The sequence below is a fragment of the Camellia sinensis genome, chromosome 11 (genome assembly GCF_055761805.1).
Source record: "Camellia sinensis isolate YWXY chromosome 11, ASM5576180v1, whole genome shotgun sequence".
NCBI classification, from domain to species: domain Eukaryota; kingdom Viridiplantae; phylum Streptophyta; class Magnoliopsida; order Ericales; family Theaceae; genus Camellia; species Camellia sinensis.
The window spans coordinates 101,767,558-101,839,646 of NC_138971.1; the positions used below are offsets into that span (position 1 = coordinate 101,767,558).

The window sequence follows — 72,089 nt, forward strand, 5'->3', positions numbered from 1 at the left end:
TAGTTGCCAATTCTAATATTTTGGGCTACTAATTAATTTTTTGTCACTAAAAAAATAAGTTCAAATTAAAAATAAGCAGTTTTGGCGACTAAATCTGTTTTTAGTCGCCAAAAACGTCCCATTTTGGCTACTAAACTGAATTTTAGTTGCCAATTGACTGTTTTTAGCTACTATTTTTTTTTTGTAGCCAAAAAGCTTCATTTTCAGCGACCAATCTATTTTTAGTCGGCAAAACACCTATAATCGGCGACGAAAATGTTTTTTAGTCGCCAAAACCATCACTTTTGGCTACTAAATTATTTTAGTCGCCAAAAACCGTCACTTGTGGTTACTAAACAACCTTTAGTCGCTAAAACCCCTACATTCGGCGACTAAACTGCCTTTTAGTCGCTAAAACCCCTGTATTCGGCGACTAAACTCTTTTAGTCGGCAAAAGTGTTCAATTTTAGCGACTAATTCCATTTTAGTCGCCAATTCTACGACTTTCAGCAACGAAAAATGAAGTTTTAGTCGCCAAAAACGTTTTTTCTTGTAGTGACTATTTTTGGACAATTGCAGAAAAACTGAAGTCTAGAAGAAAAAAAATTGCAATTCATCTAAAGTAATTACACAAAAATAAGAAATTGCAAAATAATTGGAATAAAGTCATAATATATTTTAAAATTACAAATATATCCTTTCTTTTCTCTCTCCTTTCTTCTTCGTTCCCTCTCTGTGGAAACTCCACCATGCCAGCACATCCTACAGCCTACGATGATACATCCATTATCCCCGCCCTTTACTGACCTCTCAGCATCCCTTACCCCCACTCTTAACCTCACCTCTTCCCATTCTAACGTCTACCCTTTTTGCCTCTTACTGCATTGACTTCCCACTCCATTTCTCCCTTGCAACCCCCAAACCATCCTATATAAATACGAATCAGAGAGAGAGAGAAATTGAAAAGGCCAACTCACACTTCTTCTTAAAACCTAAATATTAAAGAGAGAGAAACTAGAACCTAACACAGATGGGACAAAGCAATGTGGGACACATTCCCAAGCGATGTGAAACACATTCCAACAACAAGAAGAAGAAGAAGAAGAAGAAGAAGAAGAAGAAGAAGAAGAAAGAAAGAAAGAATTTGAAGATGAAAGGAATGAAGAAGAAGAGAAATAAAAATAAGAAAGACGCGGTGGTGAAGCTAAGGTTTCATGGTAGTGGTGGAAATCAAGAGCATAGGGAAGGTAGGGCAGAATGGAAGCCTTCAAGGTGGGAAGTGAAGGAATGGAGAAGCGATTGTAGAGGAGTGAAAGATAAGAAAAGTTGTGTTGGAAGATGGAGAAAGGGTGGGTTGGGGTGATCCAAGGAAGGTAGAGGATGGACTAACAGCGGTCGGAGAGAGTAACGAGCAGGTGTCGGAAGTGTGAAGAGGTTTAATAAAGAGTGAAAACGGAGAAAAAGAATAGGGTAAATTTCTAATTTTACAAAATATTCCCAATTTTTTTTTTTTTTTTTTGAGCAATACAAAATATTCCCAATTGATTGCAACTATTTTGCAAGTAATCATTTCATGTGTTTAGATTCCATCAAATTGAAGATTAGCTTTATAGATGTAACTGTCTCTCTCTTTCTCTAGAACTAGAGTCCCTCTCTCTACCAACTCTAGAGTTTTCTCTTATTGTCATGGCAAGGGTGAGAGGGGCGGTGACATCCGATCCCTCTCCCCGTTCTCTTTTCTTTTGGTCTACGTGGGCTTCCTCTATTTCCCGGCATGATTTTTATCTTCTCAAATCTAGTCTATTGCCTTGAGATTTGAGGCTTTCCGCCATTTAGGCTTCCACCGCCTCCATGTGCTACAGATATGAGACCAACGTCGGTATTGCTTGTCGATCCTGCGCGTGTGGATCTGGTTTTCTAATATTTTTTTCTATGTGTTTTTTTGTATTTTGTTTTAGTGTATTTTCCTTCCTTTGTGAAGGATTTTCTCCTCCTCCATGGAGGGTTTTGTTTGTCTCTATTGACTTTTGGCCACAGTATGTTGCAAGTTATAATTGTTGGTTGGTGGCCACAATATCTTGCAAGCTATAGTTGTTAGTTGTTCGAGTGTTCGTATTTGGAACGCTGAACCTTGATTGTATTTCCTTCTAGAGAAGGGGAATAATCACTCTGAATGTATCTGTTTTTGTCTATCAATGAACTCTAACTTTGAAAAAAAAGAAAAACTCCATCAAATTGCAATTTTTTTGCCTAGACTCCATTGTCCTATAATTGTCCCAACAGTTTTGGCACAAAAAATTTAAATGATGAGTCTTTCCCACACACACACACACACACACACACAAAAAAAAGAAAAAACTGTTAAATGGATAAGGATATATAGTTGGTGTCCGTTAAATTGGAAAACAAGGTGAATATGTGTCATTGATGATTGTGGATCTTGTGTGGCTGATATTCCTCTGAGCCACACACACAAGGCAACAAAAAGTTGGCAACTTCTTTGATTTATTGCTTGTGTTGTGATGACAATACAATTGACAAATTGGTAAAGAGTCAAGTAATTGTGGGTCACAAAACCCAGCAAGGCATGTGTCGCAGATTCCATTTTCCTACAATATTCCCTAATTTTTTTTAAATTAAATAATTCAAGTCCCATCCCATAAATGTATATCACAACATCATCATCTCCTACCAACTTGCAAGAAAAAATTAGAATAATGCTTCACCAACTTGAGATATAAACAACAATGGTCATAAGATCATAAGAGAACAAAAACCTCCATATTTTCGGTCATTTAAGTATTCTTAATTTAAAATTTCTGGCAATATGTTGATTCCTAAAATTGGTTCTTTTTTTTTTTTATCAGCAAAGAAAAATTTCATTTAACAGCATGAAATTAAAGGTACAGGAAGATGACATGCATTGAAAGAGATTCGGAACTATAAAAATACCCCTATTACTACTACTCGCAACCAAACAACCAACCCCTAAACCTCTCGATTTTTTTTAAATAAAAGAGTTAAGAAGAACTTAACTAGAAAATTAAAAAAACATGAATCCCCACATAATAACCCACCAAAACACACAAAACAAACTAAAAACTAAACAGCAACTTAACTAAAAACAAACTAAACAAACACCCAAGCAGCAACCCAATCAGCAACAAACTAAACAAACACCCAATCAAAACCTAAAAATTGGTTCTTTTTCACTCAGTTTTCTGAAAATGGTTTTTCAAAACAACACAATTTTTGTTTTTGCTTTCTATTTGCAACTCCAAGAACAGTAACCTGTTTTTTGAAAGAAAAAAAAGGGAAATTATAAATAAATATAATAGAATAAACCTCAGTGTTTATGATTTATAACAAAATCAACCTCAAGTTCTTAATTTTGTCAATTTAAACCCTAATCTTTTAATTTGAACCATCTATTTATTTCCGTAAGTAAAACTACTAGAAATATATATATATATATATATTAATCATTAAATATCATTTTTTTTGGTCAATTTTACTTAACGGAAATAGACGGATAATTTAGATTGAAAACAAATCATAAGATTAGGGTTTCAATTGACAAAATTAAAATTTCAAGGTTTGTATTGTTACAAGACTCAAATCCTAGACTTTATTTATTTATTTATTTATTTTGTAATTTCCTATTTAAAAAAATAAAAACTAGCAAACACAATCGAAGAAACTGTTAAGATGTATGCCTTTACATGGATTAGACTATTTTTGAAGGATAAATAACAAAAAAAAAAATGTCTTGAAATTCCACCCATGGGGCTTTTTTGAAGCCCAATATCACCTTCTTTTTTCTTTCTTTCTTTTTTTTTTCTTTTTTTAATAAATACTTTGGTGAGTGCAATTGCTCTTGCCACTAGATGAGGTAGATCTCAATCTTGTCAATATTTGTGAAATAGTCTGCTGCACTTAATTTTGAGCCATGTCCACCAATAAATCACTATCTAATGATCAGAAAAATCTTATTGTTATTATGGTGTCCACAAAAACCGAAAAGGATAGAATGAATAAGAAGATTAGGCATATTCAATGCCATGAAGTTGTCACCAGATAAATGTTGAAAAGCTTATAAACACAAGTTGACAGACTATATAATGACATTTTGTTTATGAGGAACGATCGGAAGAGCCCTTTGACCGATTCTGCGGAATACAAATGATATCTACAATTACTCACAAATTAGTATCGATTAACCTCAAGAGATACCAGTTAGAATAGGGGTAGAAGGAGCATGGACCCAGAAGGGCCACGTGCCCCTCCTCAACGTTATAAAATTTATTTTTTAATATGTTTAAAAAATAGTTGTTCAATTTGCCCCCTTTGTATTTTAGTATGTACTTCTTTTTTAAGAAGTTCAATAATTTTCTCCCTTTAAATGTTTAATTTTATTCTTTTGATGATACTAGCTAATTTATTCTCTCAATAAAATACTTACTTTCCTTATAGGACGACCATCACGGTCCAAGTTGATGTCATGGTCAGGGTTGGGGGTTAACTGTACAAGGGCCGGAGCACAGTGAGGGTGGGGGACACTACTGTAAGCATTACATTTTCCCTTATTATTGCCCTCTCTGATTCAAAATCCAAGCTGTGTAGAATCAAATCTACTTAAAGAAGTGGTTCTCAACAATAATCCCACTAGTTTCATAGCTCTCTTTCATGCTCTTCCTCCTCTCTCCATTGCCTAAAGCTGCTTCTTTTTTTGCTTCTCTTGTCCTACTCTCAATCCTCTCAATTCCTAAATAAACTCTCCTTTCTTTCACTTCTTCTGTTTGGTTCCCAGTTAGGTCTCTTTCATTTTCCTTTTGTAGTTTTTTGCCTTCTTGTTGAGTTCATTGGAGCCTATACAAACCAAATCGTTTCTCTGTTGTCATTTTCTCTTCCCCTTTTTGTTTTTGGTACAAACCAAACAATAGAAATCTCCATGGCCATGTTTACATTAACATCAGCCTGTACCAACAATAACATCTCTCAAGCCCTCTCCTTAAATAACGACAACCGGTTCCGTGACGCCTCCTTTTCTTCTTACCTCAATTGCTCTGATGAAACCTGCATGCGCAAACTCGCAGAGTCGAGTCAAAACCTGAATTCCATCATCACCGCAATACCACATGAACACCTTCACTTGCGGAGAAAGGTGGAAGATGGAGAAATTGGTGTGTTTGGGGCAGAAAAGTACTTCAATGGAGGAATGGATGAGGAGAGTCCAAGAATTGCAAGCAATGGTGCAATCAATTACCGGCATGTGAAGAAGGATGAACCAGTTGATAAACAAAGAATTCAACTAGAAACTCCAAGTACCCATTCTGATTCAAGTTGGAACAGCCAAAGCGGGTTGTTACAAAGTGTGGTAAGAAATCCACCAAAGAAAAAGGCTAGCAAGCGACAAGGCAAGAGCCTCCTAGCAAGCCTCGGTTGTAATTGTGCTTGTAATGACAAGAGTTCAATCGATATTGATGATCATGTTGTTGAAAGCAATACCAAGAGAAGTGGTAAAGCAGTTGATTTAGCTCGAGCCAATAAGTCCTGGTTGAATCCCAGTGTCAAGGAAGAGATGCCTTGTACGAAGATTGATGATGCAGGAATAGGGTTAAGCAGAGAAGACTGTTTTAGCTTCCCAATACTGAATTCCAAGCCGGTGAAAGTGCATTTGCAAGAAGAGGAAGATGATGATAAAGAGAGAAAGTCATTGGAGGTGTTCGGCTCACCTGTCTTGCAAAAGAAAAAGAAGGCATTCAGCCTAGAAAGGAGGCTAACCATGTTGACAACATGGGATACCAATGCAAGAATGGAAGAGCTTGAGATTCCAGCGAGTTGTGATGGAACATACAATGATGATATTGAGAGCGATGCAAGTTCAGATTTGTTTGAGATAGAGAGCTTCACGAACAATTCCAACCCGTTTCTCGACAGGCAGGCATCAGATGGCATGTCATCGAGTTTTGTCATACCAACAACTTGTTATGCCCCAAGTGAAGCAAGCATAGAGTGGAGTGTTGTCACAGCCAGCGCTGCTGATTTCTCAGTTGTGTCTGATTGTGAGGACCCAATATCATCAGCAGCAGCAACCAAAAAGGCTCGGAAAATGGTTCCAAATGCCAAAGCTGGAGTAGACGGGGAAAGAGAGAAGCGGCTTACTGGAATTCTGTTGGGTTGTAAGAGTCAGAAAGCTGTGAGAATTGCAAGAGATGCTTACATAACTAATGGAAAGGCAGTGCCCGACCCACGAAGGTGCCATAGAACAGACTCCTTTGCACCGGTGACAAGATTCCAGGCCTTAAATTAGTTGACTGGCTTTTAAACAGTCAACATCTTTTGCATTGAGCAGCAAAGATTTTATGTTGGTGAAGTATGTTTTGCATAGTTGGATTGTAGTTAGTAGCAAGTATGATGGATATATTGCTAGTAACATATAGGCATTCCAGAAAATAAGTCTGTATTTCTTATCCCAAAAAAAAAAAAAAGAAAGTCTCTATTAGAAATGTTATATATGAACAGTCTCTTCCCTGTGGTTGAAAAACTCACAGTCCAGAATCAACTCTTCAGAAATTGATTTTTTTGGATGTATCCATTTGGTTTAAAAAGGTAAAGTTGGGTTCAAAACTCTGCCTTCTTCTTTAGTGTGAGTAGATAACTACAAATTAATGCTTTTTGGTTCTCATTTGATTTGATTCTTCAATAAAACTACTTATCCAGAATGAAAAAGTGTGGCTGAGATTCAATTAGTGTATTGTGAGCTCTATACCTAGAATGAATCTAGACCACTCATTAATAATTTTGGGTATGTGGTATTGGCCTTGATTCTTATGTATTTTTGTGGGTCTTAAACCCTGCAAAAATGTTATGTATCCAAAAAAACAAAAAAAAAAATTCCAAAATTTGAACTTGGTGCGGTGTGACTTACAATATGATCAACACATTTCAAATTCATAGCACTTCTCTATATGTGTGTATTTTTTCTTTTTCTTTTTCTTTTTCTTTTTCTTTTTTTTTTTTTTTTTTTGAGTTGACTTGTTGAAACTTGAGTGGATATTTCTGCAGGACCACAAGCAGGAGATAGGATGCAATTTGAACATTAATACATTCTTTCGAATGTCTGTAAGAAATTTATTACACTTAACCACCATAAAAAGTTGAACATGGTCTGTGCATTCTTGCTAGGATATGTTCTTTATAAACCTTGTCTTAAAATTCATTTTCATTATCTGATGTAAACTGTTCTCTCATTGTTTTCCTTCAAGGATTTAAGGGAAAAGAGCAATGCAATTTTTCCAGAAAAAAACCTCGTTTGAAATGTTGAACACACCCTGAAGCTTTGCTCAAACTCAGCATAATGAACTTATATCTACAATGAAATTTTATTTATAAAAAAATAAAAAAATAAAAAAAAAAACAAGGTACTCCAGCTCAGTTCATGATCAACTCAATGAAATCATTTGAGATCAACTCGAAAGATAAACAAACCAAGTTTGAATACATTTTTGAAGCTCATTAATTTTCAAACCAAACTTGAATGGCCTACTTCTTGGCTCATTTACAGCAAAAACAAACAATGTTTCCCAGCTAACTCAGCCCCACTATATTTTGGAGGAAGAATATTTGTTCTCACACCATCTTCAAAGCAAAAGTTCAGCCCCTTTGAACTCATTAATCAGTTTTGAAGGCCCCACAGTGATGGATTGGATCAAAAAGAAGGAAGTCTTGGGATGGCATTGTGAGAATAATATTAGTATAGTATATATTATGTGAATATTGTTTCCTATTTAGAATTGGTTTAGGTTTATTCTTTTCTATTTAGGTTTGGTTTTGGTTTATTCTTGCTTCCTATTTAGGATTAGATCTAGAATTGCTATATACATCAGATGTACACATTGTATTGAAACACAATTAAATATAGAGATTCATTCAGAAATCTTACATGGTATCAAAGCTTGGTTCGAAACCCTAATCTGAAGGATTCGAAACCCTAGCAGCCATCTCTGTTCGTTTTGTCTGGTTTGAAATCAACCTAGTGAGTTCTCTCTTACACCACGATTCGTCTGGTTCTTTAGTCTCTGGTTCGCTGCCATTGGATGTTCATCGAAGTCGTATTTGCCACCAGAATCACAATCCAAAGACAAGTTTGAGCAATTTACTCGTACAAGGGATCTCTCTCTGTCTCTCTCTCTCGCGACCTTTATTTGACTTGGCCTCTCGCTAGACTTCGTCTGGTTCTCTCTTATCTTCACCTTCAGCTTCAGCTTCAGGTTCTATCGACTTCAGTTTCAATTGTGAGACCCTTTTATCTCGCTAGTTGTGTCGATCGAAGATCTCTGCTTCGTTTATGTTGACGAAGCTCTCTCTCTCTCTCTCTCTTTGGTTATTTGTTCTTAGTTGACCAATGTTTGCTCATCTAGAGATAGTTTCGGGTTATTACAGTTTGACCCCATTAGATTTTAATTTATTACACTTCACCTAATCAGTTCGCTATTTTTTGTTCATTACAATGACAGATGATTAGATTCAGGCTATCAATTCTCTATATGTCTTCTTGGATTCTGTTAGGCCCAAGAAAGGGCCCTTAGCTTCAGATGAGTATGCTTTCTGCCATCAAAAGGGTCATTGAAAGTATCACTGTCCCAAGAAAGAACGTTCATTTGCTCTGTTTTCTCAGCAGTCTCAGCTACCGTTTCGAGTTCCCTCTCAAAGTACTTTTTTGCCTCCTACTTCTTATGTTGCATCTGCTCCGACTCCTGATCCTGACTTGGTTTCCTTGAGTGCTCAGATTGGCCAGTTTCAGCATATATTGTCTACCTCACAACCATCTTCATCTGCCTCCATTGTTCCCTTTCTTCATTCAGGTTTGGTTAGGTCTTCTTCAGGTATCTCTTCTTCTATTTGGATTTTTGATTCTGGTGTCTCTCATCATATGACTCTTCATCTCTCATTGCTTCATAATTGTACTCCACCTCTTTTTTTTTATTACTATTAATGCTGTTAATGGGTCTGTTATATCTGTTGGGTCTATCCTACCGTCTGCTATGTCTATTGTGTCTATTCCATCAGTCTTATATGTTCCTCAGTTATCTGTCAGCTTATTATCAATCAACCAACTTGATGTCTCTGGTTTTAGTGTTATCTTTTCTTCTTCTATTTATTTTGTGCAGGATCGGATGTCTAAGCAGCAAATTGGGACCAGCCGCAGAGTTTGAGACCTCTATGTGCTGGAAAACTTGCATCTGCCTATGGCAACCTCTTTGATTGCCTTTTTATCTTTTCAATTAGATTCTCTGTCTAGTCCTTTCTACTTATGGCATTCTAGATTAGGGCATTTGTCTGCTGATTGCTTGCGGTCTTTGGCTCAATGGTATATTGAGTAAAGTTTCTCCTAGTGAACTTACTAAATGCGGGGGATATAAACTTGCCAAAATGACAGTCTTACCTTTTCATAAAAGTACTTCTATATCTGATACACCATTTTCTTTAGTTCATACTAATGTTTGGGACCCTTCTCCTGTTCTCACCAAAGGGGATTCTGCATATTATGTGTCATTTGCTGATGACTGCACTCAATACATTTGGGTTTATCTTATAACTCATAAGTCTGACTTCTACCAGATATACTGTATTTTTTAGTCTATGGTCACTACACAGTTTGGGTCTACTATTAAATTGTTGCGATCTGACTTTGGCGGGGAATACTTTAAAATTGAATTCTGTGAATATTTGGCCAAATTGGGTATCATTCACCAAACTTCTTGTACTGATACACCTGTCCAAAATGGTTGAGCTGAGCGTAAATACTGTCAACTCCTTGAGACAGCTAGGTCTCTCTTTCTCTCTGCCTCCGTTCCGACTCCGTTTTAAGGTAAGGCAATTCTTACTACTGCTTTTCTTTTCAACCGTATGCATACCCCCCTTCTTTCTAATCAGTCTCCTTATGAGTCTCTGTTTTCTCAACTTCCTAATTACTCCCTCCTTCGTGTGTTTGGGTTTATTTGTTTTGTCCTTTTATCCTGTAAAGATAGAACCAAACTTAGTGCCTAGTCTGTCTTATGTGCCTTTTTGGTTATCGTCTCACTCAGAAAGGTTATCGATGTTATGAATCTATTTCCCGTTGCCTTTATGTCTCTCGCCATGTTATCTTTCTCAAATTCTACCTCACTTTCAGCTTCTTCCTTGCATCGCCCAATTTCCAGAGAGGATTTGGTTCATATTGATTCGTTTTCTTCTGAGGTCTCGTCTGATGAGTACATCTCCATAGTTCTTCTTAAGCTTGTTCCATATTCTCCTCTTACTTCACCTCTGGCTGCTTTTCCTCCTTCAGTTTCTTCTCCTCCTCCGTTGTTAATTTATTCTCATCTCAAGGCTCCTCTTTCACCGATTATCTCTGCCCCTACTGCCGATCCTCCTGTTTCTGACGACTCTAATCCTGCTGCACACCGATATCCTGCTCAAGCACGTCATCCTCTAAACAGGTTGGGTTGGTCTAATACATGTTTTTCTGCTTCCTATCATACATTTTTGTCTTCTATTTACTCTTTTTCAGAACTTCAGTCTTACAAAAAGGCCTGTCAGGATCCTCATTGGGTTCAAGCTATGGAGGATGAGTTGTCTGCTTTACAGAAAATTAGTACTTGGGAGTTGGTTCCTTTGCCTACTGGTAAGAATCTGGTTGGTTGCAAATGGGTCTAACAAGTCAAAACTTATTCTGATGGTTCTCTTGAGCGCTACAAAGCTCGTCTGGTGGCTAAAGGTTTCTCATAGGCGTATGGTATTGATTATGAGGAGACCTTTGCTCCTGTTGCCAAGATGACTATTGTCCGTACTTTTATCTCTGTTGCTGTTGTTCATTCTTAGCCTCTTTATCAGATGGATGTTAAGAATACTTTTCTTAATGGCCGTCTCACTGAGGAGGTTTACATGCGTCCTTCCCCTGGCCTTCACCATTTCTCTAGACAAGTTTGTCGCCTTCGACGTGCTCTGTTTGGTCTGAAACAGTCTCCTCGTGCTTGGTATGATCGCTTTCAAACTATTATTACTGAGCTTGGGTTTCATCCTTGTGCCCAGGACTCTGCTTTATTTCTTCTTCACGCCTCTACTGGATTTGTTGTGTTATTACTGTATGTGGATGATATGATCATTATTGGTTCTGACTCTTTTACTATATCTAAGGTCAAGCAGCATTTTTTTCGCACCTTTGAAATAATGGATCTGGGCCTCTTGCGGTATTTTATTGGCATTGAGGTAGCTTCTTCTCCCAAGGGCTACTTAATGTTATTGATCGTGTTAGTTTTACTGACACTAAGATTTTTGATATCCCCATTGAGCTTAATGTAAAGCTCAACACTACTGATGATGTTCTTCTGGATGATCCTACTTTATATCAAGAGCTCGTGGGTTGCTTAGTCTATCTGACTGTTACTCGTCCTAATCTTGCCTATGTTGTTCATGCGATTAGCTAGTCTGTCTCTGCTCCTCACTCCACACATTAGGCTACATTACTTCGGATTCTTTGCTAGCTCCGAGGTACTATATTTTAGGGTTTACTATTATCCTCTACTTCCTTTCTGGATTTGGTAACCTATGTTGATTATGATTGGACTAGTGATGTTACTGATCGCAAATCCACGTCTAGTTTATGCATGTTTCTTGGTGATTCCTTGATCTCTTGAAAAAGCAAGAAACAAACTGTTGTTGCTCGCTCTACTACCGAAGCTGAGTATTGTGCTATGGCTTATGCTACTGCTAAAGTTGTCTAGCTTCGTTGTCTTTTCTCTGACTTGGGTGTCCCTCAGTCTTCTCTGACCTCCCTTTATTGTGATAACTACAGTACTATTCAGATTGCACATAACACTGTCTTCCATGAGCGGACCAAGCATATTGAGATTGGCTGTCACTTTGTTCGTCAGCATTTACAGTCTAGCTCTATCTCACTTCCTTTCGTCTCTTCGGCTTTGCAGCTTGTTGACTTCTTTACCGAGACTCACACTACTTCTCGGTTTTAGTTTCTTCGCGGCAAACTCTCAGTGTTTTCTGTCCAAACACCTTGAATTTGAGCGGGGGTGTGAGAATAATATTAGTATAGTATATATTATGTGAATATTATTTCCAATTTAGGATTGGTTTAGGTTTATTCTTTTCTATTTAGGTTTGATTTAGGTTTATTCTTGTTTCCTATTTAGGATTAAGTCTAAAATTCCTATATATATCAAATGTATACATTGAATTGAAACACAATTGAATATAGAGATTCATTTAGAAATCTTACAAGCATGGCAGACCAAACATCTATTTCATATATCTACTTCCAAATGATTAAATAGGGTAGACCAGAGAAACTTTCAATCACAGTCCTAACTCTCATAATGAGGATGTCTTAAGCAGGAATGTGATTCAGAACGACACGCTTCATTAGTGGATTATATAGTCTCATCAATTTCGTGTATATCGTCTTCTGTAGTCAATTCCATAACCACCTCATAAATTGATATGGGTCCATGATCCAGTAGAGATCGATATTCACAGTTAGCAATCTTGAAAATAGAGCAAAAAATATGTCAGCATCAAATTGCAGAATATTTTTCTGTCAAACAGTTACTAACAAGAAAGCTACAACCCCTTATCTAATAAACAAAATACTTTCAGCCCTTGATAATAATAAGAAAGCATACTGAAAATTTTATATTTTTTTTGTTTTGGTCTTTCTGAAGAGAGATTGAAGAATAGAACACCAACCATGGTGTAAAATCAGACAAAATATGAGGCTTAGATATGAAGAGCTGCAATGTTCTGAAGTGTGGTTGGTTTCATTTGAGAAAATTAAGCATTGAATGCAAAGGAACTTGACCAATAGGCCAAAATACCAAGGGCCATCCCCATTGTTAGGAATTTGATCAATTCGCCTGGAAAGACATGAAACGCGTGTGATTAGTTCTTTCTTATATTTAGTTTGATACCGAAATAACTCAACCCATGTCTTGTAACCATAGTTAGGCCCACCAAAATAGAATGTACTGAAGCTTACCAAAGACCTTTGCACATTTCTAACAACACTTTAATGGCCCAAAGCCAGCCAAACTTAAAGTTGGAACAATTATATAGGACCATCAGAGGTTGACAGAGGAGGGAGCCATGTGAATGATGGGGTCATGAAGTCATATCCAAAAGCACAAGTAAATACATCATGATCAAAAAGAAAAAATGAATACATTTGTACTAAATTTAAAAAAAAATGAAAATTAAAAATGGCGTTTGGAAGAAATTTCGAGCGATGGAAACTGTTAGAATAAGTAACTGGTATATGTTGGGAATTTTCAAAATAACATGACGTTATTTTTGGTTTCTTTTCAAAAACTATCACATAATTTTAGAAAGTTTCTTTAAAACACTAGTCTAAAAAAATCACATGAAATATGTTCTTGAATAAGAAATTGCGGAGAAGGATGCTAGTGTGCATGCACACGCGGTATGAGTTGTGCAACAACACACTTTGCACTTGTGCCATGTAGGCATTTTCTTATTTTTTACAGAAACCAACGTGGTGCTGATGTGGCAATGTCCAGATCCAGGTGGCTAAGGCGAAATGGCGCTTACGCAGCAGCACAGTCAACACACCATTGTCAAGACAACCAACCTGTCTCAGTGATCAAGATACAATTTCAGTTATCGGATGACAATCGTGCGATCAAACGGAGACTCGGGCACCAACATTATAGAGAAGGGTGATCCAATGCATAGTATGAGGAAAGTACAATAATGTGAGTTAGGTTAAGTGTATCCAAAATGCACGGCTGGGATAAGGGTTGGATCCATCTTAGTCATGGACCCTTTGGAGAAGACAATATTTAAATGCTTTTATATATGGTAGGGTTAGTTCTAAGGAAGCCAATCCCCTTAGGCTGAGTGAAAGGAGTTTTCAAACTAATTAAAGTTGATAAGAAAAAGGGGTATATTTTGATGGAATAATGGTTCAGGTAATATATAAACCCCATCATTTTCTCTCATCCAAACATCTTTGTTACACCAAAAAACTGACAGACAATGAAATGAAAGGCATATACTATAGTGGTCCTTGATGAAACTATGACGACTCCTTAATAATAATGTAGGCCCCACTTTTATTATAAATAGAAAGTAAAAAAATCATCCATTTCTAAATGAAAAACTGAACCTGTAATAAGTAAACATGAAACCTGATCATGTAGTAAATAAAGCAACAAAGAAAGAATATAGAACATAGTTCTAAATATCGGCCGATACGCTACGTATCGGCCGATACGTATCGGAAAAATGGGGTGCCGCGACGGATACAGGCCGATATACCACTGAGATTAAAAATCGCAGGAGTATCGGCCGAGTCCCGGTACGTATCGGCCTGTAAGCGTTACACAAGCCGTTACACAAGCCGCGACGGGCCGATACTCACCGGTTCGGACCGGTACGGGAAAGAAAAAGTTGAAAAACCTTTGAAATGATTTTTATAATTTCACCACCGCGACACCCGATTCCCGATACGTACCGATCGATACTACCGATACCGATACTCCGCGATCGATACCGTTACGTTACCCGATACCGCGATTTAGAACCTTGATATAGAACCACTGTGAAGGTTACACAAAGATGAAGTTTAAGTGGTGTTTTGGGAAGTTGGTAAAAAATTGATTTTTAATTTTTTTAGCCAAAAAAATTAACTTTTTAGGTAATGACTTTGGTAAAAAAGCAACTTTTTTTTTGCTAAAAAAAACTAAAAGCTAACTTTTTGCTAACTTGTCAAAGCAAGCCTAAGTGTGCAAATTAAAACAACTATAGGTTGGAGATAATAATTTCTAGGATGCATTTGATATTGGGAGTTACTATTTCCGCACACCATATTATCATAGTTTACCCTTTTTATTGGGCAAATTACACTAACAGTCTCTATAGTTTGGGACTCGTGTCACTTTAGTTCTTAATTTTTTAATCGTGACACATTTGACTCTGAATTTTGAATTATGTTCCAAATAAGGACAATTGAAAATATTATTGCTTAATTTCAAGAAAAAAATCGTCAACTTGATAAAATATAAATTAATTGGACAAAAATAAATGTCAAAAAAATATTTGTAAATTTTAAAAAATTATTTCTACTAACAAAAGATAAAATTATGTAAAATTGATAAATTTTTTAGACATTTATTTATTTGTTTGTTTGTTTTACCATATTAATTTTTATTATGTGTTTAGATGGTAATTATGTAACGGGTGATTGTTAGAATTTTAATGTGTAATCGATATATTTAATATATAAAATGTTTTTAGTTTTGAATTTTTTGATTTAATAGATTTGTTTAATAATGATATCAAAGTTATTGTCATATTTGACTTTTAAAAAAAAATAGAATCTAATTTAATGAAAATAAAAACAATCACCCATTACATAATCATCATCCAAATACATAATAAAAATTAATTTGGTAAAATAAATAAATAAATGTCTAAAAGATTTATCAAAGTTTGCATAATTTTATCTTTAGTGTATAGAAATAATTTTTAAAAATTCAAAAATATTTTTTTAACATTTATTTTTGTCAAATTAGTTAATATTTTATTAAATTAGCAATTTTACCTTTGAAATTAAACAATGATATCTTCAATTATTTTTATTTGTAACAAGATTTAAAATTTATGATCAAATATGTCACAATTAAAAAGTCAAAAATCAAAATGACACAAGACTCAAAGTAAAAGGACCATTAATATAATTCACACCTTTTTATTTGGATATCAATTTCTGAGCAAAATTACATGATTCAAAAATTAACTTCCAATTCGGAAGTTGATTTTCAAACTTCCAACCGAAAAGTGGTGAGTTGAAAAAAAGTTGTGCATAAAAATAGAAGCCACCTTGAAATTAGTGTGGATGCAGCAGAGGTCGTCATCAATTTGTGGAGCGTCTCAAAGCTTTGCAACTTTAGTTGTGTTTTAGGTTCTTTTTTTTCATTTTTGTTTTTTCATGTTTTTCAAAACAAAAACAATGAAAAATTAAAAAACGCTCATCTTTTTTATATCGTTTTCATTTTTGTGTGAATATAATTTTCAAAAATTTGGGAGAAAAAATTAGTGTTTTTCAAAAAAATGTACAAAGAAATTTTTCTCCAAAGTAGCTCGCCAAGTAAGTTTTCGATGTTTAACAAAAAATAGAAAATGAAAACAAAAACAAAAAAACAAAAACAAAAACAAAAATAAAAAAATGAAAACATAGCCAAACGAAGAAAGTGTACATAAGCCCTATTTGGTAGAGCTGTGAAAAAACGATTATAGATTATAACTTAACAGATTATAACTTATAACTGTGAACATAAACTAATAATCTGTTTGGTGCAGTTGTGAGATTATGAATTTAAGCAGCAGAGTAGTATTTGGTAAATAAGCTGTAAAATAGTTTTTTGTTGTATAATTGTCATTTTTGCCCTTATAAGATATAAAATTTATGATTTCATTTATAATACATTTTTTTTTCATTTTTTTTGCTTTTCTTTTCTTTTCTTTTTCACCTTATTTTCTTTTCTTTTTTTAATTTTTTTTTTTCTTCTCTTCTTTCTTTGTTAATTTTGTTTAATTTATTAATTCATTAAAATTAATATTCATATTCTAATTTATATTAATGTTGTGATTTCATTACATATTATTTTTTATATATTCATTTTAATTATTTATATCTGTATTTATTTTATTATTATTATTATTATTATTATTATTATTATTATTATTATTATTATTGTTATCATCAATTTTCTCATCACTTATTAAAATTAGTATCAATTATTAATTATTATTATCATTATTAATTTGTTCATCAATTATTAAAATTAGTATCAATTTGTCCATCAATTATTATTATTATTATTTTTATTAATTTTTTATTATTATTTATTATAGTAATTCTTTATTAGTAATTTATTTTTAGTAATTCATTTGACAAATATTATTTATTATAGTAATTCATTTTTAGTAATTCTTTATTATTATTTTTCATATTATTATTATTCTTTATTATTTCATTTATTATTTTTCATTTTTTTCAATTTATATCATTTTTTTAGTGATATTTCATTTTTTCATTTTTAGTAAAAATATTTTATTTTTTCATTATAAATTAATTAGTGTCAATTAATGGCCTAATTAGTATCAATTAATAGTAAAATTAGTTTTTTTATTAATGGCCTAATTAGCATTAATTAATTTTTTTTCATTTTTCATTATAAATTAATTAGCATTATTATTTTTTATTCATTAATTATTATTTTTTTTAATTAAAAAAACACTGAACCTCCACACACACAAACACACACAAAAAAAAAAAACCTAAACTGAAAACCCTAGCTCCGACGCTAGGGTTTCAGATTGATCCACAGAGAAAGAGCCGTTGTCACACCGGCGTCGATCACGAAGAGGGAGAGAGAGCTAGGGTTGAAATGTTCATATCGCAATGATAAACCCAAAATTTTGTAACATCGATCATCACTACGGCCATAGCTCCGAGATCACGATGGTTCAGATCACGATGATAAAAACACAGAGAAGCCTTGCCGGAGGCCAAATCACGACGGAGGCTGTCACCACGGAGGCCAGATCTTCAGCAGGTCGTCGCCCTTCGCCACTGCGAGCCTCTCTAAGGCGGTGATTGTCACTCTCAATCGATTGTCTTCTTTCAGATTTGAATCCGAACACACACACACACACACACACACACACACAGAGAGAGAGAGATTTTGTTAAGATTTTAAAGGTGTGTTTGGTAACGTTTACGTTTTCAGTTTATATTTACAAAAATTTTATAAACTAATTTTTGTTTATTTTTTGTTTATTTTTACAAAAACATAAACTACAAACGCGTTTGGTAATTGACAAAATATTTTTAAAAAATTTAAAATATAAAAAAGAGTGAGAAATGGCGAGTGGTGGTAAGTGGTGGCAGAAGACGGTGGTGGAAAGTAGTGACGGTGGGTGGTGGGTAGGTGGTGGTGGGTGGGTGGGTTGGTGGTGGTAGCGGGTGGTAGCGAGTGGGTGGTGAGTGGTGGTGGCGGGTGGTGGTGGTAAGTGGATGGGTGACGGTGGCGGGTGGTGGGTGCTAGCGAGTGGGTGGCGGATGGCGGGTGGCGGTAGGTGGTGGCGGGTGGTGATGGTGGGTGGGTGGGTGGGTGACGGTGGCGGGTGGTGGGTGGTAACGAGTGGGTGGTGGTGGTGGTGGTGGTGATGGTGGTGGATGGTGGTGGCAGGTGGGTAGCGGATGGCGGGTGGTGGTGGGTGGTGGCGGGTGGTGATGGTGGGTAGGTGGGTGACGGTGGCGGGGTGGTGGCGTGTGGTGGCAGGTGGGTGGCAAATGGCAAGTGGTGGTGGGTAGGTGGTGGTGGTTGGTGGGTGGGTGACGATGGCAGGTGGTAGGTGGTAACGAGTGGGTAGTGGTGGTCGCGGTGGTGGCGAGTGGTGGTGGCAGGTGGGTGGCAGGTGGGTGGTGGGTGGTGGGTGATGGCGATGGTGGTGGTGGTGATGAGTGGTAGGTGGTGGTGGCGGGTGAGTGGCAGGTGGCTGGTGGTGGTGGGTGGCTGGTGGTGGCAGGTGGTGGATGGTGGTGGTGGCAGGTGGGTGGTGAGTGGTGGTGGCAAGTAGGTGGTGGTGGCGGTCGGTGGATGGTAGTGGCGAGTGGTGGGTGGTGGCGGGTGGATGGCAGATGGGTGGTGGGTGGTGGGTAGTGGTGCTGGTGGTGGTGCTGGTGGGGGTGGGTGGTGGGTGGTGGTGGCGAAAGACGGTGGTGGAAAATGGTGGCGGGTGGTGGCTAGTGTTGGGTGGTAAAAAAAAAAAAAAAAAATTGAAAACTCAAAATGGAAACACATTTTTTGTGTTTTCATTTTTTAGCCAAATTTATAAACTGAGACCACTTATTTATAAATCAAAAATTTTATCAAACAAGTTTTTATTTGAGTTTTTTAAATTTTTGTAAATATAAACAGAAAACTGAAAACGTAAGTGTTACCAAACGGCACCTAAATATTTTAATATTTAAATATGTTACGATTTTTTTAATTTTTAAATTTTTTGAATATTTTTAAATATTTTAATTTCAAAATATTACGATTTTAATCTTTTAAATTTTAAAATATTTTATAAAATTAAATTCAAACTCTATTTTATAAAAATATTTTTAAATATTTTAATTTTTTTTGTTATGTATTTGGTTACGATTTGAGTGTAGAGTTGTAAAAGTAGTATGGAGTTTCAAATTATGTGTTTGGTTATGAGTTTTAAAAATAATTTCTTAATTGAGTTTTGTTTTATGTGTTTGGTTACGATTTGAGTGTAGAGTTGTTTTTAAATTTAAAATATTAACATTTTAAATTATTTAAATTTTTTGAATATTTATTTTAATTTTTTACTTATTAAATTTTTTAGATTATTTAAATTATTTAAATATTTATGATTTAAATTTTTTGAATATTTATTTTGAAAAAAAAAATTATTTTCTTTGCAGTATTTTCAATTAAAAAATTGATTAATGTTATTTTCTGTTAATAATAAATTTTTTAATTAAATTTTAAAAAGAGTTTGGTTATGAGTGTTTATCAGAATTTTCAATAGTGTGAAAGTAGTATGTTTTGTTATGAGTTATAACAATTTGAATTAAGTTTTAAAAACTCTTTCCAAAACTCATAATCAAACAAATTTTCTTACTTCACATGTCAAATCAAACTTTCAAAACTCAATTTCACACTCAATTCAAAACTCAATTCAACACTTTATTCAAAAACCATAACCAAACAAATTTTCTACACTCAAATCATAATTTTACAACTCATAAACTCAAAATACAACTCATACTCCCAAATTATATTTACAAAACTCTACCAAACAGAGCCTTAGTGTTTTCCAAAAAAATGTACAAAGAAATTTTTCTCCAAAGTAGCTCGCCAAGTAAGTTTTCGATGTTTAACAAAAAATAGAAAATGAAAACAAAAACAAAAAAATAAAATCAAAAACAAAAAAATGAAAACATAGCCAAACGGAGAAAGTATACATAGGCCCCATTTGGTAGAGCTGTGAGAAAACGATTATAGATTATATCTTAATAAATTATAACTTATAGCTATGAACATAAGCTGCTAACATATTTGGTGCAGCTGTGAGATTATGAATTTAAGCAGCAGAGTAGTATTTGGTAAATAAACTGTAAAATAATTTTTTGTTGTATAATTGTCATTTTTGCCCTTATAAGATATAAAATTTATGATTTCATTTATAATACATTTTTTTTCATTTTATTTTATTTTATTTTCTTTTCTTTTTCACCTTATTTTCTTTTCTTTTTTTAATTTTTTTTTTCTTCTCTTCTTTCTTTGTTAATTTTGTTTAATTTATTAATTCATTAAAATTAATATTCATGTTCTAATTTATATTAATGTTGTGATTTCATTACATATTATTTTTTATAAATTCATTTTAATTATTTATATCTGTATTTATTATTATTATTATTATTATTATTATTATTATTATTATTATTATTATTATTATTATTATTATTATTATTATTATTATTATCAATTTGCTCATCAATTATTAAAATTAGTATCAATTATTAATTATTATTATCATTATTAATTTGTTCATCAATTATTAAAATTAGTATCAATTTGTCCATCAATTATTATTATTATTATTATTATTATTATTATTATTATTATTATAGTAATTCTTTATTAGTAATTCATTTTTAGTAATTCTTTATTATTTTTTTTCATATTACTATTATTCTTTATTAATTCATTTATTATTTTTCATTTTTTTCAATTTATATCATTTTTTAGTGATATTTCATTTTTTCATTTTTAGTAAAAATATTTCATTTTTTCATTATAAATTAAATAGTGTCAATTAATGGCCTAATTAGCATCAATTAATAGTAAAATTATTTTTTTCTCATTAATGGCCTAATTAGCATTAATTAATTTTTTTTCATTTTTTCATTATAAATTACTTAGCATTATTATTTTTTATTCATTAATTATTATTTTTTTAATTAAAAAAACACTTAACCTCCACACACACACACACACACACACAAAAAAAAACCTAAACTGAAAACCCTAGCTCCGGCGCTAGGGTTTCAGATTGATCCACAAAAAAAGAGCCGTTGTCACACCGGCGTCGATCACGAAGAGGGAGAGAAAGCTAGGGTTGAAATGTTCAGATCGCGATGATAAACCCAAAATTTGGTAACATCTTCGATCATCACTACAGCCATAGCTCCGAGACCACGATGGTTCAAATCACGATGATAAAAACACAGAGAAGCCTTGCCGGAGGCCAGATCGTGACAGAGGTTGTCACGACGGAGGCCAGATCTTCAGCAAACTGTCACCCTTCGCCACCGCGAGCCTCTCTAAGGCGGTGATTGTCACTCTCAATCGATTGTCTTCCTTCAGATTTGAATCCGAACACACACACACACACAATGAGAGAGAGAGATTTTGTTAAGATTTTAAATATTTTAATGTTTAAATATGTTACGATTTTTTTAATTTTTAAATTTTTTGAATATTTTAACTTCAAAATATTACGATTTTAATTTTATAAATTTTAAACTATTTTATAAAAATAAATTCAAACTCGATTTTATAAAAATATTTTTAAATATTTTAATTTTTTTTTTATGTATTTAGTTACGATTTGAGTGTAGAGTTGTGAAAGTAATATGGAGTTTCAAATTATGTGTTTGGTTATGAGTTTTAAAAATAATTTCTTAATTGAGTTTTGTTTTATGTGTTTGGTTACGATTTGAGTGTAGAGTTGCTTTTAAATTTAAAATATTAACATTTTTAATTATTTAAATTTTTTGAATATTTATTTTAATTTTTTACTTATTAAATTTTTTAGATTATTTAAATTATTTAAATATTTATGATTTAAATTTTTTGAATATTTATTTTGAAAAAAAATTATTTCCTTTGTAGTATTTTCAATTAAAAAATTGATTAATGTTATTTTCTGTTAATAATAAATTTTTTTAATTGAATTTTAAAAAGAGTTTGGTTATGAGTGTTGGTCAGAATTTTTAATAGTGTGAAAGTAGTATGTTTTGTTATGAGTTATAACAATTTGAATTAAGTTTTAAAAATTCTTTCCAAAACTCATAACTAAACAAATTTTCTTATTTCACATGTTAAATCAAACTTTCAAAACTCAATTTCACACTCAATTCAACACTCTATTCAAAAACCATAACCAAACAAATTTTCTACATTCAAATTATAATTTTACAATTCACAAACTCAAAATACAACTCATACTCTCAAATCATATTTACAAAATTCTACCAAACAGAGCCTTAGTGTTTTCCAAGAAAACGTACAAAGAAATTTTTCTCCAGAGTAGCTCGCCAAGTAAGTTTTCGATGTTTAATAAAAAATAGAAAATGAAAACAAAAACAAAAACAAAAACAAAAAATGAAAACATAACCAAACGGAGAAAGTATACATAGGCTCCGTTTGGTAGAGTTATGAGAAAACGATTATAGATTATAACTTAACAGATTATAACTTACAGCTGTGAACATAAACTGGCAACATGTTTGGTGTAGCTGTGAGATTATGAATTTAAGCAGCAGAATAGTATTTGGTAAATAAGCTGTAGAATAGTTTCTTTTTTTAATTTTTTTTTTTCTTCTCTTCTTTCTTTGTTAATTTTGTTTAATTTATTAAAATTAATATTCATGTTCTAATATATATTAATGTTGTGATTTCATTACATATTATTTTTTATATATTCATTTTAAATATTTATATCTGTATTTATTTTCTTTATTATTATTATTATTATTATTATTATTATTATTATTATTATTATTATTATTATTATTATCAATTTGCTCATCAATTATTAAAATTAGTATCAGTTATTAATTATTATTATCATTATTAATTTGTTCATCAATTATTAAAATTGGTATCAATTTGTCCATCAATTATTATTATTATTATTATTATTATTATTATTATTATTATTATTATTATTATTATTTATTAAAGTAATTCTTTATTAGTAATTCATTTTTAGTAATTCATTTGATAAATATTATTTATGATAGCAATTCATTTTTAGTAATTCTTTATTATTATTTTTCTTTATTATTTCATTTCTTATTTTTCATTTTTTTCAATTTATATCATTTTTTTAGTGATATTTCATTTTTTCATTTTTAGTAAAAATATTTCATTTTTTCATTATAAATTAATTAGTGTCAATTAATGGCCTAATTAGCATCAATTAATAGTAAAATTATTTTTTTTCATTAATGGCCTAATTAGCATTAATTAATTTTTTTTCATTTTTTCATTATAAATTAATTAGCATTATTATTTTTTATTCATTAATTTTTTTTTTAATTAAAAAAACACTGAACCTCCTCACACACACACACACACACACACACAAAACCTAATCTGAAAACCCTAGCTCCAGCGCTAGGGTTTCAGATTGATCCACAGAGAAAGAGCCGTTGTCACACCGGCGTCGATCACGAAGAGGGAGAGAGAGCTAGGGTTGAAATGTTCAGATCGCGATGATAAACCCAAAATTTTGTAACATCTTCGATCATCACTACGGCCATAGCTCTGAGATCACGATGGTTCAGATCACGATGATAAAAACACAGAGAAGCCTTGCCGGAGGCCAGATCGTGACGAGGCTGTCGCGACAGAGGCCAGATCTTCAGCAAGCTGTCGCCCTTCTCCACCGCGAGCCTCTCTAAGGCGATGATTGCCACTCTCAATTGATTGTCTTCCTTCAGATTTGAATCCGAACACACATACACACACACACGAAGAGAGAGAGAGACAGACAGACCGACCTAGGATTTGCCGAAAATCACCTCCCTCGCTAGAAATCACCTCTCTGGTTCGGGCAAGGGAGAGAAATGAGTGAGTTTGGCTTATATACGTGGCACACTGGTAATAACTTGAAATTGTGAGGGGCATTTTAAGTCATTTTGCCTCTCAAACCCCCCAGCTATGCGCTTAAGCTAAATCAAAAAGCACCTCCTCCCCAACTCAAAGAATAATCACTTTTTGACTTAATTTAAGCTAATAGTTGATCACTTGAGCTACACCAAACACACAAAAATCACTTAATTCAAGCTAAAAGCTGAAATAAGCTGGATTTAAGCTCTACCAAACACCCCAATAGATAGACCTCATGGCCACCTAATGTTCTAAACTTCCAAAGCATAAACCAGGACAAAGATAAGGCCACATAAACCACGGTGAAGATTTCGGCTCTCGCTTCCATTATTGATGATTATCAAAAACTTACATGGTCAAATGAAAACCGATAATACAACAAATATATATATATATATATACAACTCATGTAAGCAATCAACAGCTGGAAAAATAAAAAATAAAAACTAGTACTAGTGGTACACAATGTGTAACAAACAATAATAAACATCCAATCTCATCAATTATCCTTGCAATCTTCAGAGGGTCTAGCTTGAAGTCCTCCACCTGCTCTCTTCTCAAGTGAATAAGGCATGTAAGTGCCAAGAATTCTATCCCACATGACAAAGAATGGCTGCGAAAAGTTGTATTTGCTTCCATAAAGTTGGTGGTGAATATCGTGATAGGCACTGTTGTTTCTAAAGAAGAGATGGAAGAGGTTCCCTGGGAGCCAAAGCCCACAATGGTCATCGACTGTTTTGATCGTAGCGAAGGAGAAGAAGAAGATGGAAGTTCGAGGAGACATGCCGGAGAGGAGGAATGATAGTGCACCACCAATCGTGTCGAGGAGAAGACCCTCTACTGGGTGGTTATATAGAGCTCCGAATGAGTATGGGACCACAAGGCGGTGATGTTGAGAATGGATATGGCGGTACAAGAACTTGTTATCATGCATATACCTATGCATGAAATACTGCCATGTGTCTAAAACCAACATTGCAATAAAGAATTGTCTAAGGAGAACAATCAGAGAACGCTTTTGAACTGTGCCAGCCTCACTGTCATTTGCAGTGACCTATACACAAACAAGACTGCATATTACAAATCAAAATAACCATCTTCCAATCATGATTCATGCCTAAACCAGCAATTAATCAAGAATTAGAATAAATGCTGAGAAAAGTACAAACATGTTAGTATATCAATGTCAATGTCTACTCTTTTCACTGTTGAAACCTCCTACTGTCAACAAAAATATCAGAACAATCATGCACTTTGCAAAAAGTGTGCCTAACATTAAACAGAAAGACACAAGTATAGAAGAAGAGAGATTGAACTTGATTAGATGAACAAGAATATGATTTTTAAATAAAAATCAAGGAGAATTATCGAACATTTTTCATTCATCCTCTATTTGACTCAACTCTATAATTAAAGCTCCAACATGAGGCGGCATGCATCACTGCTGCCAATAGATAAAAAAAAGCTATTAAAAAATATCACAATTACCTTCAACGAATCATTCTTAAAACTAAAATAGTATTATGATCCATTTATTCCATTGCCAAAATTAAAAACAAAATGCAAAATTCCAAAACAGAAGAAGGCAAGAAGGGAGTAATCCGCAAGCTCTAACCAACACAACTGCTTACCAAATGGCATCTAATTGACACAGACCACTATCATTCCTGCATGAATAAGATCTATCTGATTTTTGGGAATGGAGTTCAGCTATAGGCCTCCTTAAAAGGTTCCATTTCACTGATGATTCCATGCTACACGACTAGTAGAAACATTACTTCCATCAAATAATAAATTCTAAAGCATTAGAAAACGATTAATACACTATTACGTTATTAGCAAAACCAACAATCTTTGTTGTTCCCTTGATAACTAGAACACACCATTAGAGTTTCAAATTTCATTTCTGGTAAATATATTATTGAACCCAATCATCAGCTATATCTTATGTTGTTAACCAGAATGCAGGTAGACGCAAGAAAATTATACCAAATGATCTAATTCATGTGAATTTCAAATGACAAAAAAAATCTCATAATGCGGCATTCATATTGCAACACTTTTGCCTATGAAAAGAAAAAGGAAACAAGGAATTGTACCCCCCACAAAAAAAATTAAATACATGCCAACACTTTTTCTTTTCTTTTTTTTTAAACAAATGGACCCCCACTTGTTTAATTTTTGTTTTTTACAAATTGACCCCCACTTGAAGTTTCATAAATTATGATTTTCACCCTGCGGTGTCTCAAACGTGTCCCTTACGTGTCTGGCTGCAAAAAAAATAAAAAAAAAAAGGGGGACACTTTCAGCAGCGTGTCGGACACGTGTCCACATCATGTCCGACACTGATACACAACCCTCGGAGAGGTGTCCGTGCTTCATAGAAGAAAGATGTGAATCTTATCAGTCATCTCAGCAATAGTATTATAGATCTTGATCTTCCTCATTCTTGCTCTCTCTACATATTTGTGTATATATGTGCATGGTAATATGTGTGTATATATTACACACACACACATCCCTATATGACTGATTCAAAACAAACCTGAATTTAGAGAAGGAATGTGTTAGGGCTGATGTCTTGCCATGGCACATGAAAGAAGCACTACTAGGGGAGGCGGTAGAATGAAAACAGAGAATACCTTTTGTGCTTACAATGCCATAATGCCAAAATGGCGATTGTATAATTGGGTGGTAGAACGGAAACAGAGAATACCTTTTGTGCATACAATGCCATAATGCCAAAATGACGATTGTATAATTGGGGTATGAACATAAACACGATGCAAACTTAGGGTATCTAATAGCCAATATATATGGATTTGGTTTGGGCAAGGAGGGTTCACCACTCATCCAACTAGCCATGACCCCCAAACATATTTTGATCCTTCACCCCGGAACCCACCCCAAATCCAATTAAGCCTCTCCCAAATCTGTCCTAATCAGGCCAGGAACGCAAGTAATCAGGTTAACTCGCCATCCCTAGGCTTGTATTGGTCTATTGAAAAGTCAACATTTCTCATACCCAAGCCCACCAACCTATGGCCAGCCCAAGTCCTTGGATACTCCGAATAAATTTACTAATTCAGATATGTATTCAGTACTCCTTGGAAACACCTGAAAACTCTCTCAATTGATTGGGTTCAACAATACATTCACCAGAAGAACGGTAAGAGAGAAGCTGAATGCAGCATTCATATAATAGGATAAATCTTTCAAAAAGAAGAACCAGTAAGGAAAAATAGGGTAAATCTAGAGTTTGCTGAGAATGCAACATAACCATCAGTCCCCTTCATGGAATTTAATACAAAATAATAAGTATCTTCAAGCAGTAGTTGCCTACAGAGCATAAATTACTTTAAGCATAGCGCGCACACCATCGCATTTCACTTGATGCATCATTTTGTTTTCCATCCACACTTGAAAATGCATGATAATTATCCTTGTTTCTCAAGACATGTCTCAATATCACCCAGGTAAAAATAAAAGTTTATCGAGTCAATCTTCCAAATCTATTATATCGGTTTTAAGTTGTCATTAGAAAGAAAGAGAGAGACGTCTGCTAGCCGACACCCTCCCCATTCTTCAATCTCCCAAAAAGTATACCACCATTCTCACATGTCTTTCCCACAAATATAGTTTCATTACATATAAAGATTTTTATCCTTGATTCTTGATTCTTCAACAACAATCATAAATCCCCAAAAGAGGAAAACAACACATATTATGAAGTGATTTTTTTAATTATAACCAAACATATACAATAACAATTCATTGAAATTAAGAACGTGTAATGAAATGAGGCAAAATATGAAAATGTAAGGAAATATATAATCAAGAGATTAAAACAGGACAGGACAGGACGTACGGTGAATAAGAGGATAGCAACGATGGCCTGAACGATCTGTTGAAGAAGAACACCTTTGATAACCGTGGATTTAGATACCAAATTCTTGTCATCTTCGTCCATTTTCGAATGCAATCGATAATTCTCCAACGATCCCAACATAACATAAATTCCAGAATATACCCAATAAACCAAAATCGGAACCACAGTACCCAATAACTCATCTGATACCCCAAATTCCATGAATTCCATAGCCTATAATATATATATAAATATATATTTCTATATATCAATCAATATGAGAGACAGAGAGAGATAGAAACAGGGACGCAGAGAAAAATCAAATCAAAGGTTTGGTGGTGTGGGGGGGATTTCAAAAGAATTGAGAAAAAAAAACCCCAATTGAATTGAAAATCCCCAAACCCTAGACGTCGATTGATCAATCTGGTCTCTGTTTTTTAGTAAATGGAAGACGAAGAAGCAGAGAAAGATGAAGAGATATTCTTATAGTTTTGCTTTTGTATTATAAAAAATTTAAAAATTTAAAAAAAAATGGTAGGTTGGTACAAAGTACAAACAAACAATGAGTAGGGTTTGGAGGGTCGTTAAAACCAGGGTTGGATTTTGATGTTAAAAAAGGGAAATTCCAAAAGATTTTTGATGAAAACTGTGCAATTGACTTTGATTAAGATCTGCATGTACTTGTATCGGTGGTGTTAATATAGACTAAGGCTGGTTTGGGAACACGTTATTTTAGTAATTTTTTGGTTTTTTATAAAAAAATGTACAGAAAAGTAGAGAGGTGATGTGACAAGTTTTAGTTGGTTTTTAACTTTTTGACTAAAATAGTCACTCCCCAAACGAGGCCTAACTAACTAGTGTATTAATCAGTATGACTTTACTCATTAATTATATTATAAATATTAAAAATTTCTTAAATTATGTAATATCATCAATCGGTATATTAATTAATATATTAATTGATGTATATAGTATTATTCTAATTGTATTATATATTTCATAGAGTAATATTAAGAATTATGAAAAAAAATATCATGAAATAATCATGAAAGATTCTTCACTTTTAAATTATACAAATAATAAAATACCATATACTAATTAAATAATAAAAAATCTTTATAATGCATTTCATGATATTTTTTTTCTTAATTGCTAAATATTATTCTACTTGATAATTTTAAACCATCAATGTTGTCCGTGGATGTTTTCCATGATGATATGCCACTGTGAGGTGGCCCCACTTGATTGTGACTTGTTTGGTTCAAAAAATAATTGATATGGGTTATTTAGGAAGTTGGTTAAAAGTCATTTTTTAATTTTTAATTTATTCTAGATCACATCATTCCTTATATTTTTTACACGTTTTTTTAAAAAAATTCAAAAAAAATCAAAAAGTCTACTTTTAATCATCTTTTTAAATCAACCCATATTTGGAAATTTTAATACGAGTAATGCTACGTCATCTGAATTTTGATTTGCTCAAATCGTTTGAATTTTGGTTTGCCGATCGTTCGGAAATAAGTTAACACTCACGATCGACAAGGCTGACAATTGTGATAGACAAGTGTTTCACCGGTCGTCCCCAGACGATAGACTAATATGCACAAATTCAAGCGTTCGGACAAACTCAAATTCGAGCTATCAATCATTTTCATTTTAATATATATCATATACACTCTTAATTGTGACTTCTTATTTAATTATGACAATATTCTAATTATAACTCATGAGATGTAATATTAAATTATAACTTTATTTTTTTTTAATTATAACTCAAAAAATATATAATTCTATAAGTTTTTTTTCTTTAGTTATAATAGCCTTTTTGGATATATTACACTTACATTATTTGAAATTTGTATTTTCTTTTTAAAGTCTTCCTAATGAGTGTTTTAAAAATTATCAATAAAATTATGCAATGTTAAATTATTTATAAATTCAGTATATATTACACATATCTTAAAATATTTTTAGATATTTTTATATATTTTTTATTTATACATATTTTTAATAACCTTAAAAACTGCTTTTAACATTTTCTTTTCTTTAATACAAATTTGTTTTAAAGTTTTAGAAACTCATCCGTTTTTAATGTTTGTTGTTGACATTTCTAATAAAAATTTACGCTCTATTTGTTTAAATGGAAAATATTTTTCAAAAAATATTTTTTGCATTTTCTATCATTTAGTACAACGAAAAATAAGAGTCAACGGAAAATATTTTCTTTTGTTAATAAAAAAATAAGCTTATTTTGGTAAAAAAATATTATTCACTTTTAAAAGATGGAAAACATTTTACAAACTAAAATTTTATCAATGTCACCACATTGTCACCACTCTATCACCTTCACCACCACCAGAGCTACTACCACATCTACCACCTCACAACTACCGCCACTACTATCTCTACCTCATTACTACCACCACCACCACCACTACTGCCGCTACCACTACCATCACCACCACCGCACCACTACATTCACCACTACCCCCTAATACCTCCACTTGACTAGCGTTACTATCACCACCACTAATGCAACCATTAATACATTAATTTCAAGTACGCAATCAAACATAAGAAAACATTTTCTGAAAAAAAAAAAGACAATGCTTGATAGCTCGAATTTTCATGCGCTTGAATAGTTTGAATGTCTCAAAACGACGGCTATAAAAATTTGAGTTATCAAACATTTTTCAAAAATAAGATGTGATGCTCCAGGTCTTAAAATCGGTTTGTGACCACTTGTGTGAATGCCCATAAATTTTCAAATCTTGTCTGTAACTTGTTTAGATTGGTTTAGTTGAGATTGACATTGTTTAGCGTGCACCAATTTTGATGAAATTTGTTTTGGGCCTAACAAGAACTTAGAAACACCTTTACACACAAATCTACCTAGGAATTTGGCCACCCGAGTAGCCATTTAATAGTAGACTTGTCACGGTCCAAACTTGGTATTTGGAAGTTCGGTGTTGTAACAAGATAAAAATTAAAGTCATAACAAATTAATAGTGTAGTAGAGTAAAGTAAAAGGATACCCAAATGTTTAATTAATTATAACAAAAACATATACATTGGGGTTTCTATTTAATTACTTTGTCAAAGTTGGACTATGATTACAAGTGCCTTGTGGCTACACCACGCATGGTTCCTGACACATTAACTGAAAGTAGTTAACAACTATAAGCACATGGCAAAGTGTAAAATATTATGCTAAGAGCATAATGGTATAAAAATCACCATGGATAATTATTCAGGCTAAATAGAAAATAGTTTGTTTCAAACATATAATACATAAATCATATAAGCAAAATAATTATAATCACGATACAGAACAAAACAAATGGTCAATGGATATTTAAGTTTCCCAGACATGGGACCTTCAGAAGACCAGATATTTGAGTCCCCGGGCATGAGACCTTCAGAGGGCTAAATATTTGAGTACCCAGGCATAAGACTTTCAAACGGCCAAATATTTGAGTCACCGAGCATGAGACTTTCAGAGGGTCAGATATTTGAGTCCCCAGACATGGGACCTTCAGAGGGTCACAAAAGTGACAACAGAACATAACAGACGGTCAGTGGATCCATAACAAATAGAGGGTCACTTAAAGTAACAACAGAGCAGAACAAGGTGTCACATAAAGTAACAATTCAGAAAGCTAAAAAATATTAAAGTCTCCCAAGGTATGGGACCGTCAGAAAGCCAATGGATATTAAAATCTCCCAAAGCATAAGACCGTCAGAGTGCCAATGGATATTAAGGTCCCCAAGTATGAGACTATCGCAAGATCAATGATTATATACAAATAATTGTTTAACAACACATTTAAAAAATAATTATATCTATAGGTTTCTTTTTTAAATAAATAAAATTCATTTAACAAATAATATATTTTAAAAATTAATATAATTTACAAAAACAAATTTTATAAAAATAATTTATGATAACTCAACGTATAATAAAACTAATCTCAATATTGATCCGTAACTTTTCTTCCGTTCCCGGCTCACTCTCTTTCTTATGCCTCTCAGTCGTTTCATTTCCCTTTCCTTTCATTCAGTTTAAACTCACCTATTTATAGGTGAGTTTTCCTTACCACGTTGGAGCACAATTCCTGTGGCTCACGTTTCCGGGTACAGGGTACGTGCTGCCACATCACCATGCTGTGACAGCAAACGGGGTCGTTTAATTTATTTAAATAAAAAAAAAAATTTGAACTACACCCAGAATGGAATGGCCTCCTTTGGTGTAGAAGAGCATTTAGGCCAAGTTTGGCTACAAAGGAAAAAGTGCACTTATTTCATCTTTTTATCTTTTTTGGGTCACATCAATCAACATTTCCTCTCTATTTTTTCTACACGTAATACAAAAAAAGTCAAAAAGTGCATTTATTTAGTCTTTCCAAACTAGGCCTTAGATTTAAGTTGACTTTAGCAAAAGCTTTAAAATAAATAAATAAATAAATAATTGAATCACACAGGATATATATATATTTTTATTTTGTCCTAATTTAATTTAATTCAATTCATTATAATTGTTATTTTTTTTATTTATGAAAAATATGCATATGAGCTATATGTATCACATAAGGATAAATTTTATTAATTTACTAAGTTAACGTCAACCAACTTATTAATTATTTTTTGTCAAAAATCCTAATGTCATTATCAATTAAACAAAATTGACACAAAAATCTAAAAATTTAAGGATCAAAATTGAGCCCATTGAAAGTGTAAGGACCAGTACGACACAAGTAACAAAATTTAGAAACTACCGATTTAATTTGCTTTAAATTTTAAAAGAAAGCCAATATTGAAATATAAGCACTTAAAACAAATGGTATTTCAATTATATAACATGTAACAACAATATAATACAAAAAGTACATGTAGCTACCATATATATATATATATATATATAAAATTGTATAACAACTAAATTAAATCAAAAATAAAAAAATAAAGTTGAATTTAAATTGTGAACCAACTAACAAATTCAATATTCAATATCATTGTAAATCTAATTCCTTCACATACCAAATCATCCAAAATTTAAATTTCAAAATCATTAAAATGAATAAACAATAATATGATCGAGCCCAATATTTCTGGAAAGTAAAAAATTACAATAATGATAAGGCAATAGTTATATGTTAATCAAATGTCATCTCTTTTAATTTTGTGGGGGTGGTTATGAATTGCTAGAGAAATTAACAAATTCATCCTTGTCCAAACATGACGAAGCCTCTATAGGAGTTTGCATTGTTGGATCAACTGAAATTTCCTAGAAGAAAATTGTATATAAGCAAATGTATTTAGAATAAAATTTATTGACTATTTTTTATTTTCAACTGTAAGTATATTAAATACCTGAGAAATTGATGGACTATATGATACTTGGGAAGACAAAAGCACCGACTGTGGGTGTGATGGTGGACAATTAACGTCATGCGTCAAAAGATTATACCCAAAATTCATCATTTGTGACCAATAAGGTGTATGAACATCCTAAATAATTATAAGTAAATACAAAGTGTCATTATCATTACATTTGCACCATATATTGTAAATAAAAATAAAAGAAAAACTCACATGTGGTTGGTTTGAAGATGAATTTTAGACATCTATATTGTTGTTGCATTGGTCAATATTCTACAGATGTTATGAAGTATTTATAAGTACATTGCACAAAGTAAGATAAATAAATAAAAATATAAAATATAAAAATTACTTAGCTAAATAAGATTAATACCTGAGTGATGGAAGGTCGTGAAACAACTTTTGTCCTCTTTCCAATCTTTTCATGCCAAGGCTTTAATCTACCACCACTCTTTTGTACATTGTCTTTCTTTTTCAAACCCTTATCTCTTTCAAAATTTGGATCAATATCATTTAATCCTATGTCAATGGAGCCTCCACTACTTGAAACATTTGAGCTATTTTGTGAAATGATCATATTGTCCACTTTTACACACAAATCATAAATACTATTGTCCACAAACTCATATACGGTATCATATTCAAATGATCGAGCTGCTAATTTTACCATTCTAGGACAAAGATGTCTATAACGCGCTGATATCACCAACTTGGGATCAACCTCATTCACTATAACTTTTTTGTCTTTAGATGAACAATCCTTTGCATCTAGTCTCCATCGCACTAGTATATATCTATCGAAAATTTCCATAACATTCATCTGATGGAGCACTTTAATCGCATGACCACACAAAATTCCAAAACTCTCAAATTTTTGACAAGTACAACGAACATTTTGTAGCATTTTGCCTCCTAAATTATCAAACTCCATTGCACCCATCACAATATACTCTCTATCTTCTCCATACAAACCAATCACATATTTAATTTCTCCTTCTAACTCACAACATTTCCTTACTTGACAAGAAAGAGACTTGTCAAACTCGCCATGGAATAAGTCAAAGATAGGAGGGGTATATAGTTTCGCGGTTTGAACTAACATGGGACAACTCTTGATTTTTATTCTTGGTAACTTTTGTCTAGATTGATAAATAGCATAACTTTTATTATACCGCTTGTCTAAAACAACTTGATCGAAATTTGTAAAGAATTGAACAATATTATGGTCAGATTTTAAGTGTTTTTTAAATTTTGCATTCAAGCTCTCACTGAGTTGGGTGCTTCGCATACCTGCATTAAATGACCATTTCATGTACACATGTGCCCACTTCTCTCTAAGTTCCCAAGTTTTCTTCATCCATGTATTCTCCTCCAAGTTGTATTTAATAAGCAAAGATTTCCAAGCTTTAACTAAGTCATTTTCATCTTCATATCCGAAAATGCAAGCTTTAAAGTCACTTCCAAATGTTGAGTTGCCCTTGTACAAATAGCCCAAATGCTTCAAGGCATTTTGCATTGGGTGAAAAGTACACAATCCATGAGTAACATTAGACATGATATAAGAAATTCCCTTAGCCATTGCTTGATCTTGGTCTGTAAAAATAGTACTGGGCTTTTTTCCCGACATTGCATGCAAGAAAGTTTCAAATAACTACTCAAATGATGCTGTGGTTTCATCATATAGTAAAGCGGCACCAAAAATCACTGTCATTCTAAAATGGTTAAAGCCAGTAAAAAGAGCAAATGGTCGATACTATTTGTTTGTTCGAAATGTTGTGTCAAATGAAACAGCATCCCCAAAATTTTCATAATCTATAATCATCTGATGGTCCGCCCAAAAAATATTGGCTATCATTTCATCAACATCCAATTGAACTGCATAGTAAAAATATGGATTATTAGCAGCTTGCTTCTGAAAATATCTCAACAGAGTACATGCTTCACCATATTGCAAGTCTCTTTGTCTTTTTACATGCAAGCAGCTCTTTTGGTCTTCTCACGTGAATCTTACAAATTCCTTCCCGCCTGCTTGAGTACTAATGAGATCATGTGATGCTTTGAGTGATAAACCAGTAGCATCAGCTAATTCCATATTTATACCTTGAGCTTCAGAAAACTTTCTTTGAGATGGCATCATATAAGAACATTAAGGAAGATGCATAATATGGTTATGGTTATCATCAAACTTTGTAACAACCCATTTTGATAATTCCCGATCTAAAGAGACATACATTAATGCTTTACAATTAGTTCTTGTGTCTTGTCGAGGTTGTTTTACCATTTCACTTCGTTTATTTTTTTCTCCTTGTTTACAGCAAACAAACTTTCTATTAACCATTATACCATTTTTCTTGCTTTTCGTATGGTAATCTCTTCTAATACTAAATCCCATAATTCTTCCATATTCATTGTAGAATTGATATGCAATTTCCTCTTACTCAAACTCAGTTCCAAGACTTGGTGTGTGCTCTTTTAACAATCTAGCATTATCTTCTATACTCCTTTCAAGTCCATTAACCTCCATTAATAACGATAAGCTGATAATAAAATAAAAAGAGAAGTGTTAAAAAGTGGTACAAATGAATATACACAAAAATTAATTCGATTTTTTGCTTCAAAAGCAAGATAATTGTTAAAAAGTTGTACAAATGAAGCTAACAACATAATGAACGAATTGCTATTATATTTCATAATTAATTAAAATAAGCTCTACAATTAATTGTTGCTTTAACTATTCACTAATTTTTAGCCATTCCTTATAATAATATAAATATATGCACAAGTTGATTCATTACTATCTATGCAAGTAATTAACATTTTTTTTTTGTTTGGAAGAAGTAATTAATAAATTGCATGAACTTCAAACCTAGCAAAAACAAGCTCAATTTTCACACACAAAAAATAAATAAATAAATAAAATCAAGATTTGCCTTCAAACCAACAATTTCACATCTATTTTTTGTTTTTCTTTTTTCCTTTGACTACAAGCATCACTATCACAATATAAACATGTAAGATATATAAAAAAATGTTATAAGGCACATCACTTTTGGATTATAACTTATTATAGTATTAATTATAACTTGGTTATGATCAGTGACGAAATTAAGAGAAGATCATGGAAGGTCATGACTCCCTATTTCTATGAAAAATATTATTTGTCATAGCACTTTAAAAATATATATATCAATTTATACATAAAAGGACCCCCAATACAAAAAATATATATTTCATTATTCTCTCAACTTATATTATCTTTCTATTTTGCACAAAAAAAAAAATTCTTCATCCAATTAGAGATTGCTTCTACGGTATTTAATTTTTTTTCTATGTATATATATAATTTATATATCATATTCTATATACATGTGTGTTTGTGTATCTGGTGAAAAAAAATTATTTATCTTTTGACCCCTCCGACAATGAAATCTTGATTCCATCCGTAATTATCACTCATTGTGATATTAATTCTGACTTATTTTGATTATTATTTTAATTATAATTGAAAAGGTTATGTGATCTTTGATTATGACTAATAATTATTATTTTTAGTTATGATATTTATATTTGCATATAGGGTGTGGATTCTATAATAACATACACATATATAAATTATACATACACATACATACATACATATATATATATATATATATATATATATATATGTATATAAACAATCTATAATACCTGAAATAAGAGAGTGATTGTGCATGAGATGGTGTTATGAGTGAGGATTGGCGATGGAGGCTGATAATGAATTTCTGTGACAATGGTAAAAAAACATTCTTCGTAGATATTAAAGTTTCTTCTTTTTTTCCTAAAGCGAACCCTAAATATAAAATTATAATTTTATACTAAATGAAAAAACGTGGTCACAGGCCCTTTCTTTCTTTTTATTTTTTTTATTTGTTTTAGGCCCCTTTTGTTTGGGGTTATGGGAAGGGAATTGGGTTTGGTAGTGAGGAGCGGATTGAGAATGGAGTGTTTGTTTTGAGAGATATGGAAGGGATTAGTAATCCCAAGGGATTAGTAAGGAGGAGGAAGGGGGATTGGTAAGGAGGAGGTAGAGATGGTATTAGAAAAATAGTAAGGGGATTAGAAATTTTTTTATTTTTTATATATTGGGAATTTTTTTTAAATATAATGTTTATTTTTGTATATTTTTTATTTATTTTATTATTTTATATAAAAATAATTTAATAATTCCTCACTATCAATCCCCTCACTATCAATTCTCTCCATTCTATCTCCCAAAACAAACGGGCCTTAAACTATTCCTAAAGTCGACCTAAACCTATTCAGTGGCAAAAGAGGCACGTGTGATCCAAATTTGTGTTTTTTTTTTTATTTTTAAATAAATTAAACGACCCCGTTTTGCTGTCACAGCACGGTGCTGTAGCACCTACCCCATTTCGCACATTTCCTGCCTTTTTATTGCAACTCATTTCTTTTCTTTTTCTTTTTTTTTTTTGTTGTGTCTTTTCTTCCTTGTTTCTTTCTCTTTGCTTCCTTTTCTTTCTTTCTATCTTTCTTCTCTTTCTTTCTATTATTATTACAATAATGATTTATCCCATTAAAAATATCACCACTAATAGCACTAATACATTAAAAAAGTAAAAAAAAAAAAAAAAATACAACTCCAAGACTAAAACATCACATCATTAATGACGGGACCCACTGCTACCTAATTAGTGGGAGCACTAATTAGTGCTCCCAAACATTTTTCTTATTATTATTATTATTATTATTATTATTATTATTATTATTATATAATAAAATATAAAATAACATATATATAATTGTCTGATTGATTGAGGGGAGCCCAAAGTGACCAAACAACATTATATTATCATTTTTTGTTGATAAAAAATAATAACTTTTAATTTAAATCTAATTAGATTTTATTATACATAATTATAAAATTAAACATTCTTTATTTATTTATGCGGTGCTAATATATGTTTTGGGATGTCACAGGACTGCCCAAGAGCCACTGCGCGTACAACCTTGGTGGGCGTACGAGCAATGGCGTAATTAGGAATTTAGTGAAGAGGGGGCATAAATTAATGACAATATTAATTTTTTTTTATAATAAACAATAATGAAATATTATTAAACTTAAATATTAAGAGTTCATTTGGATAAATGTGAATTTTAAATTGAAGAATTTGAGATTAAATTTTATACAAATATTGGGAAGTAACTATTTTATAGGTGGATTGGATAATTAAAAAGAAGATAAGTTGAGACAGAAAATATATTTTAGTAGAGAAATTCTATAAAACATATCGCAAAAAAAAATGTATATCATATGTCGCAATTATGATCTTCGTGGTTTTTAGTTAGAACACATTATAGTGTTAGATATAATTTAGTTATAATTTCTTGTGGTTGTTATTTTGATTATGACTATATATCAAGTAATAGTTAGTTATGACTCATTCTGATATTAATTATGACTTATTATAATTTTTTTATTTTTTATAATTAAAAATGTGTTACTTGATTATAATTTATATAGTGGTCATTTTATTTATGAATGGATAGAAACACATGAAGGATTAACTCTACATGTCAAATGTAACTAACAATCCAATAAATTTCATATCTTTCTTGAAATTAATTATGTATACATGTCAATAATGATAGATATCACCATTATATTAAAATTTTTATAAATAATAATATGACTTATTATAGTCTCTTTATTTTCAATTAAAATAATCACTATTATTCTTATAATTTTAAAAATGTCAATTGACATTTAGTTTTAAATAATATTTTTATAAATTTTTTATTTAAAATATTTTTCTTTATCTTAAAAAGAAAAATCTCAAAACTCAGGGACATGTGACGCCTCTAGACCTACATAACTACGCCCCTGCGTACGAGTGGCAGTGAGCTCCGCTTGAACAATTGAGGCTGAGAGGTTCGATGTTTGAGCTCCGCACTAGCGGCCAAGTCTATTCCAACCTCGAACTTCAAACTCTTTTGGTCAAATCCGATGCAAATCTCTCCTTTCATCATTTTTCATACTCACTCCGTAATAAAATAATGATTTTTTTTTTAGAGAATCAAATTTTTTTTTTATAATATAATTATTGTACTTTAAAAAAGTTAATTTTCTAAAATTATCTTTTTGATAGTATATTTTTTAGGAAATATCAATGTCATAGTTGTACTTTTTATATTGTTTATTAATTTAAAAGAATGACAAAATAAAAAATTTATATTATTTTTGTACTTAATTTTTGAAGAGGAATTAATATTTTAGGACAATAAAAAATAAAATAAGAAACTAACATTTTAGGACGGAGAGAGTATGTCTATTTAAACTCTCATTTCTTTCTTTTCTCTCGTCTCTCTCTACAAACCCACCACCATACAATAAACTCCAACTTTCATATCATAATGCAGATAAAATTCGCGTCACATAATAAGTAAATTATTATTAAAAAAATTCATCATCATAATATTATTCAGGATCGGTTTGGGTCATATTTAATATATATATTAATATAATTATAATTAATTTGGTTAAAATGTTGTCGGAAGGAGAGGAGGCAGTTGCTACAATAATGTAATATATGTAATGTAACACATTTCTGTTTATGCATTTGCTGGCTGGCAGGAGAACCAAAAGAAGATTGACTAAAAAAGTTAGGTCACCACCAACCCAAATGATAAAAGTATTGCACCCTGAATTATATTATATTATCCTTGTATTGTATCGACAGTTGAATGAGCTAATCTTTTATGGAGTGTTTTGGAAAGTTGATAAAAAAAAATTAGTTTTTTAATTTTTTTAGTGAAATTTTTGACAAAAAAATTTACTTTTTTGATGACTTTTTTGTGGTTTTTTGGAAGAAGTTGATAAAAAGCCAAAAAATTGACTTTTTACCAACTTTTCAAATTGCCCCTATATAATGGACCTCCTGTTTTTGCTTGTTTGTGCCTCGTACTAAGGTTGGTTTGAGATGTTCTAAAAAAGTACACTTTTTTACTTATATGGGTTGGGTTTGGGTTGAGTTTGATATGATGTGTTAGAGAGGTGATGTGATTTAAATAAAATGATGTGACTTAAATAAGATAGTGACTTTTTGACTTTTGTATTATTTAGTTTATGCCAAACCAACCCCCAGTATTAAGAATATGAGTTTGAATTTCTACTTTTGTATGAATTTGTGACTTACCTATATAGTTGAGTGACTTTATTATGTAATAATCATCTTAGGGTGACATCTGAAAACTCGACTCCTTATAAAATCTAACCCAGAGATTGCCTCTATATGATTAGGTCCACTATTCCACCAATTAAAAAAAAAATTTATTACTCAATGATTTTTTAAAAACTTAATTATTGATTGATGATAAAATTTATTACTTCATATTTTAATATTTTTAAAATTTATCATTATTTCATAAATATTTTTTAAAATATATACTGGCATGTAAATTTTCCTTGCAAAAATCGCCTAAAATAAATCAATGGCATGACAAGAACAACAATCATACATTTTTCGTTGTGTTGATCGTGACCAAATATATTTTTCATTGGGTTGGTAACAGAGAAGATAAAAATAAAAAAATCAAAAGAAATATTTGAGAGAAAAAAAATTAAAGTTTGATATATCAGTAATAAATTAAATTTTAATATTTTAATTATTTTAATTTAACTCATGAATTTTTAAAATAGTGCTAATTATAGGAGTCTGTTTGTATTTATTGATTATAATTCGTAAAAAACTGTCAGGCTAATATTATAGGAATTAAAAATTCATACATGATCATGTGATTTATTATAAATCTTTCACTTTAAAACAAAACATCATTAAAGATGAATATTTATTTATAATAATGACAATATCACATCATTCTTATCAATTTTTTTATATAAATTTTATGTATAAATAAAATTTTCCTTTCCGTTAATAACCACCTCTCACCCTTACTTGCCACCCCTCCATCCATCGATACTCAGCTCATTGTCATCTCTCATTCCCTTCCCAATCTATAACCGCCGCCGCCATACAATACTACCGACAAAAAATGGTTACATTGTCTAAATTGCTTTTCATTTATTTTTTTTTTAGATAGTGTCTAAATTGCTCTTACTAAATGGTTAGAATTGATATAATTGTAAAAGTTTAGGAATTAAATTGAAACAATTTAAAAGTTAAGTTTTAATTTATTATCGGGATCAAATTCTAAGATTTTTTTGTTGGTAATTTCTCTAAAAGTATAAAAAGAAAGTATTACTATGTGTTATTATTTGTTTCAATTAAAAATATATCTGTGTTTAGTAGAGTTTTCTAATATTAATTTCACCCTTACATTCTAATGTTATATTTGGCTTGAGTTTTCAAGTCGTGATTTCAAATTAATTTCAAAATATATTTTGAAAACATGCTTAGTAAAACAGACAATTTTTGAATTTTTGGTCTACCCGGTTGTCCGGAACAGTATCACCACCTAGGGAAAAAAAAAATTATCATTGTTTTTTATATTTTTTAAATATAGAAATTATTTTTTTGGACCAAAATGACATTATTTTTTTTAATTGAATTTTGAAAAGAATTTAGTTATGAGTTTTGAATAGAATTTTCAATAAAATTTTGAATTGTATGTTTGGTTATGAATTATAAGTTTTTCAATTAAGTTTTAAAAATTCTTTTCAAAACTCATAAACAAACAACTTTTCTCATTTCATGTCACATCAAAAATTCAAAACTCAATTAAAAATTGTTTTTAAAATTTATAACCAAACAAATTTTTTCTTTTCAAATCATAATTCCAAAACTCACAAACTCAAAATACAATTCTATTCTCAAGTCATAGTTATAAAACTCTACCAAACACTATCTATATTTTTTAGTATGTAATATAACGAAATGCAAAAGTCAACTAAAAATATTTTCCATAGTCAACGGAGAACTTATTTAGACAAAAAAATGTTTCCCACGATTAAAAGTTGAAAAATATTCTTCGAACTAAAATCTTATTTAGCACCACACTACTATTATCGCTGCCACCTCCACCACCACCACCGCCATTGCCAATAATACAATTGCTAGTACAATTGCTTTAAGATTGCAACCAAATATATATATATATATATATATGTATGTATTCTGCATTAAAACATTATCTAAGAAAAACTTTTCAAAAAAATTTTCTACCGAAATAAACAGAAAAACCAATATCAATTACCAAACAACAATGTATAAATAGAATGGGCTAGCAGCAATAGTTAAAATCCGTCTACAGTTTGGTTTGAAATGGACAAATACAAAGTTTCAGCAGGGAAATCTGAAAAAATGCCCTGCTAAACAGGTCAAATGAAATGGAACCATTAAAATTATCCTTTTGTAGCTTACGCTTTGGGATTCAATTCTAGTCATCTGAATTGGTGACTTCTGATGACACCTGTTTAAATTAAGAAATTCTGTCGCCCTCAATAAATTAATAAAGAAATCTGTGATTTTAAAAGATAGAAAATCAACTATAAATTGTTTATAATCGGATCGTTAGTAAATGTATATTAGAATTAGGATTTACAGTATATAGTAGGATTAGAATTCTCTTTCTTGTCCATCAGTCTTCCTTGCCTATATATATGGGCCTTCAATGTATTGTATTAAGTGATATACACACAATATTATTCAATATATTTTTCTATTTCTCTAAGGCCATGTTTGTTTGGGCGGACTGGATTAGCATTCCCATGACTAATAGTCCTAGGGGTACAAATCTATTGGATTATGTATCCTATCTTAACTAATAGTCAAGTTTAAAATAATTAGTCCGTACTTTAATTGTTTAATCAAACATTGGATTAGTAATTTTATTGGACTATTAGTCCAATCCCAAGCTCATGTCCACCCAAACAAACATGACCTAATTGTGTTAACATGGTATCAGAGCACAGGTTCTGAACCTTGCTCCTTGGCTCCCTCACCGACACTGTCAGCCACCAGTAACAATTTTTTGGTGTATCATCAAATCAACCTGATCTGTTGGTACCTTACGACTCTCTCATCATTGACCGTAATCACAAAATAAAGTAACCACACCCTTCCTCTCCTCAAGACGATTTCGTCGTCGCCAACCTCACTCAGAAAAACCTCTGCACGCGCCATCACATGCCACCTTTTCCCATGGCGCATCTGACAACACGCCACCAATCTCAACACGTGCCTCCACGCACCCTTTGCTGAAGGTCCACGCCGTACGCTTCTCTCACACGTGCGCCTCTTTGCCTTCGCTGACGTCACTCCTAGCGCATCACACTCCTCACACCTTTTACTGACGTCAGCGGCGCACCTCTTGGCTGACATCAGCCCTAGCGTCTGCTGCTTCTACTGATGTCATCCTATTCAATTTTTTGGCTAGTTCACTCCGTTTTCACCCCGTTTAAGTTCAGTGGTCACCTCTACTTTTTTTAGATTCGCCTATTTTCTGCACTGCTCTTTGTATTTTCTACATAAATGGATCGCTCCAACTCTACTCAACCAATTTCTATGATTTTTGATCGCACCAATTATCTTCTCTGGTCTTAAGCTATGTCTGCCTTTCTTAAAGGTTGACAATTATGGCGAATTATTATTGGAGAACTGACGAAACCAATCCCAGCTGTGTATGAAATTGAAACCAAATTTCTTGACCACTTGGATGCATGGGATGGAAAAATTATCGTATCATTACTTGGTTTTGGAACACCTCTACTACTTCAATTCATCTCCAATTTGGGCGATTTCAAACTGATACCAACCCTACTCCTGCTAAATCTATATGGGACTTTCTCAAAGACTGATATCGCACAACTAGGCTTTTCCATATGTATCAGATTCGAATTAGTCTTCATGTCAACGTTAGGCTTATCATCCATGTATAGTTTATGGGATCAACTTTCTATTTGTGAGCCTGTTTGGGTTAATGACAAAGATGCCTAGTTTTTTGCTAATTATCGTGATGAAGACCGCTTGGTTGAGTTTCTTATGGCTCTCACTCCTGATTTTGAGTCTGTCTAAGCTTTTCTATTACACTAGGATCCTTTACCCACTCTGGAACAAGCTGTGACTAAACTCTTGTTCGAAGAGACTCGTCTTGGTATTCTCAAGACCGCTACTGACACCATTCTTGTTGTTCCTCACACAAAGACTCCTTTTGGTTCCTTCACTCAGATTTGTCAGTATTGTCAGAATCAAGGTCTCAATTTTAGTCATTCTCTTCTTCATTGTCCAGTTCGGGATTGTCGTACTTGTCACAAACAAGGACCTGGTCACTTTGAGCATCACTGTCCTCAAAAACAATCTCGGAATAACCCCCCATCTGGGAACTCAAGAGGGGGTCGCTATAAACAAGGGTCTTGGTATAAGCCTACCTCTCATTCTACTGCTGCTGCTAATGTTATGGATTCCACTCCTCCTATAGATCCATCTGCTCCATATTATTCTTAGAATGATATGGAGGCCATGCTTCAACAAGCCCATTCTGGTACCTCTCATAACACTGCCTTATGTGTCACCTCAGGTAGCTCTTCTTGGTTTTTTGATTCTGCATGTTGAAATCATGACATCAGATTCCACTGTTTTTTCTTCTTTTACTTCTTCTAGTACTTTACCTATTATTCATACTGCTGATAGCACTCACATGTCTGTTAGTCATATTGGTAGTGTCTCTACCCCTACTATGTCTCTCTCTGATGCTTATCATATTCTTGCCTTCACCCTAAATCTTATATCTGTTGGTTAACTTTGTGAACTTGGTTTAACTGTTTTCTTCTCCTCCTCTAGTTGCCAAGTTCAGGATCCACGGACAGGAGAGACTATTGGGATAGGGCATAAAACTAGATGTCTATATGAGCTCATCAATTTTCATCTACCGTCTTCTACACCTACTACTCAACATGTCACATCCACCCCCTCTCTTGATCTTTGGCGTTCTAGATTAGGGCATGTTTCTTTTGGTCGGCTACGTACTTTAGTATCTAGTGGCAATTTAGGCTCTATTTCTTCTAATTATAACAATGATTGTCAATCTTGTCAACTTGCTAAACATCCAGCTTTGTCTTTTAATACAAGTAATTCAGTTTCAAAATCTCCATTTGATTTAGTTCACTCTGATGTTTGGGTCCTTTTCCCACTACCACAATGGGGGGCTCTAGATACTGTCATTTTTGTAGATGATTATTCCCGATTCACTTCAATTTATATTTTAAAACAATGTTCTGAGTTACCTCAAACTTATTTTGATTTTGTTAAAATGATTAAAACTCAATTTGGTTATTCTATTTAAGTTTTCCGATCTGACAATGCTCAAGAATATAAAGAGATTAGTTTTTTAAAACTTCTTCGTAAGTATGGTACACTTCCCCATCGTTCTTGTCCTCACACCTCCCAACAAAATGGTCGTGCTGAACACAAGCATAGACACATTGTTGATATAGTCAGAGCTCTTCTCATCTCTTCTTCTTGTCCTGAACGTTTTTGGAGTGAAGTTGCCCTTACGGCTATTTACACTAGTAACCATATCCCATCTCCTATCATTAATAATCAAACCCCATATGAACGTCTCCATGGTGCATCTCCTTCTTGCACAGAACTTCGAGTCTTTGGGTGTGCTTGTTTTGTTCTCCTTCCTCCACATGAATGCTCCAAGTTACAACCACGGTCGCGATTGTGTTGTTTCTTAGGCTATGGCATAGAACATAAAGGGTTTCGATGTTGGGATCCTGTCTCTCACCGTCTTCGTATCTCTCGTCATGTCATTTTTTGGGAACACAAAATGTTCTCCTCCATCTCCAAATTCTCTTTTCCTTCACCTTCCACCAACTCATATTTCATTGATCATTCCATTGATCTTTTTCCTGATGATGCTTCTACAGATACCTCTCCATCTAGTGGTTCCCTGACTATTCATGATGCTCTTGTTCTGCCTGCTGATCTTGTTCTGTTACCATCTTCTAAGAGTACTGATATTGCCAGTTCTTCAGACTCTCCTCACTCTTCTAGCAGTGACTCTCCTGAAGCTCTTTCTCTTGTCCCTCTTTCGAAATGGGTATCTAAACAGCTAGGTTATTTACAAGATTATCATTGTTTTTCTACCATTTTAAGTTAGCATGAACCTCATACCTATCATGAAGCTTGCACTAATCCTCTTTGGCAGCAAGCAATGGCAAATAAGTTACATGCTTTACATAAGACACATACATAAGATATGGTTGCTCTTCCTCCTAGAAAAACTCCTATTGGTTGTAAATGGATCTATAAAATCAAAACTCATTCTGATGGTACAATTGAATGTTACAAAGCCCGTCTTGTTGCTAAAGGCTTCACTCAGTAATATGGTATTAATTATGAGGAGACCTTTGCTCCTGTTGCCCGTCTTACATTTGTTTGCAATTTACTTGCTATTGCTGCCTCAAGTCAGTGGGATGTATCTCAGATGAATGTCAAGAATGCATTTCTCAAAGGTGACCTGACTAAAGAAGTTTACATGCAACCTCCTCCGGGCTATGAGCATTCTCTAGATACTGTTTATCGCCTTCGTCGTGCTCTCTATGGCCTAAAGCAGGCTCCTCGTGTTTGGTTTTCCAAGTCAATAATCAATACTACCATTACTCAATTTGGGTTCTCTTCAAGCTCCTATGATTCTGTTCTTTTTATTCGAAAGACGGCTTGTGGCATTACACTTCGATTGCTTTATGTTGATGATATGATTAGTACTAGTGATGATCTTGATGGCATTCATGATCTGAAAAATTTTCTCAACTCTCATTTTAAGATGAAAAATCTGGGTTCTCTTCATTATTTTCTTAGTCTTGAGATTTCTTCTACTCCAAGTGGCTTGTATCTCACTCAAGCCAAATATACATCTGATCTTTTATCTCGTACTGGTCTCATGGATAGTAAGACTGCTCTTACCCCGCTTAAGTACAATGTTCGTCTTACCTCTTTAGAGGGTACTCTTCTTTCTGATGCAACTCTATATCGACAATTAGTGGGTAGTTTGGTCTATTTGTCTGTTACTCGGCCTAATATCTCTCATGTGGTTCACATTGTTAGTCAGTTTTTATCTGCTCCACAATTTACTCATTATGCTTCCGTTATTCATATTCTCTGCTATGTGAAGGATACTTTGTTTCATGGACTTCATTACTCTGCTCATACTCCCCTTGAGTTATGTGCATATTCTGATGCTGACTAGGCCGATGATCTCACTAACCTTCGCTCTACTACTAGTTATTGTTTCATTCTTGGAAGTTCATTGATTTCTTGGCAAAGTAAAAAGCAAACTGTTATCTCCAAGTCAAGTACTGAGACGAAATATCGTGCTCTTGCTAACACCACTCAAAAACTTTTATGGCTTCGTTGGCTACTTAAAGACATAGGTGTACTTCATCCCACTGCTACTACTCTTCATTGTGACAATCATAGTGCCATTCAAATTATTCATAATGATATTTTTCATGATCGCACCAAGCACATCAAAATTGACTGTCATTTCATTCGTCAACATGTCAATAGTGGAATTATCTAACTCTAATTTGTTTCTTCCGCTCCTCAAGTTGCTAATCTATTTACTAAAACTCATCTTTGTGGTCATTTTCATGAGTTACTTTCCAAACTCCAATTGATCTCTTTGAAACCATCTTGAGTTTAAGGGAGACTATTAGTAAATGTATATTAGGATTAGGATTTACATTATACAGTAAGATTAAGATTCTATTTCTTGTCCATCACTCTTCCTTGCCTATATATATTGGTCTTCATTGTATTGTATTAGGTTATATACACAATATTATTCAATAAACCTTTGTATTTCTCTAATTGTGTCAACACGGATAAAAATGAATTAAAAACACTTTGTAAGCATATACAATAATTTTCATTCTATACAAAGTCAACCATCACATTGCAGCAGCATATGCTGTCAATCCCATTCATAATCCTTGTAAATCATCAAAATTATTGAATGGAACTAACAAAAAATATTGATCAGCCTATAACAGTTTCTCCTGTGTAGAAAAAAAATAAAAACAAACTTCAGCAAAATCAACCCAAAACTTGGTGGAGAAAGGACATCCCTCTCCCAGTCTCACATAGCCCCTACCTCCTGCGTTTCAGGAACTTCTTTCATAAAATTGAGCCGAGCTTGCTTGGTTCGCTTAGTACGAACTGGCAGAAGACAACAATAATTAATCAATAACTCTGCCTAATAATCTTAGGGGCAAACAATACCATTGTTTGTCTACAAGAAAATCAGAAGGAAAGACCAATACCTTTTGCCTTGCTGTGGTTATTAGACTCAATAACATTAGATTTCCATTCCTCATAAGCATGTTTCTCTGTACACTTACGCTTCTTGTAACATGAAAGCTGTGAACATATCACATCAATAACATCTGGTTAGGTCAGAAACTTAACATAGCAGTCCTGATTTATGAGTGCACGAGTAAACTTAGTAAATCAGCTATTCTCCCACTTCAAGTTAAGATGTAGATTTGTAAGAGCACTACATCAAAAAGTTAACAAAGATACTTTATAATAAATGAGATAAATGCATAAAATGATTGTTTTGCCGACATCTGATTTTTTTAACTAGTATCATTAATTTGAAAGAAGAGAACATCAAAGCCAAGGATGGGCATTGCAAGTCCATCCTATAAACATCTACCAATGACAAAAGCAGCCTTGGCCTTGTTGAGTCTGAAGATAAGAACCGGAAAGCCAACAAGCTTGGGGAAATAGAAAGAGGGTTTTTAGGTGAGATAGCAAAGCATATAATAGATTTATTTGTTGCAAATTCTTATTGTTCCATCTTGGCTCAATTCATAAATAAAATTCTTTCATATTAATTGCTAAAAATGATAGCACATTTCATTACTAACATTTTGGATAAAAGCTTTGGCAACCTGTCCAAAGTTAAAAAAAGTGAAGGTTTGGCACTTGCATATTTCCAAAATAAATAAAAAAAAAAGAAAAAGAAAAAGAAACCGAAACCATGAAGCAAAAAGAAAGCAACATCATACCAACAGATGCATCCACAAGCACATACCCAAGCTGATAAAAAAACAGGCTTGAAAGATTAGACATCAGCAATAAAAGACTGGTTTTGCATCTGTTATCCTTTGCCAGGTCAACAAGTAGGACTATTGTAGTTAACCTTGTTTCCATACCCCAACAATTTTACCATTTGGGTTGCCCTTAACATAAAGGATACAAATGATTACATGGGGCACTATCTAGATCTGAATTTTTTTAGATGCAATGCTTCCCTCCAACATAAAAGTGATACACTACACCATGAAGAATTCAGAATATAATTCTGAGACAAGAAAAATGCCAACATGAATCAAGACGTAGTGACTATTGGCATGAAAAGAACCTTCTATTGGGTTCTGCAAAATATAGGTCATGCATTGTCAGTTTAGCCTTGCATCAACAGTTTTGTAGTGCCTTGGTCTTGTTTATTGGTTTTGCAGGGGAGAAACCCAAACCAACAGGTCATACAAAAAACCAAATTGGTGAGAGGCAAATGGATGTGCTGACTTGTTGGCAAGGGAAGCTCTTTTAATGAATCAGGGCATGGTAGCCAATCATGTGTTGTCATCTGCTATCTAGTATTTACTGAACTTGGATTTGTATGGTGAGGTCTTCCCCATTAGGTAGTCAGTTTGTTTGGGTCTACAGAACCCCTTTGGGGAAAAAAAAAAAAAAAAAAAAAATTGATGAATCTACTAGGTTTGTCAAGGTAAACAAGATCAAACTCCTAGTTTAAACTAGCAGTAACATATGGTAAAACAGACAAAACACAGTTTGGAGCTGGTGTCCCTACCAATTCAGAACAAATATATCAAGAAGTCAACAAGGAAACAGGGCTAGCTTTGTAGAATGTATTAATTCAGTTATATCAACTGTATGACAGACTTTGTACACTCATTACCTTAATCTATCAGAGTTTAATGATCAATTTCTTCACAATAACACCATCTAAAAATCAAATAAATTGGCATTGCTAATACATAGAAAACAAAATCGTTAAGAGGCATTTCTCATAAGTACCTCTTTTCCATCATCAGATGAATAACCACCATCCTCACATCTCCTTTTTTCTGGTAATGCATCCAGCAAGTCTACCATCCACAAGGTAAATTGCAAAATGAGTTCAAGATGAGGCATAGATTTTGAGATCACTAAATCTGATAACTGATCAAGTAAACCCCATGGACAAAAATTGCAGCAAGCACATGCTAAGAAGGTGAACAGAAAGGCCAATAACAAAAAGTCACCTCTATTCCCTTTCACATCCCTTGGATCTTTCTTTTCCTTTGATATCCCAAAGGCATCATGGCAAAGGTCCTTCATCGAGGTGGACACCTACAATTTTAGAGTCAATTGGTATCAGCACTAAAATTTTTAACCAAGAAAATCTAGATGTCAACAAATGATTATGCATTTAAGATATGGTGTTGCTTACACTGGAAAATTCAGATTCCGATGTACCACAGAGCTCAATTAACTTAATCTTATCGACCTTGAGCTGCAAAAGATAAGAATTAAAGTTAACTCCAACGTGTTGAAAAACATAATCAAACCACTCCCCAAATACCCCCATGCCACATGTGTGTGTGTGAGAAAGACAGAGATCTAGAGAGAGAGCTTTAGGTACCTTATGCTTCTTTGCACACAAGTAGAATGCTACAGCAGTAAACACAGGCCGAGTGAAGTCGGCACTGGCCCTACGGGTAGCCGGTAATGATTTAAGAAAACGATCCTTGTATCTGGCAAATAAACAACTATCAGTTAATAGCAAGCATCTCCAAGTTGACATTCCAACATAGATAACTTGATCATACACTGACAATTCGACAAGTCTTATAAAAAGGGGTCACAAAATTTAAAAAAAAAAAAAAAAAACTAGGCCGAATGTTTATCCTACGATCATCATTAACAAAACGTCCTATTGTTCAATTGAATGCACAATCAAATAATTGTCTATCTAACAAACAAAAGCACCCAGTGATCTCATATGTGGTCTAAGCATTTCGTCGAACACCAATTAAGCATACAAGTGAATACAAATAGACATTGATTGAAAACAAATTGAAGTGCTTGTTATGATCAAGGACAATGTGTCTTACAGAGATAAACCTCTCTGGACAAAAGGGATGAGCCGAATGCATCCAAATTGAATACCCAGTTCTCTGATATCAAGCTTGTTCCTACAAAGATTCCAGATGTTAGTCAAATCTCAATAAACACAAAGTATGAAACATAACAAACAACAAAATAAAAGAAGAGAAGAAGAAAAAGGAACCAACTTGACACCAAGACCATTCTGCATTGCATTGAAGGACCTAATGTAGGCTTTCTCAGACATCCCACTCAACCTTATCGCGCTCTGTCGATCACACATAACTTCAAACCTACAATCAACAGAAACCAATCAATGCATATATATATACAAATAGACAGTCATTCAGATATACATACCTAGTAGCAGCGATTTCTAAGCAAATTATGGCCTTACAAATCTCACCCTGCGAATGACAAGCACAATTTTTCATAGTCAGCAATCTAAAATACAAATCCAAACAATGGGGAGGGGTGAAAATGATGAGAGACTTACAATTCCGATGACGGAAGAGTCGAATTGGATGTCGGAGAGGCGGCGGAGCTCGGCGGCTTTTCGGATGACGTGCTTGGAGTCGGAGAGGCCTAGCTTATTGGCTATGTCTGTGATATCCATTTTGGGGGGTCTTCGAATTGATGTTGGATTGGGCAATCGAGAGAGACAAAGATAGAGGAGTAATGGTGGTTTTGGTTGTGCATTTTATTGATTGAGAGAAAGAGATAGAGAGAGAGGAATGGCGGGAACAGAAAAATTGGAGGGTTGTGTTTTTTGGGTTTGAGGTTTCCATTACGCGCGCCCGAAATTAACCAGTCTTTTGCCGGGAAAATTTTTGGCGGCAATTGAAACTGTTAAAGTAAACGTTTTAAAGTCGAACTCATTGAGGCCACGTTTTTATTTTTTTTATTTTTTAAATTTGAATAAAAGTTTCATATCATCTTGACCGTTTTAAAGAAATTTTTTCATTTTTTGTCAAATTATTGGTCGATCGAAAAGATAATCGGGAGGATGTTCGGTCAATCATTCGATTAGTGTAAATTTATTAAAAGTCTAAAACAAGGAATAGATTGTTCGCTGTATGCTCCCAACAGCTAGGTACAGTAATTTGATAAAGTAATTTGATAAAAGGCTTCAGACATGCTCAATTTAATAATAAAAAAAATTAAAAATCTTTAATCTAATATTAGTTTGATGTTAATGTTGGAGCACTAAAATTGAATTTCTTTCATCAAATTTAAATTTGATAAAAGAAAAAAATAAATATTGGAGACGCTCTTAATATAGATTTTGTTTGGGGAACTTACCAATAAGTTCAATATACAAAGTTCAAAACACATCTATTCGCAAAACAAAATACTTGTACCAATTAGTCCTATATATTTTTAATTGTTACCAAAAAGTCCTATATTTTTTTTTAAAAAAAAATTATGGATGCTGTTAGATCCCACTACCGTTGAGCTTCCGTCTGATGGTCACCGGAGACTCGCTAGAATGTACAACATAACCGAGAAATCATCGGAGTATCGCTGGAAAGTCGCCGAAGTATTGCTGGGAAGTCACCGGAAATTCACCGGACTGTTATGAACGCCAATGAAAGTCACTGGAATGTTCAAAACGTTCTCTAGGCGTTAAAAACATCCTTAGAGACTCACTGGAATGTCCAGAATATTGTCCAAAAAAAAAATAGAGAAATTAAAGTAAAAAAACATAGCAAAGTGTGCTAAATATTGATAAACTAAAATAATAAAAAAAATGTAACGACAAAAAACAGCAACAATGGCAAAAACATATGTTATTTTTCAATTTTTGTAGGGTTTAAACAAATAATCTTCAATATTGATCAAACTGAAAAACAAGTTTGTAAAATGTTACACTTTCAGAGCAAAAATCTATTATCCTTATTAATCAAACTGAAAAAATATGTTATAAAACTGTAAAAATTTTACAATTTTAAAGAATATTATGAAACTGTAAAATTTTACAGTTTTTAACCATGATTCATTCCAGCACCAAAAAAAATTGAAACTGTAAAATTTTACGGTTTTCACCGCCTGTAACTAATACTCGAAAACAACTTATTCAGAATTTGAAAATTTTCTCCATTAAAACAAAAAAATAGACTTGTGTAACAAAAAAAAATGTAGAAAAATTGAGAAATCGAACGAAAGAATATGGTACTTCAGCAAATATTTTTTGTTTAGATCTAGTCAGATATCATATAGATCTACTCATCAGATTTGAGTAGATCTATTCATCTTTTCGCCGTCGGTGAGGATGAAGTTACAAATTGATGTCGATGGTTGGTGGTTACTGGTGAACCCCAACCAATGGTAGTCATTGGTCACCAGTGACTATATATTAGAAAGAGAAAGAAAAAAAGAAATGTGTAATCACCGGTCGTCGTCCACGACAAAGAAAATGAGAGGAAAACGCAGAAAAAAAAAGAGAAAGAGGAAAACGTAAAGAATAAGGCAAAAAACAGAGAGAAAGAGAGAGGGGGGAAAAGTAAGACTTTTGGATCTACTCAAAAAGTTGTTGGATTAAATAGTGTACACATATTTCAAACAGGACCCATGGCTAATTTTTTCAATTTTTTTTTACAAATGTATACTAAATTGTTAATTCCCTCCCCCTACCCCCCTTTTTTTTTTGGTTTTCTAAAAGCATCTCTATTTTTTATATCAAATTTAAATTTAGTAAAAAAGTGTTTAAAAATCAACTTCAATCCTTTTATCAAATTAAGAGAGATTCGTTTTTTTTTTATTAAATTGAAAACTAATCAAACTTTTTCCATTAAATTTAAATTTGATGAAAATTTTAAAAGATAACGTATTAAAGATAATTTTTTTTCCCATTTAATTTGATTGAATGATTGTACATGTATAGGATAATACATTTTGCTCCCTTACGTATAGTCAGTTTCTCATTTTGGCCCTTAGAGTTTTTTTTTTTTTTTTTTTCCCATTTTGGTCGTTAATGTTTCTTAGTTTTCTCTTAAAGCCAACTTTTATTCAAAATTAGACAAAAAATGTCATATTAATTGCCACATAATATATAAAATATATTATTATATTAAATTTTGGGTTTATGTTAAAAGTGTGAATTATATATAATAAAATATTTTATATTACGTGACTATTAATGTATCATTTTCTGTCTAATTTTGGACATAAATTAATTTTAAGAGTAAATTGGGAATAACTTGAAACATGAAGAGTTAAAGTGAGAAAAAATAAATTTTAAAAACTAAAGTGAGAAAATGATAAAACATAAAGAAGGCAGCTTAGAATTTACCCTACCTTTTATAGTTGAATTATTGTACAAGTTTAAATAAAATTATATTTGTTTTTTTCTGTTGATTTGCTTTTTAAACTTAATTCTTTAGTTTAATTGTATTTTTATAATTAGTGAAAAAATTAGTTAGAATTGATAGGCGTCTCCTAGATTTTTTGTCAAAAGTTCCAAATCACCTAAGGCCACCTTAGTAGTGGCAAGGAGGGTTGGAGAAGGGTTACCACTGGCAAGAGAGGGGGGTTGGTGGTAATGGAGGTTTACTATGATGAATAGCAATCGAGCGAGTTGCAAAGAAAAAATGGGATAGAGATGGAAGATTAGGAAAATGAAATTGAGAGATGGAAGATTAGGGAAATGAAATAGGGAAGGACAAAAACAATTTTATGAAACAATATTTTGTAAAATTTAGAAAAATTTGGTAAAAAATCTCTCAACTTAATTTGTTAATTCAAAAAAGGACAGTCTAATAATTTTTAATTCATTAAGTCCATCAAAATAGAATTTTGATGCCAGAAGGACATAATAGGTGCTCCATTTACACCTTAAAAGATTAGTTAGACACTCCAACTTAATAAAATTTTTTGGGTTAATTTAAAAAAAAAATCTCAAGATTTCACGCGTTTTTCATTTTAAATCCTTGGGATTTTTTGTGTAATTAACCATTTTTTTTAAAAATTAAAATTACTAAAAACAAAAAAATGGTTAATTACAAAATAAACCCTAAGGTTTCATGTGTTTTTCACTTTAAATCCGGTATTTTTCACTTTGAATTTCCTCCGTTACATTACACAGACGGAGATGAACAGAGGAGATACATTGAAACAAGAATGGAATTCCAGAATTTAATTTGTCGAAATTGAAACATTGAGGTTTAAAATGAAAAACACATAAAACCTTGGGATTTTTTTTGTAATTAATCTAAATCTTTTTTTTATAATTATTATGTCCTTATTTAAAATGACTAAAAGTGCTTGATATTAAAAAAAGTGTAAAAGTACTCAATGTTCCATTCTCTCTTATCTTCTCACTCTATCCAATTTGCATCTTCATGCTCAACCATATTTCTTTGGAATCAATCATGTTTGCATTCTATTTCATATTAACGTCAACAACGGACATTGAAAAAGACAATTCCAAGCTCTTTTTTTTTTTTTAATAGAGAATGTGAGTTTTCTATTCATCTTCATCGTTTTTGGTTGGTGAATTTTCAGAATTCATTCAAAAATTTAGTACTAAACAAATTAAATTTTTCAGAAACTGGTTTCTAAAAAAAAAATTCATACATTTAGTATTGTATTTCTGAAATATTTAATATTGTTCAGTATTTAATCCGAACAAATTGTCTATGTTCAGCTCTGTATTTTTGAACATTTAATTTTCTAATTTCTAATACCGAACAAAAAGAACTATCCAGTATTATATCTCAAAGAAATTACATATATTCAAAAATTTATTTCCAAATAAATTCAATTTTATTCAATATTGAGTATCCGAAAAAAATGAAAATATTTGACTTTGTGTCTCCATACCTTTAAACTTTTTAACTTCTTCTAGTATGTTTTAGGGAGATATTTGACATTGTTCGTGGGCTCCAACGGTTTCGACAGGATGGAGGACAAGGGGTAGGCTTTGATGGAAGAGGTTTGATTTGTTGTGTTTTTTGCGATTAGAGAGAATTGGGATCAATTTGATTTGTAGGGTGAGCTAAACATTTAGGATTTTTTTTAGGATATAATAGATATTATTTTGAGAAAATTGGTGATAAATCCAATCTAAATAGAGTATAAGACATTAAGTCCAATGAATATTTTTTTGTTGATGTGAAGTCCACCCTTTAGTTTGGTGAGAAGTCATTTTGTTTGTTTTGAAGGACATTTTATTTTCAATTTTATCCCTTAATTTATCTATTGACTTTTGTTAACTATCTATTCAAATTTTTTTCCTATTTGTTCAAAATGTTTCCCTATCTGTTCAAGTTTTCCCCTATTTGTTCAAATATCTGTCCAAGTTTTATTATCTATTCAATTTTTTCTCTTATATGTTTAAATCTATTTGTTCAAATTTTATTATCTGTCTAATTTTTTTGCTTGAATTGTTTGTTGAAAATAAAAAATATTTCACTTCAATGGGCTAAAAAACCTAGCTCTGTCATTGCTATATGAGTTCTGTCATTGTAATAAATAAATAAATAAAATTCATATTAAAAGCCCTTACAATCTACTACTCTTTAATTCTATGGTAAAGCTCTAAATTAAGTGTCCAAAACTTCCAATCGAACATAAGCATAATCAACTAGGAACATGGACACATAACTGCACATACATGAATCATCCCAACACTCTGAAATAATTGTAGATATGTACACACATGTATAAACTTGCTATAGAATATAACTCGAAGAAAATCATACAAATCAAGACATTCTCATATGTGATTCTGCATTTAAAGATTGAAAAAACTTGAAACCCAATTGTCTTTGAAGAGTGAAAGTTGCTCAATCCAGATTTGTGTAGAGATTGAAGCATTCTAGAGAAGAAAGTTGTGTGTGTGTTTGAGAGAGAGAGAGAGAGCAACCCTATAATGTTATTCCAAACCTACTTTCACCAAGACTCCAAGATCTCCACTAATACTCTCAACTTGGCATGGCTCACCTAGGTCTCCACCATTACGATGATGCCATTTCATTTTGGCTCATCAAGGTCTCTACCAAAGGCCGCAGTCTTATTTGGAGCAGTGGCTGTTGGAAAAATGGTTTGTGAAACCATGAGTTTTGGTCAACTTTGAGCCTAAATTGAGATGGGCTCCAGACACCGACTGAGGTATGTCCAAGTGGAAACGCGTTCCTTGCCAGGTGGTGATTCACTTCATATATTTGGTTGTTCAAAATATTTTCCAAGTGACTGCGAAATTGACTCCGAAGAAGGCTTCGACAACATAGTAGTTGAACGAATTCAAATTTGAATCCATCTCTGGTTTCATCCAGAAACTTCAAAGTATTGTGACGCCCCAAATTTTGGAAACATCAGTAATATGACACAATAATAAACCGGGGTTTAACTAGCGGATACACAACATTATACAAAATAATTAACCACAAAATATAAATAATTACACTAAAGGAAAATATTAATAATAGTTACAGATAAAATTCTTCAAGTCATTAAATATAGATCATTTTCTTAATACAAAAAGATTATCTAAAATACAGGAAATATTAAATCTAATCTCTAGGGTAGCCATAGCTCCTCAAAGCTTTTAGAGATTCAATTCTCGATGTAAAATTCACCTAGCATAAAACGTCATAAGCTTGGAATGCCTAGTAAACACACACACTCCATCCATTTTCCCATTCCTTGTTTGGGATGATCTAAATAAGTGCACTTTTTGACTTTTTACAAAAAGATGCGAAAAAAATTAGTGAGGTAATATGACCCCAAACAGATAAAAATATAAGTGTGCTTATATAGCACACCCCAAACAAGCATACAAGTAAAATAATGGCACGATCATAACATACAACGAAAGCAATAATTAAGCAGAGCTTATAATTAAATTTCGGTTCTCAAGAATAACAGTCAATTAAGTTAATTCTAGGCAACTCCCCACGGAATGTCATTCCTATCCAACCACTAACACTAGCCACGAACAATCTTGAGTCCCCCTTGGTTAATACAATACCAATGCGTCGCTTACCGCATAACCACCAGTGCGTCGCTTACCGCACAATTACCAATGATGCCTACGCACCTAGGTTACATACCTGGGTGGTGACATCATGATCTATCCCAAGGGAACAGGCTTCCAGGGATACTCTCCTCGTGTGAGACCCTCACTGCCACCCTTATGCCTCTCAATTTCATTAAGTAGCTAGAATACCTCATGTGCCATGTTAGGGTTCAAGAACACACTTGCGCAAGATTTCACAAAAATTGAACACATTTCACTATATATATATATATATATTTTTTTTTTGATAATTCACACATTCCACTATATTATACTCTTGAATCCATCGTTCATTACCTTATAAAATTTACTACAATGATCGCAACCCTTTACCATCCCATTTGATTTTCCCTTTATTTAGTGCATTATGTTCTCGGTTATAACAAAGCATGGTCAAGATAATTACGAATCCAAACTAAACATAAAGTAATTTATGCATGGTAAAACAAATTCATAATTTATCGTAGTTTATATATCAAGATTTAAACATTCAAGAAACATAAAATATAAGAGTTACAAACCAATTAAGAGCACATTAACACGAATTTTTAGAATTTCAGATTTAAACCAGTTGGAAAATAATTATGGAAAAAATACTTTTATTGGCCCTAAGTACCTAGCCTCATGTCAGTTTGTAGATAAATGACTCTAGTTTCAAACTCAATTTACAAAAGTAGGATAGGTATTTTAGATTTTAAGATAATTCAGAATTATCAAGATCTATCTAGATTCGTTGATTGTTACACAAATCGATTTTTCTCTCAAACCTCTCACTCTCTTGAGTTCAAACAAATTTTAGTTGAATATAACACCAAGATTAAGATTTTGACATAAAAGTGGACTCTAGATTATTTTTTTTGGAATTGTCTGAAAATAGAGAAAGTTGACTGTTTTTCTAATTATGTGAGTAACAAACTTAAAAAAATTGTTTAGGCTATAAAAATACATCCTTAGGTCCTACCAAAATTATCACATACTCTAGACATACCAAATATTACCCCATAAAAACAGATTTTGAGTTTATGGAGTTTTGATAGGAAAATAAATTCAAGAGAGAGAAAAGAATTGATGTTGGAAATTTAAGAAAAAAAGAGAAGCACACCATTTCTTGATTAATACACATTTATACAAGAGTATAGGCCTAGACTACAACATATATATACAAATAGCATATATTAGGAGGGAAAAAACAAGTGGTAAAAGAACTTGAGAGAAGAGATGATGTAGGTTTACCTTTGTTGTACAAGACTCAACACAATTCTTCTTTTTCTTCTTCTCTTCTCTCTTTCTTTCTTTTTTTTCCAAGATCACTCTCTCTCACTCCTCTAATGCATGGCTGAAAATGTGTAAAATGAGGGGGAGAAATGTGCATATTTATAGAGAAAAGATTGGGAGGTTTCTTAGGGACTAAGTTTTACAAGTGTAAATTTGTCAAAGTTGTCCATCAAAGCCATCAAGGCCCTTTCATCCATCACATGGCCAGCAACTTGAGCTCCAATAAATATATATATATATATATAGGAGATATTTGTATTTATATACATAAAATAATAAGAACAAGTACATTAATTAATAAAATATTACAATTAAGGTTTAGAATGACGTATATAGAGACCAAGTATAAATTAAAGCGCAAAGAAAGGCATGAAACCAAGCGAAAACGGCGTTACTAGGAATTAAGATTTTAAAGTCATTAGTCTATGTTATAGGGTTTAATAATTAATACTAGGGTTTTAAAGGTGATTATTAATCTACCGAGATTAATTAGGGTTTACTCAGATTAATCCGCGATTCTTTCCAATTCTAGGGTTTAAAACGCAATTAAGTGAAAATTCAAGGGCTTTATTAAAAGAAACTCAAGGTTAGGGATTTAAAGGTAATTACAAAAATTAGGGTCTCTATAAGTGTTCTAATGAAAATTCAATTTCAATTGTGATTTGGTTTCTACTCCTTCTAGGAGCATCTATCAAATTCTTCATAGTGGTTCATGCGATGAAGGTTAGTTTTACAGCTGAATTTGAAACAGTTTGTTCACCATGTTTCCAGCATATTCTCAAAGGTGGATCGCTAAAATTTGAACAAATTTGAGGTCGTTCACACCACCATCTCAAGTCTATAAATACCCCACTCTTCCTAAGTTGTTATAGAGGAAAATTGGTATCCAATTTCAATCTAAATTAAAGTCATAGTCACGTCAAATTATTCAGAATTCTTTGCTCTAGTTTCTTTTATCATAATTTCATTATGCGTCTTTGAGTCAAAGAGAGTGCAACACTAGTTTGGTTCGCCATATCTAGGATTGTTGTGCTGCGGTCTTGGATTCTAGTCGTTGTATCTTGGGAGGTTGGCGCCTATAACACTTCGGAGTTTCTGGACAAAACCAAAGATGAATTCAAATTTGAATTCGTTCAACTACCGTGTTGCTGAAGCCTTCTCTAGAGTTTATTTCGTATTCACTCAGAAAATGGTTTGAACGACCAAATATACGAAGTGAATCACCACCCGATAAGGAACATATTTCCACTCAGACACACCTCAATCGGTGTCCGAAGCCCATCTCAATTTAGGCTCAAAGTTGGCCAAAACTCATGGTTTCACAAACTATTTTTTCAACAATCCCCCACATGAATGGAATTGACAACGACAAACATGCAACAACATGCAGACTAAGAGAGAGTACGTAAAGGCAACACATCGCATCGAGATAGATAGCTTTTGGCTTTGGACATTCCATAATGAAAAATCTATCAGATATACTGGTTAACCAGATGCCTTGAACTATTTAGCTATTTGTGTATGCCAAGACAATAACATAACGCCCCGAAAATAATTACAATAATTTGACCCAACACAATATACATAAGACAACGTAATCAAAATAATAAACTTCCATTAACCAGAATTGTATACAAAAGTGACACATACGATATACATTTACAAATAGTTCATCATGAATCTACAGCATGTGTTACAAGTAATAAAGGGGAATGAAAGTTAAACAAATAATTATATGCCCCAAAGGCTTACTAGTTTCCAAGTCATTGCTTGGTTACAACAAAAAAGAGTCTAACTCTATACAATTTAAGCCCTTAGCTAACAAATAAGTACAAAAGTGAAGCCCGTGCTCCAAACTCCTTCCGAGCTACTGCCTTAGCGGAGACATGACATCAACACTTGAAAATGATTTTCCTAAATAGGATAAGCTAAAGCCCAGTAGGAACAATCTAACACAGTATATGGATATTAACAAAGATATAAGTACAATGTGCATTTACAATGCTAGTGAGAAAACATTTATATTCTATATCATCAAAAAGTACCAAATTTCATAACTCAATCCTTTTTCTTTCTCATCAGTTCAAGCTAAATCATTTCATCTCAATTCATGAGCCAATTTCATTATCTTTCAAACAACCTATCTGAGACTACAACTTAGTGGTTCCCAAATTAACTCAATCATCATACAACCACTTCAATTTGCCATTTTATGAAAATTTCGTCTGCGGGATTGGCACCCATATATACGTGCAGTTTCGGGACTTTCACCTAGGACACACAGGCCAGCTTAGTTCAATGGAGTATGTCCCCTTTCTCATCCCAAACAATGGAGTACATCCCCTTTCTCCTCACAAACAATGAAGTACATCTCATTTCTTCTCTCAAACAATCATACATATATAATGTATTTAAAACTTAGTCACACTCAATGACAATCAACAAGAGATTAATTTCAATTTACCTAATCCTTATGCAATTTCTACAACAATCATAGTTATCCTCCACTGATAGCCCAATACAGATATTTCTAAACAGATATTAAATCTTAAAACAGATAATTTTTTCAGATTTTCAAAAGGTGTGAGATAATGCATATCAAACTGCACCATTAACACCAACATTCATCCAATTTCATATTTGTAATACCAATTTCATTTAGTTATACAAAATAAATACTTGAACCATTTTAGGTTAATTTTCCTTTTTCCCAAATACCAACCCAAATGCCAAAATCAACAATTGTAACACAATATAACCTCATTTTCAAACCCCATAACTATTTATATTGCATTCACTGGAAACCCCTCTTTTGATTTTACATCCCAAACCCTAGGTTGTCCAAAATACTCCCAAAATCCATCATTGTTACACAACAACCAATAACTAAGTTAAAATTCATAAAAAGGTATAGAAAATCCCTACCTCAAGGTTAAGAGACAAACAAAACAAGGTGGAAACTTCAATGATGCCGAAACCAAGTTCCAATCGAATCAAAACAAAGCTCTAGGAATGCTCTAACTTTTTCTCAAAGGCACTAGGGTGGAGAACCCAATAGATCTAGGTAAAAATGTAGAGAGAATATGAGTTTTAGAGAGAGAGACCCAAGATCTAGGTTTTTGAAAAGTTTTAGAGAGAAAGAGGAATGAAAAAGTGAAGTAAAAAGTCATCTTCATGAACTGATATACACGCAGTCCACTCGAGCGCCAGATACATAGTTCCGCTCGAGCGCAAGAAGTGACGTTCGATCGCCGAATACACACTTTAAGAAGTTTGCAGGTGAAGGACATCGCTTGAGCTCAAGATTGGCTGTTAGAGCGCCCGCTGTAGACGCGCCCGTGGGCCTCATGCTACAGTTCGGACTCAATTTGTGTCACGGTTCTTAATCTGAACCAAAGAGTCCAAATCCGGCAAATCGTTTTGAGAAACAGATTTTTTTGAAAAGAAGTGCCAAACATGGACTGCTTTGCCAGATACAGAGTCGCCACCTAAATATTTTAAAATGGGGGAATTTAGAAAACCCTGACTCGGTGCCAAAGGCCACGTGTCCGTCATTGCCAAAGTTGCCTCGGCTCGGGAGCTTGGGTACGATTGGGGAAGGTCAGCTATGAGCACCCCCTCTCGCCCAATCAAAGATCGGCCTCTACTAACCGTGATATTCGTTTTTGAAAACTTTATGTGTTCTTATTCCGGTTATTAGCCTAGAATTACTATGTTGTGCGCACAACAAACAAGTATAGACCAAATCGCCTAATTTGGAGCAAAACATTTCATGCTTGTTTTGAAGATGGTTTGCTACTCGCAAGTAGGCTAAAATGCAGGTTTTGCCACCTTCGAGTGGGATTTTAGAAAAGATGGTTTTGCCACTATCTAGTGGGCTTAAAACTCACAGTTTTAATGCATTTTTCCAAATTCAGGCAATTCAACCTCCATCCACAGGCATTCAAGCAGTTATATCATATAAGCAGCTAGCCTCATGGTAATCATGCTGTTATGGCAACACTCACACGCATGCGGTATGCTAAAGCATAAATACTTACATCGTACTCCGTGCCAAAACAATAAACTAGTTAGCCAACATACATGGTCCTAGTTCATGTCAGATTGCCTAATGTAACACATACGGGATGCAATCAAAGTAGGCTCGGCTAACCTAAGCATGGCATGTGAAATGCGATCAATTGATGCACGTATTCAATTTGGAATTGAAGTACAAATGCAGTTAGCGTGATGTACCGAGCCTGATGCATGCAATACGAATGCATGAATGCACGCATGCATAGCATAAGGTATGCTAATTTTAAAAATACCCTAGTCTACCATCATAAGCAGGTAAATAAAAGGGAAGAAAGACGTGAGGTTGGAAGACATACACACACCCACGCACACTTGTTACATAATTGCCCTCACTCGGAGGGACCAAATAAATATTACAGTCCGAATAATAAGCAAATAAATTATTACAGAATTTCTAATTTACTTAACAGAATGAATGCAGAAAAAAAAGAAAGGTGGCCACAGCCCCCGCCTCGGGATGCGCGAATGATGCATGCTCGAACCCGTCTCGCCCGGAAAGCCCGCACCATACCATTGCTGCCTCTGTTTTTACTGCCTTGCTTCTCTGAAAAATGCCAAAATTCTGGGACAGGTTCCTTGCACACTGCAGAATACCACCGGCTGGAGGAAATTCCCACCGGCAGTGTATAACTTCCATCGGCTGCTTATTGGGTCATCGGCCATTCAACAATGGCCGGTCGGCACTGAATTATGCCGGTCGGCAGAAACTTCCTGCAGGAGACAGTTTTGACAGCAACAGAGGACAGACAGCATATGGCATAGGATTTCAGGCACATGTGAGCTTGGTCATGTTTCCCATCATGTGTTGAACTCAGGGAAGCATGGCCCTCGATCCTCGAGCCATCAATTGTGCATGATAGCCCAAGAGATCAAGCTTGCCATTTGATGTAAAAATGCATGCAATCACACAAATGAGGGCCAAGACCCTATCATGCCAAAGTCAAGGGTCCCGGTGACCGAGAGTCAAGGCGCATTACATCACTTATAGTATGAACGCTCCTTGACCCTTACACTTGGTTTGACACCCCAAACCAAGTAATGCAATGCATGTTATGCAAACAATGCCTCAAAGATACAACATGGGATTAAAATGCAAAGCACGCCAAGTGTCATGCAACTAATATGGCAAGTATGCAATGCTAGGCATACAAAATGCAAATGCGATGCAAACATGGTCAACCTAAGCAATAGGATCAACATAATACAACACTTGATGAGGCAATCATGCAATGGACATGAGACAAGCATGCAAGGGGGCCTTAAACCATAAAGGGGCAGACCTTGATCCACCCCAAAATAGTGGCCAAAAGTGCCTAAAAAGGTGGACAAAAACTCATGCCAACAAGCAAGGCAATGGTCCTAAGGTTAAGGCACAAAGGGGGGCATTTCACTTCCACCAACAAGACCACTCATGGCATGAATTGGACAAGCTAAAACAGAAATTTAGCAAGCAAAAATAGACCGCAAAACCTACTAACATGGCAGCTAAAGTGACTCTAATGGGATGCATGCACCAAAGCTCATATCTAGGCACAAAAGACATACCCTCAAAGCATGAAAGAGGTCACTCATGTACACACACAAACATTATTTATGGACTGAAATATGATCCTAAATGATGCCAAATCATGAGGATGGTCATAGTTACGCATGCTAGAGGTCAATATGCTCAAAGCTTACAAGCCAAAAACACAAAGAGATGACACCAAACAAGGCAAGCATGACTGAAATAGATGGCCAACAGACCTTAAACATGGTGAAATAATGCCAACACCTCCAAGAAATTAGGCTAATACATGCAAGAACCATGACCTAAACATAGGATGCATTTCTAGGCCAAATGGAGGAATGTAAAGCAAGTATGTTAAGCATGCAAAAGGACACAAATTCGACCAAAAACAGAGATTACATACGACCTAAAAACACCCAAAAACCTCTGAAAAAGGGCCAAAACCAAACAAGCATGCATGTTACCCTTTAAGCCAAAATGCAAGGAAATAAAACAATGAAGGGAGAGGGGTGTCCCTCCCCTATGCAAGACTTCAAACCACCTTCCTCACCACTGAAAATCCACTGGTTTTCAGTGGTGAGAGGACCATAACACTTAAGCAAACAAGGCCTTACCAAGGAGGCAACAAAAAGGCCAAATAAGGCCTAAGAGGGTGAGTTTGAACTCAAACTACAAAAGACCCTTAATGAAAGTTCTTAAGCATGAAAATATAAGCCTTTTTATGTTATGCACAAAAACTAAATCAGCAAGCAAGATAGGCAAAAGACTAATGCAAGTTTGGGGAAACTAAAGCAAAGTGCTCACCCTTGAAGCACACCTCAAGAACAGCCAATGCAGCCCTCTTCTTTTGATAAAAAACAGCCCCAAAACTCAAGAATCAACCCTTAAAAGTCCTCAATCTCGGAGCAAGGTGTAATGGTGTGTGTATTAGTGCAAAAGTAAGGTAAAAGCACACTTTTAGGCCAAGAAACACACACAAGGGAGGAGAGAGAGGGCAATATAGAGAGAGGGTGTATCTATATGTATAAGCCCTGGTTTTGCCTTCAAAATTTCTAACCTAGAACAAGGAGAAGACCTCTCCTCTTATAGAAGTCCCTCTTGCCAAGCTTACACAACAAGCTTGCTTAGAGGGAGATCCCTCCATACACGTGTATGGAGGGAAGCAGAGTTGGTGCCAGCTATCACAGCTGGCACAAAATATCTACATAAAGTAGATGAACAGTAGTCGGCTACTCAAAATTGCCATTTTGACAAAAATTAGTGCCGACCGGCAACAAATAGTGCCGACCGGCAATATATATTGCCGACGGAGACAAAAACCAGCCGGTGGCCTCTGGCCATGGCCGGTGGTGTGTGGGGATGCCTCACAAGGCATTCCCTACCCCTCCAAGGCAAAATGCAAGTGTTTGGTGCAAAACCAGACACTAAACGGTCGAGTTCGGAGATCTTGAGGCAAGGCGCGTAGCCGAGACCTCCAGGAACTCCAAACGAACACAAACAAGGATGATCACCGGTGTTCAAATGGTGACGTCCGAGTCTTGAGGACGGTCAAAAATGGGGTGTCTACACCCGCCCGCTCGAGCTTAGGAAACGCCGCTCGAGTGTAGAATACATTCTTCCAGTATTTTACTGGTCTGCAAAAATATTGAGAGTTTGCAAAGCTCGCTCGAGCGCAGGAAGTACCGCTCGAGCGGAGGAGCAAAAATCTAGGCAACAAAGGTTCGAAAGTCAAGTGACCAACCTATTCCAAACGAGATCAACACAATTCCATAACCAAATTTGCGGAAGAATACGAGAAAAAAGACATGAACAACTGTACGAGGCTATGAAACCCGAGTCCAAAACACAAAATGGGTCAGGTCTAAAACAGAAACGCTATAAATAGTGTCACGACCCGCTCCCCGTACCCAAGGGTTAAGCATTGTGATGGCCAGTAACCGAGGTTACCTCCGGCCAAATCTTTAAACAAATTAATAAACGCAAGCGGAAGAAATATTTAAATAAGGGTACTAAAATAATCGTTGGAGCTTCTATTTTTATTACAAAATGTATTGACCAAAAAGGTCGATTTTACATAAAAAAAATACATCAATAAAAGTGCTTTGTGCCTAACCCATACGCTGGTCCCGACATGTCACCTGAAAGTGGCAAAAAATTATAAGCTCATGGCAGAGTGAGAAATATTATACCAAGAGTATAAGGCATAAAATTCACCATGGATAATTAGTTAGGCCAAAAAGAGCTTGATACATAGCATACATAATACGGAAATCATTTGATATATAACATGCAATACGAAAATCACTATACAACCATAACCACGGTACATCACTAAGTGCCAAGCACTACACTGGTCAATGGATCCACGACAAACACTGGACCACAAAGTGGTCAATCACTAAGCCCATGGTTATTTAAGTCCCCCAAGGCATGGGACTCACTAAGCCAATGGTTATTTAAGTCCCCCAAGGCATGGGACTCCCATGGTGGTACTTACAAAACATATTTTCATATAAAGTCATAGCCAAATATTCTTTAAAAGTAAAACAACATATCCATGGGTTTCCTTTTAAACAACATATCCATGGGTTTCATTTGACGTATACATGTAATACGGAAATCACTATACAACCATAACCACGATACATCACTAAATGCCAAGCACTACACTGGTCAATGAATCCACGACAAACACTGGACCACAAAGTGGTCAATCACTAAGCCCATGGTTATTTAAGTCCCCCAAGGCATGGGACTCACTAAGCCAATGGTTATTTAAGTCCCCCAAGGCATGGGACTCCCGTGGTGGTACTTACAAAGCATATTTTCATATAAGGTCATAGCCAAATATTCTTTAAAAGTAAAACAAACATATCCATGGGTTTCCTTTTAAGCAAATAGGGTTCATAAAATAATCCACGTAACTGAAACCTTTATAAAATATAACTTTTATAAAATATAACTTGTATAAAATAGATTTTGGTAAGTTAAAACATAAGTAAAATACATTTTGATAACTCAAGGTATAATATAACTCACCTTAACTTTAATACCTCACTCTTTCTTTTTCTTTTCTTTTTTCTTTCTTTTCTTTCCTGGTCTTCTTTTCTTTTCCATCTTACTGAGTCAACTTCTCCCCCATTTATACAAATTCAATTCGTGATGCCCAAGCAAACTGCCACGTGTCGCACCCTTATTAATCTCCATTAATACAATCTTATCCAAACTTAACTTAATTATTATTTATACTTTGACCCCTAAACTTTTAATAATTATATTATTTGACAAAATCACGCATAATAATATATAATAAATTATATATTTTCCGAACTGAGATTAAATAATATTAGTATAACTTCTGCAGAATAATTAAAAATCTGGGTTTTTACAATCTTCCCTCCTTTTAAAATTTCGTCATCGAAATTTGTTATATGTACAAACTATCCGCTGCGCACTCTGGTAAATATATATTAGATGATTAATCTGATGGAAATAGTATCTCAAAAAAAAACTTTACCAAAAACCACTCACTGTTTACTTGTTAAAAATTAGTTTGGGCCAAAATGAGAAATAATGGGTGACTTAAAAAAACTTTTCACTCGTATTGTTCACGATAAAAATAAATAAACGGAAATAAAATGAGACCATAATGACAGAATCATATGTGAGAGTTGAAAAAAATTTGAGATGAACTTTTCATTGATTGGAAATAATTTCAAAATTAGTATTTTTAAAATTTGAACCCACTTTTACAAAGTCGAAATTTTTTTTTTAATACTAAATTAGAATTTATGTATATTTAATTATATTATAATTTTTTTGTGGGTGTTTGACATCTTTTGTTTCTTCTTCATTCGTAAATTATATCTAATATCCTTCACAAATTATGCACAAAAAATATATATATATATATATAGAAAATCATAGAAAATTATAATATAATTAAATCGATGAACTAAATATAATATTTAGGTACCAATTACCCGCTAACGCACTTCTTAAATGTGCATGTGTCCTATGCTCCAATAATGTTTTTTTTTTTTTTTTAAAAACCATTGCTCTGATACCATTTGTCACGACGCGCTCCCCGTACCCAAGGGTTAAGCATCGTGATGGCCAGTAACCGAGGTTACCTCCGGCCAAATCTTTAAACAAATTAATAAACGCAAGCGGAAGAAATATTTAAATAAGGGTACTAAAATAATCGTTGGAGCTTCTATTTTTATTACAAAATGTATTGACCAAAAAGGTCGATTTTTACATAAAAAAAAATACATCAATAAAAGTGCTTTGTGCCTACCCCATACGCTGGTCCCGACATGTCACCTGAAAGTGGCAAAAAATTATAAGCTCATGGCAGAGTGAGAAATATTATACCAAGAGTATAAGGCATAAAATTCACCATGGATAATTAGTTAGGCCAAAAAGAGCTTGATACATAGCATACATAATACGGAAATCATTTGACATATAACATGTAATACGAAAATCACTATACAACCATAACCACGGTACATCACTAAGTGCCAAGCACTACACTGGTCAATGGATCCACGACAAACACTGGACCACAAAGTGGTCAATCACTAAGCCCATGGTTATTTAAGTCCCCCAAGGCATGGGACTCACTAAGCCAATGGTTATTTAAGTCCCCCAAGGCATGGGACTCCCGTGGTGGTACTTACAAAACATATTTTCATATAAAGTCATAGCCAAATATTCTTTAAAAGTAAAACAACATATCCATGGGTTTCCTTTTAAACAACATATCCATGGGTTTCATTTGACGTATACATGTAATACGGAAATCACTATACAACCATAACCACGATACATCACTAAATGCCAAGCACTACACTGGTCAATGAATCCACGACAAACACTGGACCACAAAGTGGTCAATCACTAAGCCCATGGTTATTTAAGTCCCCCAAGGCATGGGACTCACTAAGCCAATGGTTATTTAAGTCCCCCAAGGCATGGGACTCCCGTGGTGGTACTTACAAAGCATATTTTCATATAAGGTCATAGCCAAATATTCTTTAAAAGTAAAACAAACATATCCATGGGTTTCCTTTTAAGCAAATAGGGTTCATAAAATAATCCACGTAACTGAAACCTTTATAAAATATAACTTTTATTAAAAACATAACTTGTATAAAATAGATTTTGGTAAGTTAAAACATAAGTAAAATACATTTTGATAACTCAAGGTATAATATAACTCACCTTAACTTTAATACCTCACTCTTTCTTTTTCTTTTCTTTTTTCTTTCTTTTCTTTCCTGGTCTTCTTTTCTTTTCCATCTTACTGAGTCAACTTCTCCCCCATTTATACAAATTCAATTCGTGATGCCCAAGCAAACTGCCACGTGTCGCACCCTTATTAATCTCCATTAATACAATCTTATCCAAACTTAACTTAATTATTATTTATACTTTGACCCCTAAACTTTTAATAATTATATTATTTGACAAAATCACGCATAATAATATATAATAAATTATATATTTTCCGAACTGAGATTAAATAATATTAGTATAACTTCTACAGAATAATTAAAAATCTGGGTTTTTACAATCTTCCCTCCTTTTAAAATTTCGTCCTCGAAATTTGTTATATGTACAAACTATCCGCTGCGCACTCTGGTAAATATATATTAGATGATTAATCTGATGGAAATAGTATCTCAAAAAAAAACTTTACCAAAAACCACTCACTGTTTACTTGTTAAAAATTAGTTTGGGCCAAAATGAGAAATAATGGGTGACTTAAAAAAACTTTTCACTCGTATTGTTCACGATAAAAATAAATAAACGGAAATAAAATGAGACCATAATGACAGAATCATATGTGAGAGTTGAAAAAAATTTGAGATGAACTTTTCATTGATTGGAAATAATTTCAAAATTAGTATTTTTAAAATTTGAACCCACTTTTACAAAGTCGAAATTTTTTTTTTAATACTAAATTAGAATTTATGTATATTTAATTATATTATAATTTTTTTGTGGGTGTTTGACATCTTTTGTTTCTTCTTCATTCGTAAATTATATCTAATATCCTTCACAAATTATGCACAAAAAAAAAAAAATAATATATATATAGAAAATCATAGAAATATAATTAAATCGATGAACTAAATATAATATTTAGGTACTAATTACCCGCTAACGCACTTTTTAAATGTGCATGTGTCCTATGCTCCAATAATGTTTTTTTTAAAAAAAAAAAAAACCATTGCTCTGATACCATTTGTCACGACGCGCTCCCCGTACCCAAGGGTTAAGCATCGTGATGGCCAGTAACCGAGGTTACCTCCGGCCAAATCTTTAAACAAATTAATAAACGCAAGTGGAAGAAATATTTAAATAAGGGTACTAAAATAATCATTGGAGCGTCTATTTTTATTACAAAAGGTATTGACCAAAAAGGCCGATTTTTACATAAAAAAAATACATCAATAAAAGTGCTTTGTGCCTACTCCACACGCTGGTCCCGACATGTCACCTGAGAGTGGTAAAAAACTATAAGCTCATGGCAGAGTGAGAAATATTATACCAAGAGTATAAGGCATAAAATTCACCATGGATAATTAGTTAGGCCAAAAAGAGCTTGATACATAGCATACATAATACGGAAATCATTTGACATATAACATGTAATACGAAAATCACTATACAACCATAACCACGGTACATCACTAAGTGCCAAGCACTACACTGGTCAATGGATCCACAACAAACACTGGACCACAAAGTGGTCAATCACTAAGCCCATGGTTATTTAAGTCCCCCAAGGCATGAGACTCACTAAGCCAATGGTTATTTAAGTCCCCTA

At 33.3% G+C, this 72,089-nt stretch overlaps 4 protein-coding genes across 4 annotated transcripts; 1 reads left to right on the forward strand and 3 right to left on the reverse strand.

Annotated features, from left to right (window-relative positions):
- The first annotated feature begins 4,409 nt into the window (after positions 1 to 4,409).
- Positions 4,410 to 6,609, forward strand: LOC114288184 (protein PHYTOCHROME KINASE SUBSTRATE 1). The gene has a single exon (XM_028231667.2). The coding sequence runs from the start codon at positions 4,931 to 4,933 to the stop codon at positions 6,290 to 6,292; it is 1,362 nt and encodes a 453-aa protein (XP_028087468.2). The 5' UTR covers positions 4,410 to 4,930; the 3' UTR covers positions 6,293 to 6,609.
- A 17,667-nt stretch (positions 6,610 to 24,276) lies between these two features.
- LOC114288185 (sphinganine C4-monooxygenase 1) lies at positions 24,277 to 28,515 on the reverse strand. Its single transcript, XM_028231668.2, has 2 exons — positions 27,850 to 28,515; positions 24,277 to 25,035 (listed from the first exon to the last, which is right to left on the reverse strand). Exons 1-2 carry the CDS (start codon positions 28,078 to 28,080, stop codon positions 24,481 to 24,483), a joined length of 786 nt encoding a protein of 261 aa, XP_028087469.2. The 5' UTR covers positions 28,081 to 28,515; the 3' UTR covers positions 24,277 to 24,480.
- A 4,525-nt stretch (positions 28,516 to 33,040) lies between these two features.
- Positions 33,041 to 34,807, reverse strand: LOC114288190 (protein FAR1-RELATED SEQUENCE 5-like). Its single transcript, XM_082895240.1, has 3 exons — positions 33,602 to 34,807; positions 33,220 to 33,357; positions 33,041 to 33,133 (listed from the first exon to the last, which is right to left on the reverse strand). Exons 1-3 carry the CDS (start codon positions 34,805 to 34,807, stop codon positions 33,041 to 33,043), a joined length of 1,437 nt encoding a protein of 478 aa, XP_082751366.1.
- Positions 34,808 to 48,083: 13,276 nt separating this feature from the next.
- On the reverse strand, positions 48,084 to 52,206 carry ORC6 (origin recognition complex protein 6). The gene is made up of 11 exons (XM_028231669.2): positions 51,865 to 52,206; positions 51,729 to 51,775; positions 51,557 to 51,661; positions 51,377 to 51,457; positions 50,905 to 51,016; positions 50,713 to 50,775; positions 50,525 to 50,612; positions 50,298 to 50,368; positions 48,515 to 48,611; positions 48,346 to 48,410; positions 48,084 to 48,250 (listed from the first exon to the last, which is right to left on the reverse strand). Exons 1-11 carry the CDS (start codon positions 51,982 to 51,984, stop codon positions 48,236 to 48,238), a joined length of 864 nt encoding a protein of 287 aa, XP_028087470.2. The 5' UTR covers positions 51,985 to 52,206; the 3' UTR covers positions 48,084 to 48,235.
- Positions 52,207 to 72,089: the final 19,883 nt, after the last annotated feature.

Coding starts and splice junctions, on each gene's coding strand:
- LOC114288184 (XM_028231667.2), top strand. CDS start 4,931: ATGGCCATGTTTACATTAACATCAGCCTGTACCAACAATAACATCTCT.
- LOC114288185 (XM_028231668.2), bottom strand. CDS start 28,080: ATGGAATTCATGGAATTTGGGGTATCAGATGAGTTATTGGGTACTGTG. Junction 25,036..27,849: donor TTGCTATCCTCTTATTCACC/GTACGTCCTGTC, acceptor GTTTGTGTATAG/GTCACTGCAAATGACAGTGA.
- LOC114288190 (XM_082895240.1), bottom strand. CDS start 34,807: ATGGCTAAGGGAATTTCTTATATCATGTCTAATGTTACTCATGGATTG. Junction 33,358..33,601: donor CACGACCTTCCATCACTCAG/GTATTAATCTTA, acceptor ATAATTATTTAG/GATGTTCATACACCTTATTG. Junction 33,134..33,219: donor ATAGTCCATCAATTTCTCAG/GTATTTAATATA, acceptor ATTTTCTTCTAG/GAAATTTCAGTTGATCCAAC.
- ORC6 (XM_028231669.2), bottom strand. CDS start 51,984: ATGGATATCACAGACATAGCCAATAAGCTAGGCCTCTCCGACTCCAAG. Junction 50,613..50,712: donor CGGAATCTGAATTTTCCAGT/GTAAGCAACACC, acceptor CTAAAATTGTAG/GTGTCCACCTCGATGAAGGA. Junction 48,612..50,297: donor CATCTGATGATGGAAAAGAG/GTACTTATGAGA, acceptor ATATGTTCACAG/CTTTCATGTTACAAGAAGCG.